Source organism: Tenrec ecaudatus, chromosome 1 (assembly GCF_050624435.1).
Source record: "Tenrec ecaudatus isolate mTenEca1 chromosome 1, mTenEca1.hap1, whole genome shotgun sequence".
NCBI lineage: Eukaryota > Metazoa > Chordata > Mammalia > Afrosoricida > Tenrecidae > Tenrec > Tenrec ecaudatus.
Window position 1 is genome coordinate 307,622,985 of NC_134530.1, and position 72,089 is coordinate 307,695,073.

At 39.7% G+C, this 72,089-nt stretch overlaps 1 protein-coding gene and 1 non-coding gene across 2 annotated transcripts; one reads left to right on the forward strand and one right to left on the reverse strand.

Moving 5' to 3' along the window:
• Positions 1-10,110: 10,110 nt before the first annotated feature.
• TRNAS-GCU (transfer RNA serine (anticodon GCU)) lies at positions 10,111-10,192 on the reverse strand. Its single transcript has one exon. It is a non-coding gene; the product is annotated as a tRNA-Ser (tRNA).
• A 26,158-nt stretch (positions 10,193-36,350) lies between these two features.
• LOC142437560 (olfactory receptor 14J1-like) lies at positions 36,351-37,322 on the forward strand. Its single transcript, XM_075540671.1, has one exon. The coding sequence runs from the start codon at positions 36,351-36,353 to the stop codon at positions 37,320-37,322; it is 972 nt and encodes a 323-aa protein (XP_075396786.1).
• The last annotated feature ends 34,767 nt before the right edge of the window (positions 37,323-72,089 follow it).

Genomic DNA, 72,089 nt, shown 5'->3' on the forward strand with positions numbered 1-72,089 from the left:
TTTATTGGGCTGATACAATTCTTTTCACAGTTCATACATATACATACATCAATTGTATAAAGCACATCTGTACAGTCTTTGCCCTAATCATTTTTTTCTCTTTTCTTCTTTTACATTTTATTAGGGACTCAAACAACTCTTACCACAATCCATACATATACATACATCAATTGTATAAAGCACATCCATACATTCCCTGCCCCAATCATTCTCAAGGCATTTGCTCTCCACTTAAGCCCCTTGCATCAGGTCCTCTTTCCCCCCCCCTCCCTCCCCATTCCCCCCTCCCTCATATGCCCTTGGTAATTTATACATCGTTATGTTGTCATATCTTGCCCTATCCGGAATCTCCCTTCCCCCCTTCTCTGCTGTCCCTCTCCCAGGGAAGAGGTCACATGTGGATCCTTGTAATCAGTTCCCCCTTTCCAACCCACTCACCCTCCACTCTCCCAGCATCGTCCCTCACACCCTTGGTCCTGAAGGTATCATCCACCCTGGATTCCCTGTACCTCCAACCCTCATATGTACCAGTGTACAGCCTCTGTCCTATCCAGCCCTGCAAGGTAGAATTCGGATCATGGTAGTTGGGGGGAGGAAGCATCCAGGATCTGGGGGAAAGCTGTGTTCTTCATCGATACTACCTCACACCCTAATTAACCCATCTCCTCTCCTAAACCCCTCTATGAGGGGATCTCCATTGGCCGACACTTGGGCCTTGGGTCTCCACTCTGCACTTCCCCCTTCATTTAATATGATATATATACATATATACACATACATATATACATATACACATATATACACATACATACACACACTTATATCTTTTTTTTTTGCATGATGCCTTATACCTGGTCCCTTGGGCACCTCGTGATCGCACTGGCCGGTGTGCTTCTTCCATGTGGGCTTATTTGCTTCTGAGCTAGATGGCCGCTTGTTCACCTTCAAGCCTTTAAGACCCCAGACACTATCTCTTTTGATAGCCGGGCACCATCAGCTTTCTTCACCACCTTTGCTTATGCACCCATTTGTCTTCAGCGATCCTATCATGGAGGTGTGCAGTCAATGATATGATTTTTTGTTCTTTGATGCCTGGTAACTGATCCCTTTGGGACCACTCGATCACACAGGCTGGTGTGTTCTTCCATGTGGACTTTGTTGCTTCTGAGCTAGATGGCCGCTTGTTTATCTTCAAGCCTTTAAGACCCCAGTCAGTTTCTATATTTTATTGACAAAGACCTACCAAAGTTTTTAAGGGCAGATTCAGAAGAGGACAATGGCTATTTTTGTTGCTGTTAGATGTATCTTGGCTAAAAGCAGAGAATACCAGAAAGATGCATACTTGAGGGTTATTGATTATGCAAAGATGTTTGATTATGTGGATCATAACAAACTGTGGATAACCTTGTGAAGAATGGGAATTCCAGAATACTTCATTTTGCACATGTGGAACTTGTACATGGACCTAGAGGCAGTTTTGAGAACAGAACAAGGGAAAACAGAATGGATTAAAATCAGGAAAGGTATGCGTTAGGTTGGGTCATCTGACCGTACTTAATTGATCTGTATGCTGAACATATATTATCAGGAAAGCTGTCTTTGGGAGATAAATGGGGCATCAGAATAGAAGAAAGTCTTATTAACAACCTTCGATATGCACAGTCTAGATTGATGAAAGTGGAGGACTTTATACACTTGATAAAGATCAAAGATTGCAGCCTTCAGTATGACTTATGACTCAATGTAAAGAAGACCAAAGAAGGCCCCATCAGGCCGGCCCCAATCCCAACTTTGTGGACAACTCCCCTTCCCGGCAGAAGAATTCACTTAACAGGACAGCACTGAAGCTACAGCTCCGGGAGAGGGACATGTCTGATCAGAGCATACCGGAGCAAATGAAGAGGAGGAAGGGTGAATGGAGCACATCCTGGCCCACCAAGTCCTGAGGACAATATTCTTGTTCAGAGCAGGCAATGAACAGAGAGGACCACATGGCCAGCCCACTACAAGACAGGATGCTCCTCATTGACCCATAGCACTATGGGGGGCACCACTGGAGACACAGTGCAGTAATTTCACCTATTCTGACCCCACCACACAGAGATGAAAAACTAAGGGCGTGCAGCAGAACAGCAAGGGGAGGAGAACAAAGAAGTCCCCAAGGAATACCAAAAACAGGTTTTGGGGCCAGGGCATCGCACCCCATCAGACTCAACTAGAAAACACTCCTAAAGTTCAACAAAAAGACCTTGAATTATTTATAAGCTTTTCTTTTTTGGGGGTCATTGGTTTGTTATTGATTTGTTTTCTTTTGTTGCTTTGTTTTGCTCTGTTCTTGTTTTTTTGTGCATATTATCTCTGAATGTTTATCTAGATAAGATAGGTGGCATAAATAATCTGGAGGAGAAAACAATGGGACCTACAGTTCCAGGGGGACATGGGAGAAGGTGGGAAGGGGAAAAGGAAGAGAGTGTTAACAAACCTAGGGACAAGGGAACAAAAAGTGATCTAAATTCGATGGTAAGAAGGTTGTAGGAGGCCTGGTAGAATTTGATCAAGAGTAATGTAACCGAGAGGAATTACTGAAACCCAAATGAAGGCTAAACATGATAGTGGGACAAGAGGAAAGTAAAAGGAAATAGAGGAAAGAACTAGGAGGCAAAAGGTATTTATAGAGGGCTAAATACAGGCATGTACATTTGTAAATATATTTATATATAAATATGTACATAAATAGGTTTAGTATTAAGGTAGTAGATGGACATTGGACCTCCAATCAAGTATTCCCTCAACCCTAAAACACTCTGTTCTATTAACCTGGCATTCCATGATGGTCACCTTCCCGACACAATAGCTGAAAACAAAGTGGTGTATAAGAAAATGGGGTGAAGAAAGCTGTTCATGTCCAGCTACCAAGGCTTAAAGGCTTGAGATAAACAAGCATCATTCTAGATGAGAACCAACAAAGCCCACGTGGAAAAAGCACACCAGCCTGTGTGATCACGAGGTATCCACAAGATCAGGTATCAGGCATCAAAGAACAAAAAATCATATCATTGTGAATGTGGGGTGGGGTGAGGGCAGGGGGGAGTGTGGAGTGGAGACCGAAAGTGCATCTGTAGGCAACAGGACATCCCCTTGCATTAGGGGATAGCACCAATGAAGCATCCAATTTTCTTCTAGTTCTTTAATGCCCCCTCCCATCACCCCAATATCATGATCCCAATGCTACTTTACAAATCCAGCTAGGCCAAAGGATGTACACTCTTACAGATAAGAGCTGGAAACACAGGGTATCCAGGACAGATAAACCCTTCAGGACCAATAATGAGAGTAGCGATAGTAGGAGAGGAAGGGGAAGTTGTGGGACAAAGCAGGAACCAATCACAATGATCTACATGTAGCTCCTTCTCTGGGGGATGGACAACAGAAAAGTGGGCAAAGGAAGACATTCAACAATGTAAGACATTAAAAAAAAGAATAATTCATAAATTATCAAGGGTTGGTGAGGGTGAGGAGGGGGGAGGAAAAATGAGGGGCTGATACTAAGAGTTCAAGTAGAAAGAACATGTTTTGAAAACGGTGATGGTAACAAATGTACCAATGTGCTTGACACAATGGATGAATATATGGATTATGATAAGAGTTGTACGAGACCCCAATAAAATGATTTTTAAAAAAAGAAGAAGGCCCCATGAGAACTAGTTAACACTGCTAGTTAACAGGTCTAGTTAACACTGCTGTCTGCTCTGAAGGGATAACAATAGGATGCCATGGGCATAGTTTTAAAAAATGTGGAAGAAAACCCCAAATAATTCAAAAGACTAGCCTTATTGGTTTGATAGAGGCTGGATGCACCCCTGATACTATGACTTTTAGTTATTATTTAGGGCTGGAATTGACCTCGCCCCCTCTATTCAACTTTCAGCCAAGTATTAGACAAGCCTAGCTATAACATCATGATAAATTGAGAAAAGGTTATGTTGTCAAAGCTTTTATCTTGCTTAGATCCACGATCAAGTTCATGGAAGTAATAGTCATGCAATCAAAAGACGCATTGCATTTAGGTAAATCTGCTGCACAAATCTTCTTTAGAGTAATAAAAAGCAAGGATGTTACTCTGAGGACTAAGGTACACGTAACCCAAGAAATGTCATTTTCACTTGCCTCATATACATGTTAAATTTGGACATTGAAAAGGGAACATAGATGAAGAATTGATGAATTTGAACTGTGGTGCTAGAAAGAATATTGAATGTACCAGGGACTTCTAAAAGGATAAGTTGATCTATCTTGAAGGACATAGGTCCAGGTTGTTCCTTAGAGGCAGGTATGGCAAGACTTAGTCTCACATGGTTTAGACATGTTGTCAGGAGAGACTGGTCCTGGAGAGGGACATTATGTTTGGTAAAGTGAAGGGACGAAGAAGAAGAAGAAGAAGAAGAAGAAGAAGAAGAAGAAGAAGAAGAAGAAGAAGAAGAAGAAGAAGAAGAAGAAGAAGAAGAAGAAGAAAAAGGAGGCTCTTTAGGATATGGATTGATAGCACGATTTCAACAACCAGGTCAGGCATGGGAACAATTGTGAGGATGGCACAAGACCAGGCAGTGTTTTGGTCTGTTGTGTACAGAGTACCTATGGTCAGAACAGATAGGATGACATGTAATAACAACAATGAATAGATGCTTGGGCAGATATGTATGCTAAAGAGGTGTGGGAGGGAATGTGGGCGTATGTCCATGAATATATAATGTATTTGTATATGCACACTAATCTTTGCCACCCATATATCCATGAATATAGTGGACTCCACAGGGGGAAAGGTTATAAAAACTTCTTAGTCCTAATAAAACTCCTTGAGTGAATAAGTCACTGGGTCTTGGGGCTCAGGACCATAGTCTTAAGGGACACCCAGGTCAATTGGCATAACTTCCTCTCTTTGACTGCTCCTTTACAAAGCAGTGTCCTTCTCTAGACACTAGACTCTCCTAACAATGTGTACAAAGTATATAAGATGAAGTCTTCCATCCAGTCATTTAAGGAGCCCTCTGCCATTCATCCAAGGAGCACTCTGGCCATACTTCTTCCAAGACAGATTTGTTTGTCCTTTTGTCATTTCCTGACAATTTCAATCTTCTCCAGACCACAATTCAAAAGCATTGATTTGTTTTTGATCATCCTTATTCCTTGTACAGCTTTTACATGTTTATGAGGCAATGTAAAATACCATGGCTAAAAATATAATCCAATTATTGAAAATTTAAGGCAAACAATGTATTATAAACAGTCGTAAAGCATTAGGGCAATACTTCTCAGTAAAACCAGCAACTATAAAAATCTAAAATTTAAGTTTTATTGACATTTGTAGAATAGTCTGTCCCCAAACAGAAAATTATGTTTATTTTAAAATGCACTGGGAACATTCATCAAAATTGGCATTATTTTATTAAAACAATTTAAATGTATATGTTATTTGCACATAATAAAATTAAACAATAAATCAACAACATGAAACTTACTGGAAAGTGTGCAAATATTTCTAAGTAGTGTACAAATAAAGAAGAAAACCCAAATGAAATTTTGATATTTTGAGCAGAAAATAAATAAAACTACAAGGTATCAAAAATGTAGGAAAATACAATGTATCAAAATTGTCAGTTAATTCCCCACAGATGGAGAATACTGATGCATGTAATCCAAGGATTGTAAATAACAAAATCCAAGACCAGAGGAGGGAATTGTGTTAGAGCTTAACTTCTGAACACACATTTTGCAGAAGGCTATCATCCACAATCTTTGCAGAGTCCCCATGTGGTTGGATCATTGGCCTGGGATGTGAATGGTCTTGCTCTCAGACAGGATGCTCCAGAAAGTGGATTACTATAGATACAGTTAGGTTGAAATTTAGTATTTTACCATTTGTTTCCATTTTTGAGCCATTTTAACTTGTTCTATTTTTTATCATCTTATGCATTCTTTTCTAGTGAGATTTTCCTGTGTTCTATTTTGTTGTTGCTCATTTTAAAAATAAGATTTCCCTGATTTTAAATTCAGGATAGGTGAATCTATAGAGACAGCAACTAAAGTAATAGCTCCTTAAGGTTATGATAGGGAAGATTGCGGGGAAATAGAGAGCTAATAATATACGAATGAAGGAAATGATATAAAATTGTCTTGGTTGATAATTGGACAACTCTTTTAATATACTTAAACTCCTGAATTATATGGAATTCTATGTCAATGCAATGATTTTTTAAAAACTTAAATTTTCCTCAGAAAAAAAATCAGTAAATTTTTAAAAACTGGGGATGCATCTAGAATTCTGCATAGAACCAATGCATATCAAGATTAGAAAAGAAGAGAGAATTCACATCAATGATCTAAAATTCCATCTTAAAAAGAAAACCTAGGAAAAGAAATGCAAAATACATCTAAATCAACCAGAAAAAAGGAAATTATAAATATAAGGGAGGTTTAAAAAGTGTGTGGAATATTTCATTACTTTCAATTCTCTTTTTCCACAGGCATTTTGAAGCCTCCTTGTAAAAGAGTAGAAATTAATTAACTGAAAAACAGATCATGATAAATAAAAACCATTTAATCCAAATACGAGTTCTTAGGACAGATCAATAAAATTACAAAAGTTCCTGCAAGATACCAGAAGGAAAAAAGAGAAAACTCAAGTTACCAGTAACAGAAATGTAGGAGATGTTCTCTGAGATGGCCATGGACATGTGCTGGAATATCAAAATTGCCTTTAGACATTTCTTAGAGAACAAAGATCTGCAGGGGGCGTGTGCCATAGACAAAAATGTCTCCCCATGCTTACAGAATAAGGGGTTTTTGTAGGGATGTTATCTTAGTGAAGAATTGGGATGCACTTCAGGGTGCAAAGTTTCTAAGAAGAAACTTTAAGATACATATTGCACAGTTAGTTCACTCATGAGGTTTTATGTGCTCTTTCCTGCTTCCTCTTTTCAGGGGATTTGTGAGCAGTGTTGGGCCAAGATGCAATTTGAATATTCAAATTGAAGTCCATAGCAATGGCAGTGGGGTTACTTAGCATAACAATTTGGGTATGAATGCAACTTCATCTTTTTTTTACAAAACCAGTTCATTGGGAGTTAATACAGAAATATTATTCAATTGTATCAAGCAGTGTTGGGCATTTGCTACCAAAATGTTTCAAAACATTCTTTCCCTTCCTGAACTCCTTGACACCAGCATCCTCTTACCCTTGCCACTCCCTCAACTCACATTTGTACTCCCAGAAACCCTTGTTCTACTTGTTGTCCCTATAAATTCATCAATCCTGGGTTTCATATACTGCAAAACAGAAAAACATGTAACAAAGATTGAAAAGGGTGAACCCAATGACATAACATATCTGAGATAAACCCCAATATGAGCAAACAAAAATATACAGGAAAAAGAAGAAAAATACATATCAAGTCTAACATGCAGCAGAGGTGGGGATCAAGTGACAGTGTTTTAACCATTCAAGTCAGGTTGACTACTTTGGCCTTCAATAGTCACCTGTCCAATGCACTCTGTTTAGGAACAACTTTCCTCCCATTCCCCTATTGTAGATAGAGGGAGATCACCAGAGGCTACTTCCTGAGTAGACTCACAAGCATGTCTTGGGCTCCCACTGTCATCCATCACCTTCTGCAAACCAGATTCTCACAGTTAAGGTTCTGATACTATTCCCTCCTTCAACTTCAAGATGATATGATTACAATCCTTTGGTGACCAATGCTCCTGTCTGTCCTTTTCACAAATGGACTTTGTTGACATCTCTCTTAAATGACTGCACGTTTGGAAACAAGCCTTTAAGATACCAGATGCAATTTTACCTGACAGCTGGACACAATCTAATTTCTTCACCACTCTTTGCAATAGCACCCGTATCTTTGTGTTCCCTTCCTGGGGACAAGTATCAAGCAGGGCCATGATGTGAAAACTAATCATTCTTAAGTTGGAAGTAGGATTTAGTGAATACCAAAAACCCATTCCTAGATTTATATATATATTTGTTTTGCTTTTTAATCTGCCTTTGGCTCCCTTTCAAAACCTCCTTGTTAATTTAAGTGATAGAGTCTTATTGATCATCCCCCTGGGGCATAAAGATCTTCTGTTACTGTTGTCTTTGATTAACTCTTGGTACTAATTGCTTAAATCCCTGTGGAGAGAGGGAAATTGTGAGGCCACATAGGCTCACTCCTTGTCACAGTACCTGAATTGTTCACTTGTACAGAATCAATCCTTTCGTGGCTGGATGCTATTTACACAAGCAATGAGGGTTAACTGTCAGGGCAAATTTATAATAATGTTCTTTGAGAATGTCAGTTACAGGTTTGCTGGAATAATGTGTATCTTAATGCAGCATCTGGGGCACTGATGTAGCAAGATCATGATCATCTCCCTACCAACAGTTCAGCAGTCTCAGTATAGATGTCTTCCACTTCCACATCTACTTCCTCAGACACAACGAATTCTCAAACCTCAGGTTACAAGTGTGTCTGAGGGAGAGTCCAATTCACCCAGTGGATTTTCCACATTGGATCTCACAGATGCAGCTTCTTGAGCATGCCCTGTGCCTTGAAGATCCAGGATCCCAGCTTTCCATGGCACCTCTCCCAGGTCTATTGGATGTTCCCAGAAGCCCAGGACAAGGTGGCCCATTGAATGCACACCGTGAGGGATACTTCTCCACAGAGGGTCCCCCAAAGCATTTTCAGCCATTCTTCCCCCAATTGGAGATCAGACCCCCTCTTTTCTTAACAATAATCAAGCCTTTGTGTTCCCACAGACATATTTGCTCTCTTTCCCCTCTCTTGACTTGTTTCCTCGTCAATATCCCTCATCCCTCTGATAGGGCTGTTTGGGGGGACCTGGTCATAACTCTGCCTGACAACCCCTCAGTAGACGTCATCCCCTTCCCCACCCTTAAAAAATTTTCCCAGCTGATGTGAGACACCCTTCGGCAAAGTGATCTTCAATGCACGTAGCTAGAAAGGATGGGGTGTGGTTAATTGTCCCTAGTCATGCTCTCTACCAGGCTGTATGGCCACTCTGGTCAGCAGACTGGATGTCCTACAAGCCTGACCTGTGCTCATCCTGCTGATTATTGCTGTAGCAGCCGACTCATATGGTATCTGTCCTTTTGTGATTGACTACCCTCACTCACCCTAATGTCTTCCAGATCCCTCCACATCTTGAAGTGTTTCATAGGTTCATTGCTGGTTTTTAGGGATTCGTAGAATTCCATTGACACATAACTTCTTTATCTTGGTTCTCATCCTAGGTTAGTGTGGGAACCACCCTCATGTATGGTCATCTAGTGGTCACCAATGTCCTTACTATGTAAGTGCCTTACACCAGTTGAACTCAGTCTTTTAGGAGGTGACACTCTGTGATATGAGAAAGAGCTAAGGCAAAAGGTTTTACTGGTTTCACCAGGTACTTTTACAAGGTCACTTTATCTATCATGCTCATGTTAATGTCAGGTATGTTCCCATAAAGGCATTGTTTTTGAAGTATGTGGTATCTCTGTGTACTGTTGGCTTCCTTGGTAAATTGAATTTGCAGTAATTAACCCCAACCCCTGTCCTGATTATACTGTCTCCAACAGAGGTATAACTAGAGATTCTGAAGTCATTTACATGATAATCGAGAATATTAAAAATAACTCTACTCAAGCATCTTGTACTCTTCGATAATATATATAGATTACCTAAAAACCCTCGCCCAACTCTCACTCACTCACTCTCTCTCACTCACTCACTAACTCTCACTCACTCTCTCACTCACTCGCTCGCTCACTCACTCTCACTCACTCATTCACTGTAAAAAAAAAAATTAAAAAAAAAACCCTCACCCAACAGAGACTAAAACACTCCAACTTTGCCAACTGCAGATGGAAAATTCTACCAAAGGTTTAAGGAGTCAATGCAGTTATAGACAAGGCGCACCAGAGAACAGAAGAGGGAATACTTCTACATTCAAGTTATGAACCCATCGTCATCTTGTTTCACATGCCAGTACACATAGACAATGTTCCGGCTTTAGACTAATGTCCTTTATTATCATATACGTCAAACCCTAGTTCTCCGACGAGGATGGGATTTGAACCCACGCATGCAGAGCACAATGGATTAGCAGTCCATCGCCTTAACCCTTCGGCCACCTCGTCATACTCATATATGTCAAATCCTTATCAACAAATTAGAAAATTTAAACCAGAAACATATAAAGAGAACTACACGTCACAATAAAGTGGTATGAATTCCAAGAATACAAGCCTAGTTTAATATTCGCAAGGCAATTAATGAAAACTACCATATTAACAGTCTATAAAGGAAAATGAAATGATTATGTCTATAATAAAAATATCTGTAGGTAAACTGATTTGAAATATAACAAAACAAAAAACAACTCCCAGCAAACTATAAATGGAAATAAATATCCCTAGCCTAGTAAAGTATATCTGTAATATTAATCAAGCAAAACCCTACCAATACCATCATAGTTAAAGATGAAATTGTTGTTGACTAATTTTCAATTAAGTGAGAGTCACATTTGGTATGACTTCTTGGCCCAAGGAAAAAGACCTAGAGATGAAGGTGAAAGGTAGTCTGTATCACAAACATGCAAGCAAAGACCTCTGATACACATAACCTCTAACTGACTGATTCACCAAACCTCAAACTGGAATTCCCTGAACTCCGAGTTACTTTAATCTTTATACATTTTCTGAAAGAGAGCCATACAAATGCAAAGAATTACAAGAAACACATTTGCATTTTGAGGAACTAGTTAACTTAAGTGGAATTGCAGTGGAGATGTGCAACCTAGCTGGAGGCATATGGATTCCTCGTGATCGCTTTGAGTTAGCTTCTGCTAGCCTCTCACGTTTCCTCGTTCCAGGAAGAATATTTGGCCTGCCTAGTATTGCGAGCAATGCAACTAAGACCACTTTCTCCTTTTCTTGAACAGGATACAATTTTGAATTCTAGCACAAAAGCACTTTTTGTAGTAGTTTGTACTTACTCTGGGGAATTGTAAATATCGAGAGTTTAAGACATGAGAGTTGTATAAGATTCCCATGAAGGATTGCCTATGGCTATTGCCTGAAAGTGGGGGACTCATGGTAGATTCTTTTGGGTAATTGACTTCAAAAAGCACAAAATGCCAAAAAGAAGCATTCAAAGTAGAAAACATGATAATAACAACTGAAATGATAAGCATTAATCAGTGAAATCTTGGAGAGAAATTTTGTAGCCAGGGAAGGGATGAGTGTTTATTATATGGGGCAGCTCTTATCCAAGCAGCAACTTGTTGGCTCTTAAAAATATTGTGTTGTGTCTCCTAATCTATGGGCTCACTTGCAACAGGAAGTGTCGGCAATAGACATGTTCCTCTTTGGGAGGCTAGAGAAAATTTTGTTAAGAGCCCCGGTGACACTGTGAGTTAAACCCTGGCTACTAACCTCCAGGTCAGAGGTTTGAGAACACCTGCTGCTCCTCAGGAGGAAGATGATGCTTCCTGTTCCGGTAAAGACTGACAGGCTCAGAAACCCTATGCTGAGTGTGTATGAGTCAAAGGGTGCCCTGGTGGTACAGTGGGTTATGCTCAGTGGTGGGATTTAGCCTGTTTGCAATGTTTTGGTAAAACCAATACCTATTTTTTTGTTGCTGTTGTTGATTTATATCTCAAATACTATGACTGTTGTCTAATTTGGCCTACTTCTAAAGGAATGTGATTCTACTTCTACAGTGAAAATACTGTTTAGGACAAATCATACAGCCAATCACGCTCCTATTAAAAACAAAACAAAACAAATTTACTACCATTGAGTCAGTGCTGACTCATCACAATCCTGTAGGACAGGATAGAACTGAACCTGTGAATTTCTTAGAGAGTAACATTTTTCCCCAACAGTTTTAGTAAGATATAATTCATATATCATACACTTCTGTAATCCAGTAGTAATTAAAAAGAGTTGTGTATACATCACCACAGTCAGTTCTAACATATTCTCTCCAATTCTGTACTCATCATTTGCTCCCATACCTGATAAGCCATTACACCTCCCCCATACCTGATAAGCCATTACACTAATTTTTAAGGTGAATGAAAGAAAAGACCACCACCAACATCAAAATAAATGAGAGGAACAACCTCTGTTGAGAAAAAAGAGAGAAAGAAATAGTTAAAACTAGGAAAAAATCCAGAATGAATCAAGAGGGAGATCAAATGACCAGGACTCATACTAGATCCTAGTTCCATCAACCATAAGCAAGTTTGCAGTGTTCTTTCTCTAACAGCAAAATGAACCACATCCTTCAGATGTGATCAGTTATCATCCACCAGAGGCCTAATTAATTCCTGGAGTGTTCCTGCACATGTATGTTTGGCTCCCACTGTCATCCGTAGCCTTCTGCAAAGTGACTGTTCACGATTTAAGACCTGATACCTTTCTTGCCTTCAGATTTGGATTTTGCTATTGATCATCTTTCAATCACACAGGCTAGTGTGCTCCTTCCATGTGGACTTAGTTGATATCTCACTTAAATGAGTGCTTGCTTGAATAACAAACCTTTAAAATCCCAGACACTAATCCAGTTCATAGCTGGGTACCATCTGATTTCTTTACCACACTTTACTGACACCCATATCTTCAATGATCTCTTAATGACGGGGAGCACAGAGTAGGACAATGTCATAAGAGCTAAATGTTTTTGGACTGGGGCTAGAATTAAGTGGGAGCCCTGAATCCATTCGCTTGTCTGTGTCCATGGTTTATGTATGACTTTGGTTCACTTCAGAAGTCTCATTATAATTTTGTGACAGAGAACATTATCAATCATCTGCCTGGGGCATAAGGCAATCCCATTTATATCATCATTAATTTATCCAATGGCATAGAATTTAGCACACTGTTGAGATAAGGAAGTTATGCAAATATAGCCCAGCTCTGAATGGCAGTCAATGAGTTGTTGATGTGTACCGATAGAATTCTTCAATGATTGATCTCTGTTTACCCTGACTATGGAGGTTGGTGCTAGGGGAAATTTTCCAGTAACATTCACTTGCAAAGGAAGAATCTTGCCTATCAGATGAATCCATGTTATCGCAAAACAAGGAGGGTATTAAAATTGTAACTATATAGTGGTTCTGGGCTAACTTCAATAGACTCCCACAAAGAAGGTGATCCTAACCAAATTTCGATGATTGCCAATTCCACATCTGTTTCCTCTCACACCAGGGAATTTCAGTCTTAGATCCAAGGGCTGCAGGTAATTTTGAGGTAAAACCCAGTTCATTCCATGGGTTTTCCATGTCAAGTCCTTCTGGTGTAACTTGTGAGGAATGAATGCCATGTTCCCCAAAAAGACAGAGTCTAAGGTCATAGTAGTACAAAGGACATGGCATGGGTCCCCAAGGGTTGGGTAGAAACTAATTCAAAAGTGTCTAACCAGGAACATAGTACCGAGTTTTTCTCCTCTTGGATTTTACATAATTATTGCGGAGTGACCCTTCCCAGTGTGAAGTTGTTCCTCCTCATTTACCCAACAGAAGTGGACATGCCTCCTTCTGAAATCTAGATGTTCTTCTCTCCTGATCTTGACTCTCCAGAAATGTTCCTGCCTAACTCCTGTGAGAGGGCCTATTGATTTGGCACAACTTTACCCCAATGTTGTATGGCATCAAATGGATGGTATGCTCCCTTTTACCCCTTCTTAAAGGAGTAACCCCGGCTGAGGTGAGGTCTCCTTTTTAGAAGTAATTCTTAACATGTGCATCTCAGGAGAGTGATGAATGGTTCTTGGACAAGAGCCAGTCTCTGCATCCCTTTGTTTTGGAATTGGTCTCCAAAATTCTTATTTTTTAAATCATTTTATTGGGAGTTCATACAACTCTTATCACAATCCATACATACATCAATTGAATAAAGCACATTTGTACATTCGTTACCCTCATTATTCTCAAAACATTTGCTCTCCACATAAGCCCCTGGCATCAGCTCCTCATTTTCCCCCTCCTTCCCCATCCCTGCTCCCACAAGAACCATTGATATTTTATAAATTATTTTGTCATATCTTCTGACGTCTGTCCAACATCACCCTTCACCCACTTTTCTGTTATCCGTCCCCCAGGGAGGAGGTTATATGTAGACCCCTGCAATCAGTTCCCCCTTTCTACCCCACCCTCCCAGTATCACCACTCTCACCACTGGTCCTGAAAGGATCATCTGTCCTGGATTCCCTGGGTTTCCAGTTTCTATCTGTACCAGTGTACATCCTCTGGTTTAGCCAGATTTGTAAGGTAGAATTGGAATCATGATAGTGGGAGCGAGGGAGGCGGAGGAAGCATTTATGAACTAGAGGAAAGTTGTATGTTTCATCGTTGCTACACTGCACTCTGACTGGCTCGTCTCCTCCCACAACCCTCTGGATGTCCAGTTGCCTGCAGATAGACTTTGGGTCCCCACTCCACACTCCCCCTCATTCACAATGCTAGGATTTTTTGTTCTTTGGTGCCTGATGCCTCATCCCTTCAATAACTTGTGAACATACAGGTAGATGTGCTTCTGCCATGTGGGCTTTGTTGCTTCTGAGTTAGATGGCCTTTTGTTTACCTTCAAGCCTTTAAGACCCCAGGCGCTATATCTTTTGATAGCCAGACACCATCAGATTTCTTCACCACATTTGCTTATGCACACATTTGTCCTCAGCGATCTTATTGGGGAGGTGGGTCTCCAAAATTTATTTGGGTGTTTTGCCTAATAGTTGTGGACACATGCAGTCTTTTTGTGTTTGACTAACCTCACTCCACATAATAGTTTTCAGGTCCGTCCATGACATTCAGTGTTTCATACTTTCATCACTGCATTTTAGGGATGCATAGTTTTCCATTGTGCCTAGGTACCATAGTTTCCTTATCCATTCTTCCACTCTTGGGCACTGAGCTTCTGCTTCCTGTTTTTTACTATTGTAACTGCTACAAAAACCATGGGAGAATATACCTCCCTTCACGTTTTGACTCTTATTTCTTTGGGTAATGCCATAGTTTGGGGGTTTTTGTGCCAACATAGCTCCCATAGAAACATGTGAGTGGAATTTAGCCTGTCAATCAGGTAGCAACTTGATTGGAGGGCAACTGAGATTAATGGGTCTCTGGAGGCTGGCTTCCTTCTCTCTGCTTCACCTTCCTTTGACCAGCCACTTCGACTCACACTGATGACAGCTAGAATCCTGGAGATGCATGGACCACCATTGGATTTACAAGACTGTGGACCCACTGGCCTGTGCTCTTGTTCCATTCTGTATCATTGCATGTGTATGTGTGAGTCTGAATAGGGATTTATAGACTAGTATTGGAATTATGGAGCAGTACCAGACTTATAGGCTTGATCTGGACTGGGCTGGGATGTTTGCTTGATATATAATTATCTCTTGATATAAAGCTCTCTTATACATATACAAGAGTCCTTAGATTTGTTTCTCTAGTCACCCAGTCTAACACAGGGTATACGTCCAACAAAGGTATTGCTAGATCATATGGGTTTCCATTCCCAGTTGTTTTAGGTCACAGTATATTCTTTTCCATAATGGTTGTATGTATTTATAAGTCAACAAAGAATGTATACAAGTTATGTTCTATCCACATCCTTTCAGTATTTGTTGGTGTTTGTTGTTGTCATTTTTTTTAATTGAGCTATCATTTGGGGTATAAGGTGGCACCACATTGTAATTTTAGTTTGCATCTCCCTGATGGATAGTGATTGTGAATTTTTTTCCCCATGTGTTTGTTAGATCTTTGAGTATCACTTTGGGTGACTTTTCATGTTTTTTGCCCACATTTAAATTGGGTAATTTGTTATTTTCTCATTGAAGTATTATAAAGTTCTGTAGATTTTGGTAATTTGAACCCTTGTAATGACTGTAACTCTCTATTGGAGTAGAAATTCCCATCTCCTGAGGCATGGTTGGGGGGGGTCATACTACTGACCTTGTGTCTAGAAGCCCAATGTTTTCACTATGCCACTGGGGCTCCTCAGATATAAAAGTGAAGAATGTTTCAGGTGAGGAAATGAATCAAGAAGCAGTCTAAACCTATCTTAAATAACAATTTTTTAAAAAAATAATTTTATTATTTTTATAAAGTATTATTTAATATTTTAATTACTATTTTAAAACTCATAACATAATCTCATTTTGTGCAACTCTTTTATTGTTCTTATTTAATTAACTGTATGCAATTATAAACTACATTCTGATAGCTCTTTTTTTATACTAACAATGGTTAATAGAACAAGGAACCAGTTTTTAAATTATTTGAATCCAAATGCTGGTTGTGAGTTAGGCTACTAACCCATAAGGTCAGCAGTTTGAAGCCACCAGCCACTGCAAAGGAGAAAGAAGAGATGTTCTACTCCCGTAGAGGTTGACAGTCTCAGAAACTCATGGTGGGTTTCTGTGTCCAATACAGTTGCTGTGAGGCAGAATGGACTCAATGGCAGTGACTTTGAGTTTTATGAATCCAAATCGACTAGGTGGCAGTAGTTTGTCTTGGGTTGGTGCTTCAGGTATGTTGAGAATAATAAGATATAGTTTTCCTAGCTGTTTCCCACTTAGGTTTTAGAGGGTCTCCTTTCTAGCTTTGAAGCAGCACATGATTATTAGGTGGAAGAGATGAAGTGGTCCCTCAGGTGTTGGTCTGGTTGAGCAAGGGTGTACCTCTGCTGAGTGGCCAAGACACAGAGGGAGACTGCAAGCATCTTTTAACTTATATGTTACCAGTAACAAACTACATGGACTGCCCTTGGTCAGCCATCTATCTCCATGCGTAGCTCAGATGAACTTGATTTGATTTTCTTTTGGAGGCTACCCTCACTCTTAAAAGGGATATGGGTAAGATTTGAATCCAATTTCATTGAGTCTCTTGACACAGATTAGCAATGCTTTTTTTAAGTTTGGTCGATGCTTTCAATCTGTCCCCTGGACTGGAGTCTCGAAGTCATGTGCAAATTACACTGGATACCCATAGCCTGAGCAACTTTCTGGCTTATTTTGGCCACAAAAATGTGATTTTTTTGCTACTTCCAATGGGAGCAGGGAGTGTAAATCAGGTACTACATGCAATTTTTTTTTAAGTTCTACAAGGAAAACATTTGACCCAATGAGTGGATATTTAAAAAGATCAAATTGTCTTTGACACCTGCGTGGTGTGGGGTGCTTTGTGAAATGTATTTGCCACCTCTCCCCGGGAGTGCTTCATTGGTGCCGCATTTTAGGGACAGGGGGTGCTGAGTCCTTGGGATCCTAGACCACACAAACAGGATGATGTGGAGTCATCTTTGAAATAGCTTTTTGTTTGTTTGTTTGTTTTTAAGTCCAATGGTTACAGTGTATTAAGAGACACATTTAAACGTGCCTTTCATTTTATTTTTTTACAATGAGTCCATTGATGAAAGATTCTTTAACTGAGTTGTTTAGAGGCTTTTTAATTGTCTGGACTTTGTCTCTAATGATCTGAATGGAGTCAAATTTCAATTGGTTCCTGCCAGCAGAGGGCAGCACTGCAGCTGGTTTGTATTGGTAGTTGTTTCAAAACTTCTCTCTCCAGCATTGGATTAATAGTTTCCGTTTTCCCTTATCATCGGCCAGGGTCCCTCTTCTTGCCAAAGATGCTGAAGATTGAGTGTAGGGTGTACACAGTGATGGGTTGACTGAGGCTGAACTTTTCAGCTTCTTAAAGGAGAGGGCAGGTGGCACTGACTGCCTAGAGAGAGGGTGGCCATCGTGGACCACGGTGTAAATGGCTTTCAGAAATAGGACACTGGTCCATGGGCCAGTTGATGGGCAATCAAACCTAGTGTGATGCCATTTCTCATGGAAAAATGGTTGTGCCTTTTTCAGGTTAGGGAGGTTTTTGCAGAAAAAGGTGTGTGCTTAAGTCAAGCACTGGAAATCCCACGCTGTAGAGGGAATAGTGGTCCAGAAGACTTAAGAATTTGACACCGCTGAGTAATTGTTGCTGCTACTTGATTTACAGCGTGCACGGTTTGTACATGTAGATTCCCTTCTGTCTTTGGTGTTTGGACTGGCAGGGTGAGGGTATTGACATGAGATTGACAAAGCTAGATAAGACCGTGCTTTAACAATTAACCAATCACGGATTATAGCATTCACTTTGCCTTTAGGTGAAAGAGGTGTTGCTTTAGTCAGGATGCCTAGAGACTGGAGAGAAATAGCAACAGGCTCAACAAATGTAGCAAATCCAAGTTTTTCCTTCTTATATCTATGGATCTTATACCTATGCTATATGTGATCCTGGGTTTCAGTTGCCTGGAGCTTAGAATGGTCAAATGAGCAGCCAGGTTTTCTGGTCCTGATCTTGGAGCACTGAGAGCATCACTCTATTTTGTTCAAAGCTAATCTATAACTCCATACTTTCTCACAGATCACATCTCAACAGAGGGATAGAGCATACAGGCCGGTCTAGGAAGTTATGCTCTAGGTGCTTGATTCCAAGGGCATTGGTCACAGTTTACAGGAACCTGTCTCAACCAGCTTTCTGGTTTGGTCCCAACAACAACGTGTGTCTTGTCTTTTTTTTTAATCGTTTTATTAGGGGCTCATACAACCCTTATCACAACCCATACATACATCAGTTGTGTAAAGCACATTTGTACATTCATTGCCTTCATCATTCTCAAAACATTTGCTCTCCACTTAAACTCCTGGTATCAGCTCCTCATTTTCCCCCTGCCTTCCCACTCCCCCCTCCCTCATGAACCATTGATAATTTATAAATTATTATGTTGTCCTATTTTGCCGTCTCCCTTCACCCACTTTTCTGCTGCCTGTCCCCCAGGGAGGAAGTCACATGTAGATCCCTGTAATCGGTTCCCCCTTTCCAAACCATGCTCCCTCCACCCTCACAGCAGTGCCACTTACACCACTGGTCCTGAAAGGATCATTCTCCCTGGATTCCCTGCATTTCCAGTTCCTATCTGTACCAGTGTACATCCTGTAGTCTAGCCAGATTTGTAAAGCAGAATTGGGATTATGATAGTAGGGGAGGAGGAAGCATTTAGGAACTAGAGGAAAGTTGTGTGTTTCATTGTTGCTACATCGCATTCTGACTGGCTCATCTCCTCTGAGACCCTTCTGTAAGGCAATGTCCAGTGGCCTACAAATGAGCTTTGAGTCTCCACTCTGCACTCCCCCTCTCATTCACTATGTTAAGATTTTTTGTTCTGATGATGCGTGATATCTGATCCCTTCAACACCTTGTGATCGCACAGGCTGGTATGCTTCTTCCATGTGGGCTTTGTTGCTTCTGAGCTAGATGGCTGCTTGTTTATCTTCAAGGCTTTAAGACCCCAGACGCTATATCTTTTGATAGCTGGGCACCATCAGCTTTCTTCGCCACATTTTCTTATGCACCCATTTGTCTTCAGAGATTTTATCATGGATGTGAGCACACAATGATATGATTGTTTGTTCTTTGATGCCTGATACCTGATCTCTTCAGCACCTCATGATCACACAGGCTGGTGTGCTTCTTCCATGTGAGCTTTGTTGCTTCTGAGCTAGATGACTGCTTGTTTACCTTCAAGCCTTGAAGACCCCAGATGCTATATCTTTTGATAGCCCCGCACCATCAGCTTTCTTCACCACATTTGCTTATTCACCTGCTTCATCTAAGCACTTGTGTCGGGAACTTAAGCATCATAGAATGCCAAGTTAATAGAAGAAAGTATTCTTGCATTGAGGGAGTACTTGAGTGGAGGCCCAATGTCTTTCTGCTACCTTAATATTAAACCTCGAAATATATTCACATAGATTTATTTCCCCATTCTCATATATAAATATATTTTCATATGTACATGCCTTTATTTAGACTTCCATAAATGCCCTTGCCTCCCATCTCTTTCCTCTATTTCCTTTGACTTTCCCTTTGTCACACTATCATGCTCAGTCTTCGTTTGGGTTTCAGTAATTCCTCTTGATTACATTATCCTTAATCACGCCCTATCAGGCCACCCTCCTCACCACTGATTTGAATCACTTGTTGCTCCCTTTTCCTTGGGTTTGTTAACACCACTACCTTTTCCACCTCCTCCCCTTCTTCCATGTGCCCCCCCCCGCCCAGAACTGTCAGTCCCATTGTTTTCTCCTCCAGATCGTGCATCCAGCCGATCTTATTTAGACAGACCTGCGGACATAATAAAATGCACAAAAACAAGACAGATCAACAACAAACAACAATATACAACAAAACAAGAAAGAAAAGCTTGTAGCGAGTTCAAAAACTGTTTGTTGGCCTTTAGGAGTGTTTTCCAGTACAGTCTGTTGGGGCACCAAGCCCTGGCCCCAAAGTCCACCTTCAGCATACCCTGGGGACCTTGCTGCTCCATTTCCTTGCTGTTCTATTGCACCCCATAGTGTTTTGCCTCGGTGTGGTGGGATCTGATCGGGTACAATTCCCACACTGTGTCTCCAGTGTTGTCCCCTGTAGAGCTATGGGTCAGTGAGGGACGTTGTGTCTCATAGTACGGCCGGCCATGTGGTCCTCTCTGTGGACTGGCTGCTCTAATTAGGAACATCATACTCAAGGCCTGGTGGGGCAGGATGTGCTCCACTCTCTCCTCCTCCCCCTTCATCTGCTCCTTTGTGCTCTGGTCAGATATGTCCTTCTCTGGGAGTTGCATTCAATGCCATTCTTTGAAATAAATTCTTCTGGGAGGAGGGGCAGGTGTCCATGTAGTCGTTGGGATAGGGGCTGGCCCCTCATGTGTCTTGTCTTTTATGGTGGTTCAAGTTTAAGGTATGACTACACTATTTAGTCAAAAGGTGTATTAATATTTCCCCATCCAAGTTAACTTCAACCTGAGTTTCAGAGGTAGAGACAGAAATGTGGACTGGACCCATGGTGCCCTTCTATTTGAATTAGGGTCTTCTCATTGGAGGCCAGATACACAGGAAGGCGAATCTTCAAACCTTGGATTTCAGAGATTCACATGTCCAATTCTCATCCTTTTTGAACCAGGAACGCTGGTTTTCATCAAGTGAAGGATCAGGGCGTGCCTATGGGGGCCTGGACCCCTCTGTCCTTGCTTTCAGCATCCTCCCCTGCCTTTCACACTCCATACTCAAAAGCTGTAACCAATGGCACAGCTTGGACTCAGATCTGGCAGAGCTCAGTCTATTTTTGCTCAGCCTCTAGCCCTGTACACATTTTAAATGCAATTTTGGTAAGCAGGGTATCCCCATGCCCATGTTTCCTGCAATCTCTTGTAATTTTGTTTTGTTTTTCAATCTTATGACTAACCTTATTTCAGTCTCCAGATGAGACTATTATGTGATAGGCCTAATGTGCTTTCCCTAAAGCAACTTTTCTTCCTTATGGTGTCAAAAATATTCAGTCATGATCTGAAATCTGACCATTTAGGGTTGTGTGTCTGGGATATTCACTCACACAAATCGGGTCTTTTTGGAAGGAAGAGACATTATTTTTTTCTTTAAATAAATCAGAAATTGAAGACAGGGCATGAACCCACAAAGACTCTGATCCTTCCACTCCATGCCCCATCAGGACCTTTCTGAGAGGAGCTAGCCCTGAAGAGGGGGTGATCAGTTTATGAGACATGCCACTTTAGTGTGTGTCAGGGAGACATTATATATTTGAAGGGAATGGATGGAGGTGAGGAACAGTCATAAGACATAAGAATTGAACCAGTGCAGGGGCACCGGTGTAGGAGAATGTGGGTTGCCTTATTAATCAAGGAAGTCGAGGGCAGAAGATCTTGGAAATCTTGGAAGGAGGCAATGCATTACATTTCTGAGCATTGTCAGCTAGTCTGTCATTGCATTAAAATTATAATTGTTTTTGCAAATTTTCATTTTGACACAGAAAAATATCAAGGCAAACCTTTTCATCCCATTTACCCTCTACACTGTGATATAAGCCTAATTGCAGAATGATATCATAGTTTAAGGATCCTTCTAGTGGCCATTCTTCTCCTAAAATAGAAGGACAATGGAGTCTTTTTCCGTGAACTTTTTGAAGCCCCCTCCTCTAGTGGAACTATGTTGTACACAGTAAATTCAATTTCAATTTCTTTATCACTTCATCCCCATACTAAGACCAGTTCTTAAGAATCCACATATATGGTGGTGTACTCTGGAGCAGTATGACCATTGTACAAACAAACATGTATTTGAAATAAGCCTATTCTTATAGCTATGTACTGCTGATTTTTAATCCTGAGACCCAAACCAAAAAATACTAACACCTATTGAATTAAGATCATCACCTCACCCATAATGCAGTACTGGAGGTTGAGCCTAAACCAACAAAACAAAACAAAACTCACTGCCATCGAGTCAATGCTGACTCTTAGAGATCCCCTGGGGGTTTCTAGTCTGTAACTGGATGTAGAAAGCCAGGTCTTTCTCCTGTGGAGTTGCTGATGACTTTGAACTGCAAACCATATGGATTGCAGCCAAGTGTGTAGTCACTACACCGCATGGATCATGAACACTCTTCAGGGTACTCTTCTCCCCTGTCCCAGGGCACCTCAGGTACTGTTCACACCTCTTCACTTTCTGTTGGCTGGGGATCTGGGCCAGAGTTGTGCACTGGGGTTGAGAAGGTCCCCCCTTGCAGTGGTGGGGTTCAAATAAATGAACAGCCAATTAAATGCCCTACATATAAAGTACAAAATAACATATTCTGAAAGGTAGATTATTATTTCATACAGTAGATACTTAAATACAAACAATAAAAGAGGTAACACAACAAACTATGTAATAAGAGAGAATATTAAAATATTGGTGAAAATATTAAATAATACATGATAAAACAATAAATCTGTTATTTAAGCTATTTTCATATTGTTTCTTGATTGATGTGCACACTTTCAATATTCTTTACTCTTATCCAAGCATCATCTGCTGTTTATCCTGAACAATCTTTTTATTGTAGGAGTAGGATCTCAGTCCTTTAGCGGTAGGCCAATTAGACAAGTCGTGTTTCCTAGACTCTCAGAGGACTCTCTTCTCTGTGTATATTGTGTTCACCTTTGTAAAAACCCCTTTCTGCTTCTACTGAACTTACAGCAATTGTTCTGACAATGTTTTTAGCTTTTTGAACACTTTCAGGAATTCCGTAATTCACTCATTATATCTTGTGGGCCTAACACAAAGCTAAAGTGCATTGACAGTGTGTCACCCTCTGGTTGTTTGACACTTTTTCTCCTTACATTCTATGTTTGTTTACTGAAATAACAAAGGAATAAAAACATATTATTTCATCAGAACTATAATGACTTTTATGAAATAAGTGCATAATATTACAAGCATAATTCTAATTTTTTTATATCATGCACAAAATGAACATGACTATGGGTGCTTAGAAAACACTGCTGCACAAATGAATGCTTAAAAATGGAAGGGCTGTAAATTTGTGAGTGGGAAGCTGTCCATCTTAGAGAGAACCCTGATTACATGTGCATTTTTAAAGCTGGTTCCCAAAATTCACCAAAAGATTAGGTATCTGTTCTGCTGAACTGGTGTGACCTTGCTGTGTCCCACTACTGCTTCCTGGAGAAAAGTTCAGTGCAAGCTGAAGAACTAAGCCACCACAGCAGGAGTCTGCTAATCCTTGGGACCAGATATCAGCCAGAATGATCCCATTGCCAAATTTGTTGTGATAAATTTTCAGCTAAAGAAGGGGTCTACTTGGTGTGACATTTTTGCCTAACAAGGAAGAGAAGGAGGTGAAGGTGGTGAAGGGTACTTCTAATTGCCTGCATGCAAGCAAGGAGACAGAAAATGTCAGAACAAGTTCCCTGAAAAGAAAGTTAGCTTCATCTCTATATTGTCAAACAGGACATCATAAATATTCTAAAGATTCCAAAGGAAATATTTGCATTTTTAGCAGCAGTCGAGAAACCAAGCAACTCCTGTGGTGGACAAATCTGATGCACGAGACTTCTTTCGAGTCTAAGGTTTCAGGTGTGTTTAACCTTAGCCATGATCTTTTCCTCTTTGTTTTGTTTTTCTTGCTACTCATTTTATTGGGGACTCATACAGCTCTTATCACAATTTATAAGCACATCCATTGTGTCAAGCACATTTGTACATTTCTTGCCATCATCATTTTCAAAGCATTTTCTTTCTACTTGGGCCCTTGGTATCAGTTTCATCCGCAACCCTCCCTCCCTCATGAACCCTTGATATTTATAATTTATTATTATTTCTTCATATCTTACACTGATCAATGTCCCCCTTCCCCACATTTTTGCTGTCCATCCTTCTGGGAGGGGGTTATATGTAGATCATTGTGATCAATTTCACCCTCCCCCCCCACCTACCCCTTATCCTCCTGGTATCGCTACTCTCATTATTGAGTTTATCTGTCCTGTATTCCCTGTGTTTCCAGCTCTTATCTGTATCCATGTACATGCTCTGGTATAGATGAATTTTTAAGGCAGAATTGGGGTCATGACTGTGGGGGGAAGGAAGCATTAAATAACTAGAGGAAAGTTGTATGTTTCATTGGTGCTATACTGCACCCTGACTGGCTCATCTCTTCCTTGTGATATCTACTGTAAGGGAATGTCCAATTGTCTACAAATGGGCTTTGGGTCTCCATTCTGCACCCCCCTCCCCTCATTACCAATGAAATGATTCTGTGTTCTGGGTCTTTGATACCTGATACCTGATCCCATCAACACCTCATGATCAAACAGGCTGTTGTGCTTCTTTCATGTGGACTTTGTTGCTTCTGAGCTAGATGGCAGCTTGTTTATTTGCAAGCATTTAAGACCCCAGATGCTATATCTTTTGATAGCCAGGCACCATCAGCTTTCTTTACAACATTTGCTTATGCACCCATTTTGTCTTCAACGATTATGTCAGGAAGCTGAGCATCATGGAATGCCAGGTTATTAGAGCAAAGTATTCTTGCATTGAGGGAGTACTTCAGTAGAGGCCCAATGTCCATAAGTTACCTTAATACTTAGAATATAAATACATGTACATACATTTATCTCCCATACATATATTTATATGTGTACATGCCTGCATTTAGACCTCTATAAATGTTCTTGCCTCCTAGTTCTTTCCTCTATTTCCTTTTACTTTCCTCTTGCTCCGTTATCATGTTTGGCCGTCATTCAGGTTTCAGTAATTCCTCTCAGTTACATTGCCCTTTTTCAAGCCCTACCAGGCATTCTATGCCCTCCTTGCCATCGATTTTATATCACTTGTTGTTCCCTTGTCCTGGGTTTATTAACACCCACTTCCTTTCCTCTGCCTTCCCCTCTCCCATGTCCCCACAAACCATCAGTCCCACTGTTTTCTCCTCAGGATTGTTTATCCCACCTATCTCATCTAGATAAGACATGCATAGACAATAATAAGCACAAAAAACAAGGCAGAGCAAAACAAAACAACAAAAGAAAACAAAAAATAAACAAAGAACAGAAAAACTAAGGACAAAAAAGCCCCAGAAAAGCCTATAAATCATTCCAGGTCTGCTTGTTGATCTTTATACCAGATCTGCTTGTCGACTTTGAATACATTTTTGGTATTCCCTGGGGAGTTCATTGCTTTGTTTCCCTTGCTGCTCTGTTGCTAGTCCTTAGTGTTTCACCCCAGTGTGGTGGGTCAGATCGGGCACAATTCCCACACTATGCCTCCAATGTTGTTCCTTGAAACGCTATGATTCTGTGAGGTATGTTCTGTCTTGTGGTGGGGCCAGCCCTATGATCCTCCCTGTGCATTGGCTGCTCTGAGCAGAAATATCATCCTCGTAGCTTGGTGGGCCAGGATGTGTTTCACTCGCTCTCCTTCCCTCTTCGTTTGCTCCTCTGTGCTCTGATAAGCTCTCCCTGAGCTGTAGATTCAGTGCTATCCACTGAAGTGAATTCTTCTGGGGGGAGTAAGGCGGGTGTCCATGTAGTTGGGATTGGGCTGGCCTTGCAGACCTTTCTATTGGTTCTCTGCTTCATGCCCCTATGTTACATACACGTCATGGCACCCTGGGTTGAAGTTGGTCCCTCTCTCCTTCTGTGGGCATATAAACCCCTGCCCCTTGGTTGAGCTAGTGCCTCTTCCCCTGCTACCCATGTCTTTCTCTTTCTTTCTCTCTCTCTCTCTCTCTCTCTCTCTCTCTTTCTTTCTTTCTTTCTTTCTTTATCCCTCCTTTTAAGTTGGTTGCCTTATGTATCCCTGGATTGGGTCTGCCTCCTGCCATACTACCTGGACCTCACCCCAGGAATGTATGTATATAGTAGCTTTTCCCCCATGCCCCTTTTGTATTGTTAAGCTTTCCTCAGCAGACTCATGTTGTACTTGTCCTTTGGGGCTTGGCTTTCTTTACTTAGCATAATTCCCTCCAGTTTCCCTATTTGGCAATGTGCTTCATGTGTCCACCACTGCTTTTAAGCATTGCATAGGACTCCATTGCGTGTATGTACCAGTTTTTTAATCCATTCATCGGTTGATGGAAATTTGGGTTTTTCCCAACTCGTTGCAAGTGTGAACTGTGCCGTGATGAACATTGGAGCACAGATGTCTGGCTGTGGTTTTTTTCTACCCTCTTTGGGGTATTTGTCCAGAAGGGGGATTGCTGGACCATATGCTAGATCAATTTCCATATATTTTAGATATCACCAAATCGATTTCCATAGTGGCTATACATGCTTACAGGTCCACCAGCAGTGAATCAGAGTTCCTATCTCAGTACAGTCCCTCCAACAATTGCTGATTTCTGATTTTTGAATTGGGCAATTTTTGAGGATGCTAGGTGGTAGCTCATAGTTGTTTAATTTGCATTTATCTTATGGCTAATGGTCGGGAACATTTTCTAATATGTTTACTGGGAATTCAGCTTTCTGTACTTGTGAAACTTGTGTTCAGGTCCTTTGCCCACCTTGTCAGGGGGCAATTAGTTTTCTTTTTGGAAGCTAGTAGAGTATTGTAGATGTTAGTAATAAGGCCTTTGTCTGGTGCGTCATTGCTAAAGATGTTTCCTAGTGCATGGGCTCTCTTATTACTCTTTTGGTGAATTCTTTCGATGCACACAGGTGTTTTATCTTCAGAATATTCCACTTGTCAATTTGTGCCTCATCTATATTTATGTCCTTCTCTATTTCCAATAGCGTATGTAATCCCTGTGCCAAACTTCTCAGGTTTGTCCCAATTCCCTCATTGATGGGCCTAATAATTGGAGTTTTACCTCCAAGTTTGTTATCTACCTTGAGTTTATTCCTGTGCATGGAGTGAGGTAAGAGTCTTGCTTCATTTTTCTGCAGGTAGATATCCACTTTTTTCCAGCAACACTTGTTGAAGAGGGCATTGGTTCCCATTTGATATTTTTTGAGCCCTTATCAAAGATCAGTTTTCTGAATGCTGCTGATTTTATTCTGGGTCTTCAGTTCTTTTCCATTGGTCTGAGGATTTGTCATATACCAATACCATGTGGTTTTGACAACCGTGGCTGGATAATAGGTGCTAAAGTCAGGGAAAGGAAGCCCTCCCACTGTATCGTTCTTCTTGGGGAGTTCTTTGCTAATTCTGGGCATAGCCATGTTCTTTTCAATGGCCAATGTGGATGTCAAAATTGAATGATGAGTAAGGAAGTCCACAGAAGGAATGATGCATTTAAATTATGAAGTCTAAGCAAAAATGTGGAAAGCATTGTGACTACCAGATAAACAAGGAAATGTGTCATGGAGGAAATGCCTCCAGAAGACTCCTTAGAAGCTCATGATGAAACTTCTCACTTATGTTGACCATCTTATCAGGAGAGACCAGCCCTTGAATAAGGACATCCTATTTGGAAAAGTAGAGGATCATCCAGAAATGAGAAGGGCCTCAAGTAGAGAGATTGACACCTTGGTGCCAAGAATGGGTTTAAGTCCTAACAACAAGTGTGAAGAGGGCACTGGACCTGTCAGTGTTTCAGTCTGCTCTCCATAGGGTCCCTATGGGTTGAAACTGATGCTATAACATCTACCACATCAACAGAAGGCATTGGAGAGTGGACATAAAGTGGTATTGACCATTTTGAGTTGGTAATCCTATGTTTTACTATTCCAAAAATGACCAATTCAAGAGGACTGTTGTCACATTCTTCATCAAAAAGAACATTTCAAGATCCATGTTGAAGGACAATGCGGTATATGATAAGATTATATACCTGGTAATACTAATATGCCGATTTACACACCAACCACTAAAGTCAATGATGAATAAATTGAAGCATTCTACCAACTTCTTTCATCTAAAATGGATCAAAACTTGGATTAAAATGTGTAGAAGATTACTGATGATTAGAATGCAAAAATTGGAAAGAGAAAAAACGAGCAGTTGGAAAATAGTGGTTTGATGATAGAAACAAAGTTAGATATTACATGATAGAAATGAAAATTTCACTGTAAATACATTTCCAACAATATAAATGTCAACTATATAACTCTTCATATAGAACACGTAACAATCAAATGGACTACATGTGTAGTAGGAGATCGTGGAGATACTTAGTAGGGGCTATCTGAGTTGGGGGGGGCAACCCAATTACATCTAACCACACAAGTCAAAAATCCAGCAGAATTTTTTGAAAACATGTACAAGGTGATTTTAAAATATACACAGAAAGACAAAGAAACTAGATTAGTCAAAATTATTTTTTACATTTGAGAAGCTATATTATCTGAATATCTATCTATCTATCTATCTATCTATCTATAATCTGATTTTAACTAAACCAGCTGCTATTGAGTTCAATCTAATATGTGTTAGGGTGTGTCAGAACTGTATTCATAGAATTTTTATGGCAAATTTCTCAGAAATAGATGCCCTGTCTTACAAGGTGCCCATGGTTGGACTGAATCCACTAATCTCTTGGTTAGTATCCAAACTCATTAACCATGTCCACCACCCAAAGCCTCATATTATCTGATTTTAGGAATCAATTAGAAAACTACAGTTACCATATCAGTATGGTGTTTGTGAAAGGGATAGATATACATCAATGGAATATAGTAGAGTATATAGAGAGAACCATGGAAATATGGCCAATAGATCTATAGAAAAGGCACAAAAGCATTTCAGTAGTCAAGGATAATGTTTTACTGTTGGTGTTGAAACAATTGTATATCCATATGCAAAACAGATCTCATCCAAATTGTATAATGGATATAAATGTAAAGCATAAAGCTATGAAAAACGTAGAAGGATAGGCTAAAATCCTTGTGACTTGAAGTAAGTCAAGTGACAAACCTTTATTAGATGATACATCAAAAACATGATTCATAAAGAATAAATGTGATGAATTGGACTTTATTAAATTTTAAAACCCTTGCACTCAGATGTTAATAGAATGAGAATTGAGGCAACAAATATGGAGAACATATTTTACAAAAGCTATCATCCAAATTTTTAATTTCCAGAATATATAAATTTCTCTCAAAACAACAGTAAGAAAAGATACATTCCAAATGTTAAAATGGGCAAAAGATTTTAGATGGCATATTATTGAAGAGTATGGAAGCAATCAGGTACCCGATAAGGTGCTCAAATGATTAGTTATTATGAAGTGAACAATTAAAACTATAGCAATATATCACCATGTATCTCTTAGAATGTCTAACATTTTAAAAAACTGATCATATACACATAGAGCAACCTGAATTCTCATACACTGTGGGTGAGAGTACAAAATTATATGGATACTCTGGATATATTTAGGTAATTTTAAAAATAAAGCTGAATATTCACTTATAATATGACCAGTTCCTAGTTCTTTACCTTTAAAGTATCATTTGTGCAAATGTTTGTAGCAGCTCTTTTCAAAAAGCCAAAACAAAACTATTCTTCTGTGGGTGGATGGATAAACTACCTGTGGTACATCTATCCAACGGACTGATGCTCAATAGTAAGGAGAAACAAAAATGTTAGGTATACCCAGCAGCTGGGATAAAACTTAAAGGCATCATTTTAAGTCAAAGAAGGCAATCTCAACTATACGAGACCATATAGTCATGATATTCTTGGATAAACAAAATCATAGTGATGGGCAGCAGGTCAGTAATTGCCATGGACTATAGATGGAAGAGAGAAGCTTTGGTGGTGTAGTGGTTACACATTGGGCTGGTAACTGCAAGGTTAGCAGTTCAAAACCACCAGCTGCTCTGAGAGAGAAAAATGAGGGTTTCTATTATCATAAAGAATTATAGTCTCAAAAACCCAGAGAAATAGTTCTACCTTGTCCTCCTATATGGTGGCCATTGAGTTTAAGTTGACTCCATAAAGGTGAGTTTGGTTTGGTTTTTATAGATGGCAGAGGGAATGACAACAATGAGAGTATGGAAAATATTTTCAGGTGATTTAAAGAAAGAAGAACAAACATTGTCGTCGTGCCACTTACATTACGGTGACCATGTATGACAGAGTAAAGTTATGCTCCAAGGGATTTTCAATAATTGTGGTTTATTGGAAGAAGATCATCAGGCTTCCTTCAAGACACCCACATGTAGGTTCGCACCCACCACTGAGCTGGTGCTTGAGCACTTAAAGATTTTCACGACCATTACACCAGACAACCAGAAATCTTCAATAATTTATTTTTATCAATAGCATAATTCATAGTATGGGAAGGTTGAAACTACTTATATGGCTCATACAGAAAAGGCTTCCTATTGAAATTTTAACTTATACTGTACCTTTGATGTCTCCATTGTCTGTGAAGATATGTGATAAAATGAGAGTGACTAGGCCATCACTAATTTTTCCCCTTAGTATCAAGAGACTCCGGATAGGGCAAGATATGACAAAATAATAATCTTGTATTATCAAGGGCTCTTGAGGGAGCGGGGAGCGGGGAGCGGGGATGGAGGGGAAAAAAAGAGGACCTGATGCAGAGGGCTTAAGTGGAGAGCAAATGCTTTGAGAGTGATTAGGGCAAAGAATGTACGGATGTGCTTTATACAATTGATGTATGTATATGTGTGCATTGTGATAAGAGTTGTATGAGCCCCTAATAAAATGTAAAAAAAGAAAATGTATGATTCTATTTGGAAAAAGGATAAACTATTGAATTAGAAGAGACTCTGGTGGCTTAGTGGGTTACATGTTGAACTGCTAATTGCAAGGCCAGCAGTTCAAAACCACCAGCTGCTCCACGGGACAAAGATTAATCTGCTCCCACAAACAGTTACAATCTCAGAAACCCACATGGACAGTTCAAAACTGCTCTAAAGGGTTGTTGTCTGTTATAATTGACTCAATGGCAGTGATTTTGCTTTTTTGGCTACTTGTCTATGTTAAATATAAAGGGTTCTCAAAAAGTTTGAGGAGAAAAATGGAATTGAAATATAATGGCATTTTCCCAAAAACTTTTTAAAGCCCTCTCAGATAGAACTCAGCCCCAGTGGAGTTCATGAAGGGCATTGTGTAATTTTACACACAGCAAAATTGTCTCTTTTCATGTGTATTTCTGACATATGTACTAGAAGCACATATCAGCTACTAAATGAATGGTTGACTGAATGTAACTAGCTGGCTCTGCAGAAAAAGGACTTTTGTAGTGTCAGGGTTTTGAAAACCCAAGGAGCTCTGTTTTTTTCTTACTCACATGGAGTCGCTATGAGTTGGAACGGAGCAATCCACACGGTTTCAATGAGTTGTTTTTGTTTGTTCCCATGATTCTTTCATTTATCATTTTGATGTTGATTTATTGTTTACTTCATTGATGCTGAAAGATTTGCTCTAACTGCATTTCTCTTTGTGAATAAATAACAATAAAATATATAATATGCATCACATTTTGTTTGTCTATTGATATGCACTTGGATTGTTTTCATGAATTGAATTTTAAGGACATTATTTTTAGTATTTTAAAATGAGTCCCTTGGAGTTTTCTTTTAATCTGAGTGAATGGGCAGTAGTCACTTTTCTTTGCAAACATACTCCTTTGTCTATAATCCTCTTAAAATATTTAATTCTGAAATGGTGAGTTACATTTTGGTGTGATAAGTACAATACAGTGGAAATAACTGTTCATCAGTGAAAATATTGTTTGGAGTTTGTTTTTATGTTTAAATATATCACTACATTTTCATTTATCATTAAATTATTTAAATATGCATTGAATGGATTTTCCCATTCTTTTAAAAAGAAAAACAACCACACACCTCTCCAATTTTGATGCAGTTTTCTATAGGAAGTGTATTTCAATGTGTTTTATCTTTTTGAACTATCCCACAATTTCCTCTTAATTATACAACTATATTAATTTCCTGAACATTTTGCATTCCCTGTTAACCAATATACATAATATTATAATTCTAGTTTCTCAAGGTTTAATGAAAATGTTTATCAGATTATAATTAAAGTCTAGCCTAAAAAATTATTTTCTCAATACCTACCCTAATTAACAAACTCGCAGTGACCTTTCAATTACTAATGCATTATCTTCCTTAATGTTAGAATAGGGCTCATAAAATGGGCTCATAAAAATATGTATGATTTTACTAAACATTATTCCCTTTTTTGCACAAGGCCCATACAAACACACATGATTTTGTTGGTGGTTAATGAAATAGAAATTGTTAATGGATGAAAATGACTTCTTACGAGAGAATCCTAACTTAATTTAGACCACAGAAAATAACTTACATGCAATATAAATTTTCCCTTTCTGAAATGCATAAAGGAAGATGATAATTAACTGCTTTCCTCTGACGTAATTCCTTGAGGGAAATGTTTGTAAGGTCTGTTTTTTAATTCAGAGTGTTTACCTGAATATCGACCTTGCTTAAAGGTTTGTTCCCCAGTGCCTGGGCAGTGCTGGCTTCATTTCAAGTACCATGGGCTTAATAAGGAGTTTAAATGTCCCAGAGTCTGGCTTCCCTCTTCAGTCTTGTATAAAACCAAGTAATTCCTTTTCATATACAGTCTGAGCTATGAGGCCAATTCCCAGAAAGAGATGGTTAGGCTCAGGGTTAACTGAGATTTGTTCCTCCTGACTAGGATCATCTCTGGTGAGTGTAACTTCTGACAAGGTCATGTAATTTTTCCAATATTTATGTAGTACCTGCTAAGTGAGGATAACTGTGTGAGACATTATAAATATAACCCTACATAAAATATGTTAGAAGCACCCATATCATGATTAGTTTAAGTAGAGAGAGCAACATGGTCACATTAATAAGTATAATAACATCCATATAAATTATGAGGAATTTCACTTGGATTATCAGGTGAACTCAGGAGATTTTTTAAAAGGAGGGCAATATAATTGTGTTGAAAGAGTATTGAATATTTGCTGAGTAAATGAGTAGTATGTTTGAAATTCCAAACAGAAAGAATGTTATGTTCATAAAACTATTTTTACCTTAATGTAGTATAGCTATATGATTAGTGCATTCAGAGTTATCTAATGAATTCAACATTGTTAAGGTATGTGTATGATACGGGGTTGGAAAATTTACAATGAGAGCTAATACTGGAAAGGAATATATTGTGGAAGGTATTGTTTGCCCACTCAGTTGGATAATTTAAATATCAAAATCAGAAACGTGATAAAATGATCATCCTGGCAATAGCATTGATGTTAGATTGGGAATTGAATTTAGCAATAAGATCTTATAGGGGATTATGAAATGCAAACTAAGGTAGAAACGGGACAACAGGAGATAATGCATACAAGAAACAGACAAAATCTTGAGATGGATGTGCTGTTCTCTAAAGTATGGAGGAGGGGAGGGAAATGGTTGGGATGAGAGATATTTTGAATGGACGGATTTTACTGGAGGTGGTTGGGTACCAGTCCTGAAGGTGGATGGAGGATCTGAAACTCAGGAGATGCATGGGAGTTCTTGAACCACACTCACCCAGTAAATGTGGAAAATGTATAATTCCTGTAGAACAGCAGTTAACCTGTCTCCTCTAAATGTCTCTTCAAAGAATATCTTCAGTTAAAAAAAAGACAAAAGCGAGACCAAGAGCAGAGTTTGGAAGAGTGTTATATTTCAATGGTTGCCCAGAGAGGACACAGAGGAAGAAATTGGGGAAAGGATCTCTATAGAGTGAGAGAATTAGCACTGAGTGGCATCACAGACCAAAGGAAGAGAGATACTCTAGGGGGAAAAACAACACAGTGTGATGTCATATATTTGAGAAAGAACATTTATAAGAATAAGAGCACATTGAATGTATTATTGGGAGGGTTATGTTTGGGAGGACTCATGGGAATACAGAATTAATGCCAAGCCAGTTGTCATGAAGTCAAATTTGACTCATGATGACCCAATAGAACATATTAGAACTGCTGTACATGGTTTTCAAGGCTCTAAATCTTTATAGAAACCTCCTGCCTCTCACCTGGAAGGTTTGAACTGTTGATCTTTGGATCAGCAGCCTAGCACTTTAACCACCACATCAAGTGGGATCCTGGACCCCAGTCTTTAGGGAAGAATGAAGAGAGCAAACCACAATATCTAATGGAGACACTCAAAATGACTTGATAATTATTTGCCTGAATTGAATGGAACTCGATTATATATATATATATACATTTATATATATATTCAATTAAACACTTACTTAGTGCCTCTATGTTAGATGATCCATGGTTAAGGATGAAGGTTGAAGTCTATGCAAGGCATTCCAGAAGAAATACCTGATAATCTGCCTGTGAAAAACCAGTCACAGATCTACAGATCTGCTCTGATATACGGGAGGTCTCCATGGGTTGGAAACAACAAGATAGTTTTGTTTTGTGCCTTTATATTCTAGATACCATTGTCTATGTTGGAGGAATAGACAAGATAACGAAGAAATAGTCTTTGCAGACATGAAACACATGGAAAACTATACTGAGGATTTGTCCACAGATTCAAATGTCTATTTTTAAAGAAGTAAAAGCAATCAATGCACTCATTTTGATATGTAGACTAATTCTATGATTCCACAATAGCACATTTAAAATGAAGTAGAACAAGTAGCGATTATGTTACATCTATCATCAAGCTTTTTTGTTTGGTTGGCTGTGTTTAATGTCAAGAACAGACACCTAATATACATATAATGTATTTCAAATCCTAGAGGGAAGGAATAAAATGTTGTTTTTCTTCTTTATTCCATCATCTGGCATTCTGTCTGTCATATAGTGGGAATTCAAAATATTTTATACAATATCAGTATTTGTTATAAAAAATAAATGTGATTAAAAATGTCCAACCCAATGTCATTTCAATTGAAAATTAAATGATATTCTCAGAAGACAACATGTGATTGGTTACAAGTTGTCCCCTAAAGTTTCAAAACCACAGAGTGTGATGCCTGATACCAGGCTATGTACACAATATAATTCTGAGACTTGTTTGACTTACTCCAAGGTTGTTCTAAGAAATGTATTGCAATCCACTTGTGTTTTTCAGACCATGTTAACAGTCTTTTGCAAGCAGGGCATATGATTATCCTTACTGTTAACACTTCTCCTGGATTTGAAGTTCTTTTATTCCTAGGTTCATCCGAGATTGACTTTTAGCTGGTTAAAGGAGCTTCAGGCAATATCCCGGTATATGAAACCAGTGCAATACTTAACGTAATACTCTGATTTCTTTACTTTTTTTCACAGTTGCCTTTAGGTTGATTTTTGACTTCTGGCAACTTCATGTGTTCAGAGTAAGACATTACTCCATACATTTCTAGAAGTATGTCACCGGCCTTGTCTCGCCAGGCACTTTCAGAAGGGTTCAAAGTGTCAGCCTTTCATTTTACAGCAAAGCAACAAACAGTTTGCATCTTCCTGAGATGCCGGTATAATACTAAGTTGTCATGCACAAGATGTAACGATCCTTCTGTATCCGAATCATTTTCCTTGATCTGTTTTAGAGGAGAGTCATCATCATCTCTGTCAGGTTTCCACCATCTGATAACCCAAATGCTGATCCACAAAGTCATCGTGGTTTTTTCCTGAAGGTATGCGAAGTTATTGAATAGTTAAATCCTCTCCAACTAGCCAAACGTTGAACCCAACCAGCTGTGTCTGGGAAGACAGGTCTAGGGATCTGTGTTTCTGAAAAGCCACTGCCTTCCACACTCTAGGAAGCAATTAACTTTTCCACATATGATGTTGCCATGGTCCTGCCTTTATCTGAGGCAACAAGACAGCAATATGTTTGAATAATGATTAAAGAGTTTTCTGAATTTAATACCGAGGACACTGAGTTACTCAACCTACAAATCTATTAAGTATCCTACATTCTTTCTTTATAATTCTTGGGCTTCCTGAACAGACTCGTCCTTGGTATCTTCAGAATGATCAAGGCCAACTGGACTTCAGTGAGTGGATTCCTCCTCATGGGCTTTTCGGATGACCCTAAGTTTCAGATCATACACGCGGTGCTCTTTTTGGGGATATACCTGCTGGCCTTGTCAGGCAACCTCCTCATCATCAGCATCATTACCTTGGACCATCATCTCCATTCTCCCATGTATTACTTCCTAAAGTACCTCTCTTTTCTGGACCTCTGCTTCATCTCCGTCACTGTCCCTCAGTCCATCACAAACTCACTTACCAACAACGGCTACATTTCTCTTGGTCAGTGCATCTTTCAAGTTTTCTTTTTCATAGCTCTGGCTTCATCGGAAGTGGCCATCCTCACAGTGATGTCTTATGACCGGTATGTGGCCATATGTCAACCATTGCATTATGAAGTCATTATGAATCCCAGTGCTTGTAGACGTGCAGTGGTCGCTGTGTGGGTTGCTGGGGGCATTTCTGGGCTCCTACACACAGCTATTAACTTCTCCATGCCTCTCTGTGGGGACCGAGTTATACATCAATTCTTTTGCGATATTCCTCAGATGCTGAAACTATCCTGCTCCTATAATTTCATCAGTGAGATTGCAATTGCTGCATTCACAACCTCTACAGCATTTGTCTGCTTGATTTCTATTGTGTTCTCCTACACCTGCATCTTCTCCACTGTGCTGAAAATCCCCTCAGCTGAGGGGCGATCGAAGGTCTTCTCTACCTGCCTACCTCACATGTTTGTGGTAACTTTCTTCCTCTCAGCTGCAGGTTTTGAGTTTCTAAGGCCGCCTTCAGATTTCCCATCAACTATGGACCTTCTGTTCTCCATATTCTATACTGTCATACCGCCGACACTCAACCCGATCATTTACAGTTTACGGAATGAAGCCATGAAGACAGCACTGAGGAAGGTGCTCTCAAAAGAGGGATTTGCTCAGAGAACGATCTATTTAAAAGCCATCTTTAAACTCTAAAGAACTATTTGCAAACATGTTACTGTTGTTATTCTTTCAAAAGGTTAAACCGATGAGCCTGATTTCTTTCTAGAACCCTCTTACACTTTTCCCGATCTCAAATCCTCAACGTTAAGAAATGTGCTCCTAAGGATGTTGGGATTTATCACCTTCCAATTAAAATATCTCTTAAAGGCATCTTTCAGGAATTTTTCCTGAACTAAGAAGGAAATTGCAGTTTGTTTGTAGGCAGATCAGCATAGTTTGAGGTTGGTTTCAGCAAACAGAAAATAACTGTGTTAGTTGTGAGTATATCCATGATGCATGCATATGCTTTATATTGCTTTCTTTCCCATGAAGTATTATATGACGATTTCCACAATTTATTCACTCCCTAGTAAATGCCAAGTGCTTCATTTACATGTTATTTAAACCCTAGCAAACATTCTTCTTAAAATGCTGCATTGTCCCTACTTTACCAAAGAGGATATTAACTTTAAGAAAGACGGAATCATTTTCTTGAGATTTTTCAAATAAAGAGTGGTAAAGAAGTGATTCAAACTAACATTTGTACGGATCAAAGACCATTTATTTACCTCCACACATTGCAAAGATTTCGTTACTCAGATGTGTGTGTGCATCACATCTAAGAGCAAACACTTACTGTCACAATCTACTAAAGAAGTTGCCATCATCGTGTGCTTTCCCATTAATGGTGATGTTTATATTACTTCCTTTTTTCTCCTGACCTGTAAAACGGTTGGACAAGATGTTTTTTACAGAGTTCGGAATGGAGTGACATGAGTTTCTTAAGTCCAGGAAATGCAAAAATGAGTGGCACATGAAGAGATAAAACCTATGATCATGTCAGATGACGAGTCTCAAGTCTTGCGGATATGAAGTTCTCACTCATTGTTTGGGATGCTGCTGTAAATAACTTCAAGAAGGACTCATAATTCACAAAGGGACAAGATTAAGCTTCTGTCTTCAATTTAAAAATAATTTCATTATGATAAAACATGTAACAAAAATGCCATTTTAGCCACTTCTAGTGAACAATTTAGGAATATAAATCACATTGTTCACAATATTGAGCAATCAACATGATTATTTCCAAAATAATTTCATCTCTCTGAAGAGAAACCTTGTATGATTTAAACATTCTTACCTCCTCCCAGCTTTAGTAACCACTTTGGTTTCTAGGTATTTGTCTAATGAATATTCTTGCTATGTGTAGGATCATGTAATATATTTCCTTTTGCATCTGACAATTCATTTTGCGTAGTGCTCTCAAGGTTTAGCCATTGAGGTAAACTATACTACATGCCCATATAACAATGAAAATTACTAATTGATGAGTGAAACTGGGTTGTTTTTAAATATGCAATTTGAGATGAATGGATATGTGCACATTATTAATGAGGGTTTGATGTTTTATTTGGTTTGTTTTTTTCTTTCAATATGCTGTCGGAATTGATGACAAAAACTTAATTAGTACCATCGTTTTCAGGCCTGAAACTTGGTAAACAACTATTCTTTTTTTCTTTATGTTTTTGTTGTGATGTGCCCTCAAGTTGATTCTGACTCAGAGAAATCCTGGAATAGATACAAGAAACTTCAAAAAAAATTCAGGGGAGAAATGAATTAAAATACAATGGAATTTTCCCATGAATTTTTTAAAGTACTTACATAAATACAAGTATATATATAGATTTATATTGATATAGATATATACAGATGCTGTAGACATAGACATATAAAGAGAGATATAATTATATACATAACATTTAAAAGATCATTTATTTGAATACGATTCCAAAATAGAGCTAAACAAAGACATAATCAAATATAAACCATAAGCTTATTGCAAACAATAGTGTATTATTTATTAAAGCCCTTCTAGATACTTTTCTATCATGTACATGTCTATGTAAATATTTTAACAGGAGCCCTGGTGACATAGTAGTTATGCACTGGTCTGTGATCTGCGTGGTTGGCAGTTCGAAATCACCAGCTGTTCCATTGGAGAAAGATGGGGCTCTCTACCCCGTTAACAGTTACAGTCTTGGAAACCCACAGGGGTAGTGGTACCCTAATATTCTACAGGGTTGCTATGACTCGGCATCGACTCAATGACAACAAGTGGATATAAATATGTTATTGTAATGTAGTCTGATGGCATGTCAGGATTAGCAAATTCCGTTGTTCTGAAATAATGTCATCAACTTGTTTCAAAATGCAAAATAATTTTAATGGTTGTATGTTATGTCATGGTACACTCGTCTCCTTTTTATTGCCATTATTCTAAACAATACTTTGACGAGCATTGTAGTCTTTTTAGAAGACAGCCTTAGGAGGAGACTTGCATCTTCTTTCTTCTACCATCTCATACATGTTCCCCATAGTCAGTGGCATCTCCCCGAATGCCTGGTGATTTTCTACTTTATCTCCTTCAGAAGAGGAAACATCGCAATAAATGCATTATTATCAAACAGAATGTTTTCACAAAAAGAATATTAAGGGACAGAGAAGAAATAAACTAAAAAATTAATATTATGGAATTTCTTATTTATTGGAGTGAGTTAATTGTGAGCTAGATTTAAGAGGGGAAATATTTGGGGACCTCACCAATGCCCTAAAGATTAAAAAAAGATGCATTCTACATAAAGGAAGTCTCTATTTAACCAAGCATGCCACCCCAAAATTGTTCATTGAAAAGGAATGAAAAGTTTGCAATTAATTGGCAGGTTAATTTTAGGACATCATTCACATCAACATGTATGCTTTCATAGGCTGTTTCTCAATTCATTTTATTCTGTTATTAATTTATTTGTTCATCCTCAGTGTTTTCTTAATGAGTAGTTTTGATCACTGGTTGTTGAAGTCCGAGCCTCAAACACTCCTTTTACTCACCTCTACATAGACTCAATCACTACTATTGATTATATCTTTTATTTCTACTATCGTCTTTTGGGGCCAGACCAAAGTGATCTTTGACTAATCCCTAGTAACAGCTGCATAACTGGCTTCTATGAACTTTCTATTTTTATTGCAACACAACTATTGTTGCAAAAACAGTACAACTTGAGATGTTTCCCGGCTCTCCCTTGAAGTTGTCATCAAGTTTATCATGGTAATATCTGTATGTAGTACATTTATTGAATCCACAACCAATGCTATGGGAAGTAGGAGACCAGAGGTCAACAGCCAATTGTGTTGAGCCAGTTGTATTGCGTAAATCTACTTGCCACACAAGACCTCTTTAGAGTGTTGAAAAGTAATGATGTTACTTTGAGGAGCAAGATATGCCTGACCCACACCATGCTATTTTCAGTCACCTCACATGCATGTGAAAGTTGGTCATGAGATAAGGAAGACCAAGAAGAATTGATCCATTTTGAATTATGGTGGTGGTAAAGAGTATTGGAAGTGTCATGAACTGCCAAAAGAACAAATGAATCTTGGAGGTATAGCCAGAATGTTGCTTACAAGCAAGGATGGCAAAACTTCCCATCACTTACTTTAGACATGTTATGAAGGCCATCAGAAAGTTGGATTGACACCAAGGCTACAACCATGGGCTCAAACATGAGAGTGGCTCAGGACCAAGAGATGCTTCTTCACTTTGGTGTACAGAGGGTCACTGTGTGTCACAACCCAACAACAGCACAACCAACCTATACTAACTCAATCACTCCATGCCCAATCAAGATACAGAATATTTTTGTTACCTCAAAACAAACAAACAAAAAACCTCTCATTTCTTCCTGTAGTCTTTTCTCTCACTGTTCCTTGCTCTCCAAACTCTACTAATCTGCCTTTTTACACTATGTTTTAGTTTGATATTTCTAGAATTATATATATATATATAATTTAATAACAATGTTCATTTTCCTAGCATAATATTTTTGAGAGGGATCTGTGATTACATTCTCGTATTGAATAACTGCTTTGCAATATAGAGTATATCATTTTTAATGTTATTCACTAGCTGGTTGGTGAACAATTTAGTTGTTTCAGTTAGTAATAATATTGTAAATAAAAAACTTTAAATGAATATTTGTATATCAGTAATTTTGCTGATGTATGTTGGGATCTTTCTTTTGTAACAAATATGTCATTTTGATAAATACTTATGAGATATCTAACACCCATTGTCTTTGATTCTGATTCATATAGGACATAAAGGACAGAGTGGAGCTCTGCTAAAGGATTTCCTAGGATGGAAATCTCCATGGCAGCAAACTACTACATCTTTCACCTACACAGCAGATGGTAGTATCAAACTGCCTCACCACTGGGACTCCTTATCATAAAGGCAATATTAGGGATTATATGGGAGGTGCTTGTCTACATTTTTTAAATTGTCACACAAGTTTTGAAAGGGGTTCTTCAAAAATCATATCATTGTAAATCAGGATGAGTGCAGAGCAGAGGCCCAAAGCCCATCTGTAGGCAACTGAACATCATCTTAGAGAAGGGTCACAGGGAGGAGACGAACCAGTCAGTGTTCAGGGTAACAACAATGAAACATACAACTTTCCTCTAGTTCTTAAATGCTTCCTCCCCCCACCCCCACTATCATGATCCCAATTCTACCCTACAAATATGGCTAGACCAGAGGATGTACATTGGTACAGATAGGAACTGGAAACACAGGGAATCAAGGATAGATGACCCCTTCAGGAGGATGGAGGGATGGTGGGGTAAAAAGGAGGAGCCTGGGGAATGAACAACAGAAAAGTAGGTGAAGAGATGTTGGACAGTGTGATATATGACAAAATAATAATAATTTATGAATTATGAAAAGTTAATGAGGGAGGGGGAGTGGGGATGGAGGGGGATATGAGGAGCTGATATTAAGGGCTCAAGTAGAAAATAAATGTTTTGAGAATGATGATGGCAACAAGTGTACAAATGTGCTTGACACAATGATGGATGTATGGATTGTGATAAGAATTCTACGAACACCCCAATAAAATTATTTTTAAAAAGGTGGTTCTTCTCCGTTCCATTTCCTAGTAGTGCAAAAGATACAAGTATTCCACAGTCACACAAACACTTGGTATTATTAGCACTGATAGTTTTTAAAAGAAGTATGTGTTCATTTATAATCCAATCAACCCACTTTAAATAATCCAATTTAAAAAGTGGCAGAGGAAAAAAACACACCACCAAATAAAACATTCAGGCAACTAACAAACATGACACATACTCATGATCATTAGCGACTGTTGTTAGCGCCATCTGGTCAGTTCACACTCATACAGATGGCACAACACAGAATGAACCATTGTCCAGTCTCTCACCATCTCCACCATTTTTGTTATATTTGAGCCCATTGATGCAATACTGTGCCAATCTACCATCTCTTTTTCACTGCCCCTCCACCTTACCAAGTATGATGCCCTTCTCCAGGGACTGGACTCTCCTGATAACATATTCAAAATCTTGCCATCCTGGCTTCTAAGGAGCATTCTGAGTGCAATTATTCCTTCCAGGAGAGACTTGATTGTTCTTTTGGCAGTACAAGGCTTTTGAATATTCATAGCCAGCACCATAATTCAAACACATCGATTCTTCTTGGTCTTCCTTATTCGATTTCCAACCTTCATATGCATATAGGATCATCAAAAATACTATAGCTTGGGTCAGGTGCACCTTAATCTTTAGTGCTCAAAGTGACACCTCAGTGACACTTCAACACTTTAAAGAGGTCCTGTGCATTTTGCCACTACAATAAAGCCATTTGATTTCTTTTTAAAGTGGATTTATTGGCATACACTTCACATATCACAAATCTAATCATTCAGTCATAAGAAGATTTGTGAAATCATCACCACAATCAATTTCAGAAAAATTTCTCATAGTCATTGTTGCTACCTGCCCCCTCCCCCCGCTATTATCTTATCATGCCTCTAGCTTTGATCAATACAGTTACTGTCTCTCTCTCTCTCTCTCTCTCTCTCTCTCTCTATATATATATATATATATATATATATATATATTTATTTATTTATTCTCGATGTCATCTACAGAAAATAATACAAAACAAACAGGAAGCAAACAACAATAATGACTACACAAAACAGAAAATCTTCAAAAAGAAAGCAGAAAACATTTAAAACTCAAACAATTTTAGAATGGGTGAACAAGAAGATCAACTCATAAGGCATTACATTTTAGCCTAACTTGACCTGCCACAGTCAAGTTTACTATGTTCTGGGTCTGATATCAAGGTTATGCACATCCCTGAAATATGCTCACCAAAGGATTAGTCCGAATGTTGTTGTTAGGTGCTATTGAGTTGACTCCACCCCATACCAAACTCACGCACAACTAAATGAAACACTACCCAACACTGCACCATCCACACAATGGTTTCAATGCTTGAGCCCACTGAGTAAATTTGTTAAATCATCTCCTTGAGGATCTTCTTTATGCTGCCCCTCTGCTTTACCAAACATCATGTTCTTCTCCAGGGAGTGGTTGCTCCTTACAGTATCTCAAAATGATATAAGACAAACTATTGCCATCCTTGCCTCTAAAGAGCACTCTGGTTATACATCATCCAAGATAGATCCGTTTGGCATTTTAGGAGGTTTTGGTACTTTCAATATTTTTCTCCAGCACCACAATCCTAACATCAATTCTTCTTCAGTCTTCTTTCTTCCATGTCCAATATTCACATGCATATGAGGTGGCTGAAAATACCATGTATTGATTCAAGCCCACTGCAGTCCTCAAAGTCACATCTTTGTTTTTCAGTACCATAGAGAGGTATTGTGCAGCAGATTGACCCAATGCAATGTCTTTTTTTTATTTCTTGACTGTTCATTCTATGAGTATTGATTGTGGATCCAAGGCTGACAAAATCCTTGACAACGCCAACATTTTCATTTATCATGATGTTATCTACAGGTCCACTTGGGAGAACTTGGGGCTTCTCTACATTAAGTTGTAATTCATATTGAAGACTATAATCCTTTATCGTCATCAGCCAGTGCCTCAAGTCCTCCAGCAATTCAGCAAGCAAGGGTGTGTCATCTGCCTATCACAGGTTGTTAATAACACTTCCTCCAATCCTGATCCCACATTCTTCTTCATATAAGCCAGCTTCACCAATGATTTTCTCAGCATACAGATTGAATAAGTATATTGAGAAGATACAACCATGATGTACACCTTTCTTGATTTTAAACATGCAATATGCTCTTATTCTCACAATTGCCTCATGATCCATGTACAAGTTCTATATGAGCACATTCAAATGTTCTGGAATTTGCATTCTTCTCAAAGTGTTTGGTGGTTTGTTATGATCCACACAGTCAAATGCCTCAGGAAGAGTAAACCATGTTTTAAATTTTGATAAAGTTCAATGTCAACATTGTACTATTAGTCTCTGTAAACACATTAACACAAAGAAAATATACAGAAATTTAAATTTAAAAATACTTTATTCACAGAAGATATATTTATTTGCATAGAACAATTTTCAATAATCTACAGGAATAGTATTAGAAATAAAAGATAATGTAGAAAAGTTCTTTATTCACATATAAAATTCATTTCTAAACATCAGGGGTAAAAAGAGTCAAATAAAAATTTTAGTAACTAACAAAATAATCACATATCCAGAAGTAAATATAATGAAGTACAGACAGAATTTTACAAAAAGTATTATCAGACTTTTTCCAAAATATTAAATTAATGTTTAAATTAAATATTAATTTAAATTAATATGGTCATTTATATTGGTAAGGTAGGGAGACAATATCTTTAGAAAGTTCATTTTTCCTTTATTAATATGTAGAAACAAATCAATTCCAATTTTTAAAAACATTTACTTTTTCTAAATTGATGTAATTTGATTGTAATGACCCTAAGAGTTATATAGAAATGGAAGACTATAAAACAACCAAGAGACATTTAACAAAATGAAAGAACTTGGCCTACTCCAAATTCATCCAATTCTGACTCATTGAGACCCAATACATAGTTGAACTGCCCCTTTGGGTTTCTAAGACTAAATGTTTACAGGAGCAGATGGCCTCATCTTTCTATTACTCAGTGACTGAAGGGTTTGAATCCCTGACCTCATGGTTAGCATTTCAATGAATAGCCCACTAAGTGTTGGGGGGACAGTGGTCATGCTTTTGGCTGCTAATAACAAAGTGACCAGTTAAAAATCACTAGCTACTCCTTGGGAGAAAACTGAAACTTTCTACTCTCCTAAAGAGTTATGGTCTCAGAAACACCTGCGACAATTTTACCTTATAGGTCCCCATGAATCAGAAATGACTCTATGGCAGGAAGCGTATATTAACACATGAAAGTCAAGCAGGTCAGTGGAAGAGAATAGAGGACCCTAAAGATATTTTCACACATACAGGAATTCCATATCAGTAAATGACATGGGGCAATTAATCATCATCTTGATGGGGGAAAAAGGGGAGATTGAAATTTACTACATAACTAAAAATCTGTCTGTATTAAATTAAAGATTTAAACATTAAAATGTCAAAACTTTAAAAGCTAACCCAGAGATTGTCTTCATGCCCTTGGTAACAGGAAAATATTTCTTAATAAATATAAAGGAAAATGCTTGTTTGAATAAATTCACTAAACTATAATTAGAATTATCTGTACAACACAGAAAATCATAAAGTGAAAAATCAAGCTCCTGAATGAGAGAGAATGTTTGCTCTACTCCATAGAAAAACAAAAACACTCACTGCCATCAAGTTGGTGCCAACTCCTTGTGACATGATGGGACAGGGTCCTATAGGAAGTGCCCCTGTGGAGTTCCAAGATGGTAACTCTTTACAGTATCAAGCACCCTGAGAGCCTGACTCAGCACCAGTACTCCACCATGGTTCCTGCTACCCTCCATAAGTGACAAAATATAGCACTCTAAAAATATAAATAGTTCCTACAAATCAATACAAAATAAAATGAAAGGGGAAAATATCTCAAGCAGGTCCAACACATGAATAAAATTCAAACATTTTAAACAAAATGGTCAAAGTAAATTAAATCATAAATGTGCTACATTTTCAGAGTGATACCAAGTTAGGTAAATATGGAAATTTATGGGGACTTATATACAAATTTGATAGACATCGAAATTACTAAAACTCCTCTGGAGAACAATGTATGGAGGTTTATATAGGAGCCACAGAGGCATAGTGTTTACACATTGGGCTATGATCTGCATAGTTGGCAGTTTGAAGCCACCAGCAGCTGCGTGGGTGAACATATCTGGGCTTTTTACTCCCAGTCAACAGTTAGAGTCTCAGAAAGCCACAGGGGTCTTGTGACTCCATGGTAGTAAGTGGGAGTAAGTAGTAAGTGGTGGTGGCGGCACTGCCAGGTTACCACAAGGTCCCAGGTATTACTCACTAGCTGCCTTGCGGGAGAAAGATGAAGGTATTTGCCCCATACAGATTTACCGCCTTAGAAACCCATGATAGGATTTCTCTGGGTCAGAATTGATTCAATGGCAGTGTATTTTTGGAGGGAGGTTTTATAGAAGAGTAGAAAAAGCATAGCCTCTTGGTGAATTTCAAGTAGGGCCTTTTGGGGGGAAGAGAAGTAGAAAAGGGAGCGTGCGTCATATTTAAAGAGGAACAAGCCTCTATACATCATGGGGTATGTCTTTTTAAGTATTCTAATGAAATATGAACTTCCCATTGTTGCTGCTTCCTATAAATTGGAGTGTGGATTTTAATTGCATTGCTTCTTAATTATGGAGAGGTAGAGGGAATGAATGAAATGTCTCTATCATTCAATTTAGCTTTCTGTTATGAAAGATGGGGAAAACACCCCAAAACCTAAGACCAGGGTCTGAAGGGAATTGGCAGGTTTAAAATGATCTGTTTGAATACCTGTGAGAGGGCTAGAAACTTTGGTAGCTGTCCACACACCACAACCAGAGGGGGTGACTCTTCCATTCTTGAGTAAGGAAATGGGGAAAGATTTTATGGAAATTTTAACATTTTCTTGCATTCTTTGAACTGAGTTTGTAAAAGCAATCCTGTTAATTCTGACAAAGAAGTTAACTTCTCTGAAAATTAGCAGATTAACAAGGTGTAGACACCAAATTTATATAGATGTTGTATTATAAGGAGTCATTGAAGGAACATCCCTTGAAAATGGTAATATTTTATGTGTTTATATAAGTATCTTATACATACAGTTGTGCGGAGGGTTCGGGATTGGTGGTGTTTCATTCTGTTGAACATTGGTTTGCTATGAGTCCCAACCAACTCTATGGGACCTAACAACAATGGCAACAGAAGTGTTTGATTAAAAAACTGGGAAGCACTTCAAATCACTCCTGAGAGCACTGAGCTGCAAGAATTTGTACTGACCAGGTTTTCAGTGTGATTGTGGCTTTCCCCCAAATGCTCTTGTATTAATGTCCTCTATTTAGTGATTTTTAAATGTCATATGAAGTGTAAATTAGAAAGCCCAAGGGTTTGGGGCTCAGATCTCAATTATGTTATTTAAGTGCTTTGTCTTAATTTTTCTAATAAAAATGGAATTTAACTCCACGAAAATAAAACTGCCTCATGGATTGATTTGTAGCAGGTTATCAGGCCTATAAGAAAGAACATTAAAGAGTGGTGCTTTTTTTGCCTCCTTCTTTGTTGAAAGATAATTAACTGAGCAAATTCAAATATTTCATGAATTAAATAAAAGTTAAGGTATGGAAAACAATGCTGCTTATCATTCTACCAATTTTAGAAAGAAGACATCAGAAAAAGGCACTACATTAAACCACCCCATGGCTCAACTTTTAGCCAAATGATAGACAAACCTATAAGGCGAACAAGTGACGAAAGAGAGGGAAGCATTCTTGCCAACAATCAATCATCATTTGAGATGAAAAGGGCAGTGTTGCCCAAGGCTAAATCTCAGGAGACAGGAAAGAATCAGACAGAAGGAATAAGAAGATGGTCAACCTAGGGAGGGAATGCCAAAATGCTGTACATCAGAGGGATCGACGTCCACATCACCAAACAAAACGTGCTTGAATTGTTGGAGGGAAAATGGAGTCGCTCTAGAAAATAACAATGGATCAGAATAAGGAGGGAGCCCTGGCCTCAAGACTGGGAGCCTGCAATAATCATTTCTAAGAAGAATTACTTAAGATAAGAAAGCACTGCATGGGTTGCCACAACCATAGTTCACCAGAAAAGCACCAAAAAGTCTTATGCAGCAGTTTTTACCATTGTGCCTAAGAAGTGAAGATGGAAGAAAAACGCATAACGGACAGGGATATAGGGGACTCATTCTGAAGGGACTCATCAGTCATAAACTAAAAAGAGTGGTATTTTCTGATGTTTCTGTTGGTAAGGTGTTTAAGCACTCAGCTGAAAACAGAAAGGTTTAAAACCACTAGAAGTGCCATGAGAAAGATATGCCGTTGGCTCCATAAAAATTGCAGCCTTAGAAATTCCATGGGACACTACTATTCTGTCCTACAGAGACACTGAGTCAGAATTGGGGGTTGGCCTGGGGTATCTTACTTATAGTGATCCTATAAGATAGGGTAGAACTGTCTCTGTGTGTTTCTGAGACTGTAACTCTTTACTGGAGTAGAAAGACCTATTTTTCTCCCTTGGAACAACTGATGGTTCCAAACTGCTGACCTTGAGGATCTCAGCCCAGTGTGTAACCATTATGCCACCATCTTAATTTTTCCCATAAAGCTCAAAGCATTTGACAATGAACCAGAACCTGATTTCTCATTTCCCAGAAGTATATATGCTTATGTATTATGAAATTCTATTTTGATGTTGCATGTCACAAGGAAAGGAGGTGAAATAAATGAAGATTCAAGGAGAAAGTGAAGTTAGATTTAAAAAAAAGTTCCAGGAAATTAGACACTGAATCTGAAAATGAAATGTGTTTCCTTTGCAAAAGTGCTCCTGCTCCTCATTCCAATGATATTTTCACCAATTAAGGAGTTAAGTGGAAGGACAATGAGATTCCATACTTTGGCCTTTGGTTCCGCAATTATTGAGGCTCTCCATACGACAGAGTTGCTTTGCAGGAAGGGACCTTAGAGATTACCCTTATAACCAGCTAATTCATCTTCCATTTCCCAATTCAATATTGGGAAAATATTATTCCATACATAAAAAAACATTGTGATGCACTGTACAGAAATACAACACATCCCATGTCAGCCATCTCTCTTCAGTACCTGATCACTGCTTATTGTTGTTGACTAAAAGCAATGAGTTTCATTATGCAAAATGGGTCTATGATTCAGACACATTTGCATCAACTGTAACTGCTTCCTTAATTGTGTACACTGTGAGCTACTGGTTTGGATCCCAAACAGCCAGGGCACAGCTGATACATAATAGCTTCTTAATAAATAATTGTTTTAAGAAGAAATGATGGAAAAATAATGAATTTTAGTTTAATATATTTCTACTGCATTCTCTATATGCCTTTTCTTCCAACTGTCACTACAATCAGTACCTTCAAAATGACTGTGCCAAACATATCCGCAAGGGGTACATTCCTTCTCATTGGGTTTTCTGACAATCCAGAGCTACAGATGTTACATGCTTTGCTGTTCTTGGTGGTGTATCTACTAACCTTAGTAGGTACCCTCATCATTTTCATGATCACCACGTTGGACCAGCAACTCCAGTGCCCAATGTATTACTTCTTTTTTTTTACACATCTTTTTTTATTAATTTTTTTGTTGTTGTTGTCTTTTTTTAACAATTTATTAGGGACCCATACAACTCTTATCACAGTTCATACATATACATACATCAATTGTATAAAGCACATCCATACATTCCCTGCCCCAATCATTCTCAGAGCTTTTGCTCTCCACTTAAGCCCTTTGCATCAGGTCCTCTTTTTTTTTCCCCTCTCTCCCCTCTCCCCCCTCCCTCATGTACCCTTGGTAATTTATACATTGTTATTTTGTCATATCTTGCCCTATCTGGAGTCTCCCTCCCCCCCTTCTCTGCTGTCCCTCTCCCAGGGAAGAGGTCACATGTGAATCCTTGTAATCAGTTCCCCCTTTCCAACCCACTCACCCTCCACTCTCCCAGCATCGCCCCTCACACCCTTGGTCCTGAAGGTATCATCCACCCTGGATTCCCTGTGCCTCCAGCCCTCATATGTACCAGTGTACAGCCTCTACCCTATCCAGCCTTGCAATGTAGACTTCGGATCATGGTAGTTGGGGGGAGGAAGCATCCAGGATCTGTGGGAAAGCTGTGTTCTTCATCGGTACTACCTCGCACCCTAATTAACCCATCTCCTCTCCTAAACCCCTCTATGAGGGGATCTCCATTGGCCGACACTTGGGCCTTGGTGGAGACCCAATGCATTACTTCTTAAAGAACATTTCCCTCCTGGACCTCTCCTTCATTTCTGTCACAGTGCCCCAATCCATTGACAGCCCTCTGGTGGAGGATGGCTATATTTCCCATGGTCGGTACGTACTCCAGGTTTGCTTCTTCACGTTTGTGGCGTGGGTTGAGGTGGCCATCCTCACAGTGTTGTCTTATGACCACTATGCACCATACGCTTCCCACTGCACTCAGACGTCATCATGAACCCACATAAGTGTGCTTGGGTTGTGATCACTGCATGGTTATGTGGGAGCATCCCTGCAATCTTGTGCACAAGCCACAGTCTCTATCCCATCTGGAAGCCCAAAGTCTCCCACTACTTCCATGACATCACCCAGAAACTAAAGCTTTCCTGCTTCAAAGATTGTCTTGGCATGCCTGGTGGGACAGCCCTCACATCTGTGATTGCCTTCATGGGCTTCGCCTCCATTGTCTCCTCCTGTTTCCACCTCTTCTCCACAGTTCTAAGAATGACCTTTGCTGAGGACCAATTCAAGGCCTTTACAACCACCTGCCCCACCTCTTTCTTGTATCATTGTCTTTGAGTTTCCAAAACCAACTTGAGATTCTCCTACTGCTTTTGAGCTCATAATTTCAACCTTTGCTGTAGCTGTTGTCCCTCCCTCACTGCTATTATCTAGAGTCTGAGGGACAAGGCATGAAGAGAGCTACAGAAGTTACTGTTGGGTGGAGAACTCACCAGGAAAAAGCATGTGTGTGCTGTTTATGATGATTCTTTTATATTATTTTTTAATCATTTTATTGGGGGTTCATACAACTCTTATCACAATCCATATATCCATCAATTGTATAAAGCACATTTGTACATTTGTTACTCTATATTATATAGAAGAAACATTTTTAATAATATTCAATTGCAAATAGGGGTATTGAGAAAAAGCAGTACTTTCCCCACATAATATAATCATTATCATCAGAGAAACTCCTCATGTAAGCCCTATACCATTTTAGTAATTGAAACCATTTGTTCCTTCTTTTAAATTGAGAGAAAATAAACAACTATAATCTATTCATATTGATTCATGTTTTCCTTTCAAAAATATAGACACAAACTCATATTGAGGTATACCAACAAACATGCAAGTTTAATTTTTCTTCTAAATATAAAATATTATAACAACAAAGGAATAAAAAAGAAGAGTGGCAATATCGGGAGGGTGGAGGGAGGGTGTGGGAGAGATGGGGAACTGATGGTAAGGATCTACATATAACTTCCTCCTGGGGGAGGGACAACAGAGACATGGGTGAAGGGAGACATCAGACAGTGTAAGATATGACCAAATAATTTACAAATTATCAAGGGTTCATGAGGGAGGAAGGGAGGGAGGGAAAGGAGGGAGGGAGGGAGGGAGGGAGGGAGGAGTAAAAAATGAGGAGCTGATGCCAAGGGCTTACGTGGAGAGCAAATGTTTTGAGAACGAAAGGGTAACGAATCTACAAATGTGCTTTATACAATTGATGTATGTATAGACTGTGATAAGAGTTGTATAAGCCCCAATAAAATGATAAAATGTTTTATTTTTAAAGAATAAAAAAGAAGTAAATTATCTAAGCTCTCATACCCCAAGCCACAAATTATCTATTTTATTTCAATTATTTAATGCATATGTACATTTCTTTATTGTTTTTATATATATATGTATATCAATCTTACTTATTCGTATGTATTTATATACTACCTAAACTTATTTTAAAATTTCATATGTGCATGGAGTTGTTAGTTTCAATGTTTAAATATTGCTAAATATTCAATTTTGCTTTTCATAATTCCAAGCAATTGGGTTCTTGAATTAAATTGTATTTAAAAATTCAAGTCTCTTGTACATATACAGGCAGATCAGATTGCTTTCCAAAAATTAAAACCATTTTATGTGGCCAGTAACGATGTATGGCCATGGCACGTCATCTAACTGTCTCATATCTTTCTATTCATTCATTGCAAGAAATATTCACAGGGAACCTACTGGGTGCCTGAAACACAGAAGACCATAAGATGTGTACAGTAATGGGTACAGTGGGAGGTTTACTTTCCCCAAAAATTGTTTGCTTCTCCATACGATTTTAGGTTTCTCTTCAGTCCTAATTATTTTTTCTTCTGAGTCTAATAGCCTATCAAATCGCCCTGTGCATTCTTTTAAATCTAATTTTATTGTTATTACTATTTTTAAAATTTATTTTGCTTCTTGCTTTCCCCTTCAGCCAAGTAAGTTTGTCTGCCCTTGCACAGTTATGATTTGCCATCTCCTCCCTTCCATGCCTAGAAAGCATCAAATAATCTTTCTATTCATGGAAAATGCTGTTTATTAAAAAAAAGTATGCTGTGATTTCAGTGTGGTTTACAAAGCACATGATCAGATTTACATCCCATAATTCAAGCACACTTTGTTTCAGTGCATCCTTTGCAATCCGTTCAAGGTGCCATCACTTCTCCCACTTCCTCCCTGCTTTCCTGTTTCTGTTTCTCCTTCTGTTCCTCACCCTCTGAACTTTGTCTTTGGGTCAATGCTGTGTGGTAGGCTGGGTTGACTAAGAAACAAATCCGGAGACACTCATGTCTGTGCAAGAGGAAGCTTTATATCAAGAAGTAATTATATACCAACCAAACATGCCAGCCGAGTCTAGAACAAGTCCTTAAGTTCAATACTAGCCCATAATTCTGATACTAGTCCATAATTCCCTCTTCAGGCTCACACAGCCACCTGTAATGATGCAGGTAGATCATTTGCAACCAGTGGGTACAAAATCTTGTGGATCCAATGGCAGTGGACATATCTCCAGGGTTCATGAGGTCTCAGCATTGCTCACCGGAATGAAGGTAAAGACAGAGAGAGGGGACAGGTTCCCAGGACTCTCCTCATGAGAAGGCCACACCCACAAGGAGGTACTGTGACCTGATTGACAGGCTACATTCTATATATCAAGTTGACATCAAATTATGTAACTACCACATGCTGCTTTTTTTGTTTTAAATAATGGATTATTCTAACATGATGGTCAGTTTAGTTCCAGACTTAAAGGGCAAGCTTAATAGTCTCAGTGGTCCTACCACTTTCTGTCTGACCAGTAAGTCTGATTTCTCATGATTTGGGGTTCTACATTTTACTCTGATTCTACACCAAATGGTTTTATCCAGAATCTCCTTATGTGAGCTGGGTGGGGAGAAACCAATAATTGCACCTTAGTTTGCTGCTCACAAACTGTTAACACTCTTGTTAGTGCTCATGAAAGTAGGAGGGAGAGCATCATCTTTGTGAACGATGCTATCTATACCAATTGACCTTGCTGTCCCCTGGGACTGTGGCCCTGATCCCTCTAGCCCAGTGACTCACTACTTGATTTTCTTAATAGAAGTCTCGTATAATATGTGCCCTTTGGTGAATGACATATTTAACTCAGCACAATCTCTTCTAGGTTCATCTACACTGGACGGTGTTTCACAGATTCAGTGTTATTCTTTAAGGTTTTATAGTATTCAATTGTGTCTTTGTACAACAGCTTCTTAATCTGCTCTTCCACTAATGAGCAATTCGAATATTTCTATATTTTTTGTTGTTGTGCACAGTGTTGTAGTGAAGATGGGTGTGTATGTATCAATTTGTATCATTACTCTTATTTCCTTAGTATATTCACCAAGTAATTTGAATTTATAAATCATATGGTATTTCTAATTTCAATTAATTTGGGGGGGCCACAGAAAAAAATTATGGCTGATAATTTTTTATAAACGTGTGATAATTCAAGAAATTTAATATGATTTTAACATTTATTTCTCTTTCAGGGCATTGATTTTCATTTTATACCTTTTACTTTATTGATTTCATTATTACAACTCTGTGTTTATAATGGCAGAAAACATTTTTCTCAGTCCCTCTTTATTTTTCAGACCGCATTTTCTATGCAAACATTATATGTTATCATTTAAATGAGTATCTTTAAACATTGTGGTATAATGTTTAACCTTATTATGCATGTTACGGCATGGTGGGGGCATCTGACCTTAATGAAGGGGAGAGAAAACCTCCACCAGCATCCAAGAAAGGGTATGACAAATATCAGAAGTACTGTCTCTCTCTAAAATTTCTAGCAATTCTGACACCAAACATCTCTCCATAGCAGTCGCTCCTTCTCTGCTGAGTTCAGTCACCCAGTGAGCTCTATAATTCTGTGTTGCAGTGGCCAGAGAGCACACGCAGACAACACTCAAGGTTATGGGCTTTATTATAGAAGTAAGGGGTTGCAATTGAAATCAGAAATTACTCAGGATACAGTTCCACCAGCAGTACAGCTTCTCAGCCATGGTCACAGGCAGGCTTCTCCCTGGTTCTTGGATCCGTTGGGCCAGCCTGGCCTCTGTCCTGCTTGGGAAGACATTTTGAAGTTCTTTATTTCCACTAATAAGAGTCCAAAGCAGTGGATCTCAACCTTCCTAGTCTGTAACCCTTTAATACAGTTCCTCATGTTTAATACAGCTCCTCAAGCATAAAATTAATTTCATTGCTACTTCAAAACTGTAATTTTGCTACTGTTATGAATAGGGAGACCCCTGTGAAAGGGTCATTCAACCCCCAAAGGGGTCATGACCCACAAGTTGAGAACTGCTGGTTTAGAGACTCTGAAAATGAAACTAAGTCCAAAGGTGGTCAGCTCTCTTAACACCATGCATAGACAAGTCTTGGTCTTCCAAATACCAAAAAGCAAACCACTCCACCAGCAGTTGGCAGAAATCTTTCAGCTTTCTCAATTCATGGACCGAAAAACTCACAGTACCATCTGCGGAGCCTTTTGGTGTTGGGGCCATCTTTCTGCAGCTGCTTCTGTCCATCTCCTGTGTTACAACTGCCATTGTCCCTGCTTCCAGGAGGTTCTGAGAATAGGGAACCTGGGTCCAAAGAAAATTTAGCTTTTCTTTTTTTCTACTTCTAGAGAGTAATTTATTTCATGCTTCATTATGCCAAGTTATTTATTCTATTGAGAAGTTTTCCACAATGTAACATCCTTCAGCTACCTTGGAATTTGAATTCATTTCTAAATCTAGGCCTATATATAAAAAATAGTCACCATATGAATGGTTTTCCTCACAGACTGTGGAAGATACAATAAATGAATGGGACCTATTAAAAATAAAACATTTGTGACATCTAAAAATTTCATTAAAAATTAAATTAAAAGAGCTCCCAGACTGGAAAAAGATTATTAAATAATGACATAGCAGACAAATGACTAATTGAGAAAATATACAGAATTTTAAAAGCTTACAACAACAAGAAAAAATAACTAATAGCCCTCTGAGAAGGTGGACAAAAGACCTGAACAGAGGATTCACAAAGGATGACACTAGAATGGTTAATAAACACATGAGGAAATTCCATGAGCTCATTAGCAATCAGGGAAATGAAAGTCAAAACAACCTTGAAGTACAGCCTAATGCCAAGAACTATAGCCCAATTAAAAAAAAACAACTAAGAACAACACATGTTGGAGATGGGAGAACCATGTTGGTGAGATGGGAACTCTTACCCACTGATGGTCAGCTTCTAAACACGCATAGCCACTGTGGAAGGTGATATGGTGATGCCTAAAACAGGTGAAAATTGAACTGCCATAAGATCCATCAAAACCCTTACTGGACATACACCCAAAAGAAACAAGAAACAGAGCACAAACAAACATTTGCTCCCCCGCGTTCATTGCAGCACAGTTCACAATAGCAAAAAGCTGAAACAGCCTACATTACCATCAACAGAAGAGTGGATTTAAAAAACACCCTCTAGTACATATGATGGATAAGAATGTCTACGCTAAACAAAAATTCGCTGGCCATGCCACAATGAAGGGGTTTGAAAGAAATCAGGCATGCATTAGACACCTATGGGGAAATTCCAAAGCTGGGCATGCTCAGACCAAGGTCACCTGGACACAGATGAAGGTCAATTTGGCACACACACTAGGCACCAGCGACATCAAGTCACAGGTGCACCTGAAATGACTAGAATGGCCACCCTCAACCACGCCCCCTCAAGTGGGGGTAGGAGGGATGAAGATGAGAGACCAAGAACAGTCGCTCTCTTGTTCCAATACTCCTTTCTCAGGGATTTCCGCGCTCCCCTGAAGCGGCTATCTTCAGTTGCAAAATATTGCATGGTCCCCCGCCATACAGCCTTGCATGCTTTCCAGAGATAGCATGTACTCTGAAACTGTACTATGCGAAATTTCCCTTTGCATCATCAAACTTACTTAGATCGCAGAAGTGCTTCTGCCGTGGGAATTGTTAACGTTGCAAAGCAAGAACTGGGGAAACCTAACTCAAACACATAATGGAATACAACGTATCCCTAAAATACAGCGACAAACCCAGGAGACCCCTCAACTCACGCTGAGTGAAGTTAATCAATCACGAAAAGGCAAATACTCTACGAGTCCACTGCGGCAGGAACAAGCAGGAGTATGGGCACAAGCTCAAGCTTGCAGGGCATCCAGTCTTCTGGCTGGGGACCAGACAGCCTGGGAAAGAGCCAGGCTAGTATTGATGAAGCACACATCATCTGCGCCAGGGAAGGAGCTGAATGTTGGCCATGTGCATCTGGGGTGCAGTTTCCCAGGAAGGGAGGTAGTCCTGCCATAGGGATAAGGCTAATTGATGGAAGGGGCATGGAAGAAGAGTGTTGGGAGCCATGAGGCCCGGCCATAACCTTGCCTGTCCGGAGCCATGAGGCCCGGCCATTGTCTTGATCTTTATTGCCTGAGCTCTGTAACTTTCCACAGGAATTGTTATTTTTTCTGCGGTCATTGTTCTCAGGGAAACATCTGTGGCTTGTTTCCCCCATTTATCGTTCTCAGGGAAACACCTGCGGCTTGTTTCCCTTTCCCTGGCCTATATAAGCTTTAGCCTCTTACTCAATAAAGGAGACTTGATAAGACTGCTGTCTTGTCTCCATTCCTCGTGTCTCTTGTCCCCCCAATTCCCACTCCCTCTTCCAGGGTCCACGCTGAAGTTCCTTTGGGTCAGGACAGAAGAGGGAGAGGGAATGCTTAAGTTTGGGGAAACATAAGTGCATGTCTGTTGAGGGGAGAGGAGGGAGGGCTGACCTCCAGGTGGTGGAAGGAGAGACTGAGGATGCTCCTGGGAACATTAGGTGAGGAAGGTCTTTCATGGCATACAGCAGGTGAGTATCATTGACTTAGGGCATCTGGGGATATTCCCAGAACCCAGGCTGGGTGCGATGTAATGCGGGGATACTGAGTCCTGGATCTTTGGGTCACACAGCATGCTCCAGAGGCTACCATTGTGAGATCTCATGCAGGAACTCCACTGAGTGAACAACTCTACCTCAGCCACACTTGCCACCTGAGAACTTACACTGAAAATACATGGTGTCTGAGGAAATAGAAGGCAGATGTACCAAGAGTGATGTACAAGCAAGGTCCTGGCTGTAGAAAGATATACATTATTCAGGCAAACCTGTGACAATCAGTCTGTTATACTTTGCTTATTCTTGTTCACATTACGGTGTATCTCAGTGGTGTGTCACCCTCTTGAAGTTGTGGTGTTTGCTTCCCTGTTGTTCGGTAAATGAAACCCAGGGACATGGAACCTACAGGGAAAGAAAATAGGACAAGGATTTCAGGATAGAAGGGTGGGGGAGATAAGAGGGATATTATATCAAGAAATCCAGGAAGGAAAAGCATGTTTGGAGACTGATTGTGGAAGCAATTGTATAATTCTGTCTATGATATGACATATGTATTAACTCCCCAATTATAGCATATTAAAAATAATAATAATCGTAGACCCAGAAATGGGTTTTGGGCTCTCATTAAATCCTAGCTCCACCTTAAGAATAATTAGTTCTTACATCATGACCCTGCTTAATACTCACCCTCAGGAAGGGAACCTAGAAGACATGGATGTTATAGCGAAATATGGCAAAGAATTTAGATGGTGCCCAGCTATCGTATGAAATAGCTCCTGGGGTCTTAAAAGCTTGTCTCCAAACCAGCAGCCATGAAATGTCAACTAAGTCCACATGGAAGAAGCACACCAACATCAGGCACTGAAAGATTTGAATTCATATAATCCAAAGTCAAAGGAGCCTAAACTGTGAGAATCTGGTGTGCAGAGCATGATGGGTAACAGTGGGAGCCCAAGATTCATTTGTGGAACTACTAGGAGAGAGGCTTCCAGAGAACTTCCCCGTTCTAAAATTGAGGGATGGGAGGAAAGTGGTAACTAAAGAGATTGCTTGGAAGAGAGGGGTATAGAAAATCAAAGGCATAAATATTACCTGAACAGTTAAAATTTTGTCAGTAGATCCCCCTATGATGTGGGCTAGACCTGAACTTGTTTCCAATTTTTTCAGTATTTTGGGTTGGTTTTTTTTTCATACACATATTTCATTTTATTGATTGTAATCCCTATAAAGTAACATCACTTATCCTACTTCCTCCCAATTTTTTTTGTTTGTTTGCTTGGTTTTTGTTTTCCTTTTTTTAAAACAATTTATTAGGGGCTCATACAACTCTTATCACAGTCCATACATATACATACATCAATTGTATAAAGCAGATCTGTACATTCTTTGCCCTAATCATTTTCTTTTTTTTTCTCCTCTTTTCTTTTTTTACATTTTATTAGGGACTCATACAACTCTTATCACAATCCATACATATACATACATCAATTTTATAAAGCACATCCATACATTCCCTGCCCCAATCATTCTCAAAGCATTTGCTCTCCACTTAAGCCCTTTGCATCAGGTCCTCCTTTTTCCCCTTCCTTCCCTGCTCCCCCCTCCCTCATGTGCCCTTGGTAATTTATACATCGTTATTTTGTCATATCTTGCCCTATCCGGAGTCTCCCTTCCCCCTCTTCTCTGCCGTCCCTCTCCCAGGGAGGAGGTCACATGTGGCTCCTTGTAATCAGTTCCCTCTTTCCAACCCACTCACCCTCCACTATCCCAGCATCGCCCCTCACACCCTTGGTCCCTGAAGGTATCGTCCACCCTGGATTCCCTGTGCCTCCAGCCCTCATATGTACCCGTGTACAACCTCCACCCTATCCAGCCCTGCAAGGTAGAATTTTGGGGTTTTATTATTTTGTTTTGATTTTGTTTGATCATAGTCAATGGAGGTCATCCTCAAAGCTGTGTTCTATGCTTTTCTGTTCTTCAGTATATGAAACCTAGGATTTTTAGGGACAGTAAGTAGAAGACGGGGCTTGGGGGGCCGGGGAGGGAGGTACAGTGGTGGTGTGTGTGTGAAAAGGGAGACCATGTCAAGGAGTTCATGCAGGAAAAGAATGTTTGGAAACTGTTTATGGTATCAATTGTACACTTCAACTTGAAGAGATTGAAATAATTATATATGTATTGAATTCCAACTAATTGAAAAAGAAGACTGATTTTCCTGAGCGACCCTATTCCCTAATATTGATTGCCAGTCTGAATTGAATGCTCTCCTAACAATTGCTCCTTTAGAAACAAACAAGCAAACAAACAAACAAGACCCTAGAGAAAAAAAAAGAAAAAATCTGAAAAATAGTCCTTCTGCTGAGTGCAGTTTTGCTCATTCCCTATTCTGGAAATCCACTTAGCTCTGATTTACCTACTCTTCAGCGTCTCTAGGGGTTGGAATCAACTCAATGGCAGTGAGTAGATACCTGTGATACATTCTAGATTATATTGAATCTATATGGTTGAGACAATGAGTTTTAAATTTGCAGAGAGATAAGGGATTATATTCAGAGAATCTCTACACCAGGTCGGGATATCAAGAAAAAGCTACTAAACGTGGAATTAAATTTATATCCTGATTGGATTCAGGAAGGATTAAATGTAAAAAGTAAAGTGGGAAAAAAGTCCTGCATATTTTGGGGGGAACATTAATGTCAAGTGAAACTAGAAAGAAGTTGGAATGTGATAAATTCCATTTTGTACATGCCCTATTTCAGCTAATCAGACAGTCTCATATTAAAAAGGTTTTCACATATAAAAAAAGTTAAGGAAAATAAGGATAAACAATTTTTCCATTCTCTGATCAGATTTTCAGTTTCTTAGCTGACTAGATACATTCTGGAACTCTTGTTTGCTTTTATGACTTGTCACAATTCTCTATTAGAATTCATTATGCTATGTCACTATCCAAATTTTAGTGTTGTGTTATTGATACTAGGAATGCTCACTATGTCTCTCTTTCTCTCTCTCTCTCTTTCTCTCTCTCTCTCTCAATATAAATAAATAATAAGCCATATTATTTTGTAAATGTGGCTGTTTGGTCTTTTTCTAGAAACAGGTCCTGAGATGACGATTTTTGCAAGGAATTGATCTCAAAAGGAGAAGAATGAATGATCAGCTGCTTAGAGGTCCTACTAAGTGTTCTGTTCTTCTGAAAGATCAGGGATATTGACAGAACAAAATTCATGGACAACAAATAAAGCAATCCAGAGAAGAACTGATGTCTTTGTATGGTGATGCTGGTGAAGAGTATTCAACAAACCATGCATGACCAGAAGAAGGAACAAACGTGTCTTGGAAGAAGCACAGAATAATGTCCTTAAGAGTCAGAGTGGCAGGACGTCATCTCACACACTTGGGACATGCGGTCAGGAGGCACCGGTCCAGGGAGAAAGACGTCATGGTTGGTAAAGTAGGGGGTCAGCCAAAAATAAGTAACTAAAAGGAAGACCCTTAATAAGATGAAGTGACACAATGGTTGCAATAATGGTTGCAAGCACAGCAAAGATTATGAGGATGGTGCAGGGCTGGGCAGTGCTTTCTTCTTTTGTACATGGATGCTCTATGAGTTAGACCTGACTCAATGACACCTGACATAAAAATGATACTCCCTTCCCTTACCTGTTCAAAGGCCTGTGAAAAAATAAATCAAGGTAAAATAAGAAAAAGTCCAAAGGGCATTTGTTAAATTAAGAGGCAACATAAATTAAAAGTATTACAGTGGCAACAAAAAGTAGTAAAGCATAAATCCTAGGTACTATGTGCAAGGTCTGTATGCCAAACACTACAAAACTCTGGTGAAAGAAATAAAAGACTTTTAAATAAATAGAAAAATACACTATGCCCGTGTGCACAAGACTCGATGCTATTACCATGATATGTTAGACAGGGACAAAACCAGATTGCTAATGATTATAGATATAGAGAGAGATAGAGATAGGGATAGGGATAGAGATATAAAGATGTAGATGTAGATGATAGAGATAGAGATAGATATAGATATATATAGATAACACAAGAAATGAACTGCTAAATTATATACAGATAGATAGATATATAATACAAGAAATGAACAGTTAAATTATAAAGCAGTACAAATGGCTCAGTGCAACTCATTCCCGTGAGAGAGTTGTGAGACACTGGCAGTCCTTCAAGTCTTGAGGGCCACCAGGTAGTCCTCTGTAGAGAGATCCAGGCTATCCCGGCACAGGCAGCAAACAGCAAGGCAGGTCACCAACAGTCAGCCAGGTCACAAACAGACAGTCCCCAGCTCAGGAGATGTAAATTCCAATGGTGTGGTCTTAAAGGGACCTCAAATTACAGCAACACAGTTCACAGGTTAAGTGTCCCATAGGTAGTGTATCTTGCAAATTGAGGCACAGAACAAGCAATGCAGCTGCACACTGGTCCGATGATCAAAGAACGAGGGACAAGAAAGGTGAGGCTCGCTGAGCCATTCATCTCTCTGCCTTTCAAGTAATAGCACATGTGCTTATTGGCCAGGCTGGAACAATAAACTAACTATCTCAATCCACCCTTTGCCACCCTGGCACCTGTACATAATTCTTTAGCCATATATACTTATATAATAACTGGACATTGATGAAATCACACTTATACTCATCATCAATCATCTATCATACATATAAATGAGAGCACACTGAGTCCAATTGTATCTGATATATCATACCTGAAAAAGGATAGATATACCATAAGAACATAAAAAGAAAATATATTGACAATTACAAACCTTGCTTTTGCAATTGATCGTGTGGTCGTAATTGACAGATAGAACTACCTTCTTCTACTACCCATTCTGTATTATCTTTGCCCTTGGCAAGCACCTCAGCTGGCTGTGGTTTTTTGCCTGGTGGGGTGACCTAGACCTTCATTCCTGAGGGCTCTGGGTCATTATAAGTCCTGTCGTGATTGGGTTGCTGCAACTTACCATTTACTTTAATCACAGGGCATGGTAGCACTAAGAGTCAGCCTATAGGATCTCCTGAATTCCAGATATATTCTTCTTTACCTCCATTATGTAGCACCAATCCAATTTTTCCTTGGTAATCAGGATCAATCACACCACTTAGTACAATGGCACCCTTCCTGAGCTATTGATCCAAAGCCATGAGAAGCCCAAAGTGGCCAGGGGGCTTTCTCAGCTGCCAGTTCAGTGGATTCCATGCTGTGTTTCCAGGTGGGAGAGTTCCTTCCTTCAGGACCAGGACCTCCAGGCCTGAGGAACACAGGGTTGCTGGGACAGGAAGCAAAAGTGCTGCAAGTGGATCACTGGGAGTAATAGTGAATGGTGCCACTCCAGCTTCCACCCCTTGGTTCATGGACCCATGAATTCTGGCTATTGGAGACACAGCACCATATATGGGCCGCTGGTTTAGAGTATACACAGCTTCCTGGAGAACATTGCCCCAGCCCCGCAAGTTGTTGCCACCTAGTTGGCGCCGTAATTGTGTCTTTAGGAGCCCTTTCCATCGTTCTATCAAGCCGGCAGCTTCAGGATGATGAGCAACATGATATGACCAGTGGATTCCATGGGAATGGGCCCATTGCGGCCCTGCGTTTGCTGTGAAGTAAGTTCCTTGATCTGAAGCAATGCTATGTGGGATGCCATGCCGGTAGATGAGGCATTCTGTAAGTCCACGAAGAGTAGTTTTGGCAGAAGCATCACGTGCAGGCAAGGTAAATCCATATCCAGAGTAAGTGTCTAGTCCACTAAGTACAAAACGCTGTCTCCTCCATGATGGAAGAAGTCCTATGTAATCAAACTGCCACCAAGTTGCTGGTTGATCTCCCCGAGGAATGGTCCCATATCTTGGACTTAATGTCGGTTTCTGCTGCTGGCAAATGGGGCACTCAGCAGAGGCAATGGCCAAGTCAGTCTTGGTGAGTGGAAGTCCATGTTGCTGTGCCCACGCATAACCTCCATCCCTGCCGCCATGTCCACTTTGTTCATGTGCCCATTGGACGATAACAGGAGTAGCAGGGGAAAGAGGAGGAGCAGTCTCCACAGCGCGTGCCATCTAATCCACTCGATTATTAAAGTCCTCCTCTTCAGAGGTAATCCTTTGATGAGCGTTCACGTGAGATACAAATACCTTTACTTTCTTGGCCCATTCAGAGAGGTCTATCCATATACCTCTTCCCCACACCCCCTTGTCACCAATTTTCCAATCATGGTCCTTCCAGTTCCCTGACCATCCAGCCAAGCCATTAGCCACATTCAATGAATCAGTATACAGTCTCACATCTGGCCATTTTTCCTTATATGTAAACTGAACGGCCAGGTGCACTGCTCCAAGTTCTGCCCATTGGGAAGATTTCCCTTCACCACTGTCCTTTAGGGAGATCCCAGAAAGGGGCTGTAGTGCTGCTGCTGTCCACTTACGAGTGGCACCTGCATATCGTGCAGAGCCATCCATAAACCAAGCATGATGTTTTTGGTCTTCAGTTAAAGTATGGTAAGGAACTCCCCAGGTGGCCATAGGTGCAGACTGGGAGAAAGCAGGCAATGTGACAGGAGTGGAGACTGTGGGCATTCGGGCCACTTCTTCATTTTGAGTACTTGTCCCTTCAGGTCCTGCTTTGGCCTGATTTCATACATACCACTTCCATTTAACAATGGAGTGTTGCTGCATATGTCCAACTTTCTGATTCCGTGGGTCAGACAATACCCAGTTAATGATAGGTAGTTCAGGCCTCATGGTAAGTTGGTGGTCCATGATGAGGCATTCAGTCTCCACCAAGGCCCTTTAAGAGGCCAACAGCTGTTTTTCAAAGGGGGAGTAGTTGTCTGCAGAGGATGGTAGGACTTTATTCCAAAATCCCAATGGTGTATGCTGTGATTCACCATTAGGGGTCTACCAAAGACTCCACACTGCCTCTTTATCGACAACTGATATCTCTAGCACCGCCTGGTCAGCTGGATCATATGGTCCAAGTGGCAAAGCTGCTTTCATGGCAGCCTGAACCTGTTGAAGAGCCTTTTCTTATTGTGGGCCCCACTAAAATTTGGAGGCTTTTCGTGTCACTTGATAAATAGGTCGAAGTAGAACACCCAAGTGAGGGATATGTTGCCTACAAAATCCGAAGAGGTCCACTAGGCATTGTACTTCTTTTTTAGTTGTTGGGGGCACTAAATGCAATAGGTTATCCTTCACTTTAGTAGGAATATCTTGACATGCCCCACACCAATGGACCCCTAGATATTTTACTGATGTGGAGGGTACCTGAATCTTCATTGGGTTAATTTCCCAACCTGTTGTACACAGATATTGTACCAATGAATCTAGAGTCTTTGATACATCCTCCTTATTGGGTCCAATCAGCATAATGTCAACAATATAATGGACCAGTGTGACATTTTGTGGAATAGACAGGTGGTCAAGGTCCCTTTGGACTAAATTATGGCACAGTGCAGAGGAGTTGATGTACCCCTGGGGGAAAGGTGTGAAAGTGTATTGTTGCCCCTGCCAGGTGAAGGCAAACTGCTTCTGGTGGTCCTTTGAGACTGGTATTGAGAAGAAGGAATTAGCCAGATCAATTGCATGCATACCAAGTACCAGGAAAAGTATTAATTTGCTCAAGCAATGTAATCACATCTGGGCTGGCAGCTGCAATTGGAGTCACCACCTGTTTAAGTTTACCATAATCCACTGTCATTCCCCAGGATCCATCTGTCTTCTTTACAGGTCAAATAAGTGAGTTAAATGGTGATGTAGTAGGAATCACCACCCCTGCATCTTTCAAGTCTTTGATGGTGGCACTGATCACTGTAATCCCTCCAGGAATGTGGTACTGCTTTTGGCTTACTATTTTCCTAGGTAATGGTAGTTCTAATGGTGTCCACTTGGCCTTTCCTACCATGATAGCCCTTATTCCACATTTTAGGGATCCAATATGGGGGATCTGCCACTTACTTTGTATGTCTATTCCAATGATGCATTCTGGGACTGGGGAAATAAACACAGGGTGGGTCCGGGGCCCACTGGACCCACAGTGAGGCATACCTGAGCTAAAACTCCATTGTTAACTTGACCTCCATACGCCCCCACTCTGACTGGTGGGCCTTCGAAACACTTTGAGTCTCCTGGAACTAGTGTCAGTTCTGAGCCAGTGTCTAGTAATCCTTGAAAAGTTTGATTATTTCCTTTCTCCCAATGAACAGTCACTCTTGTGAAAGGCCACCATTCCCTTTGGGGAAGGCTAGAAGAAAGACTAACGGTATAGACCTTTGGTGATGTAGCAGGGTCCTCCTTCAAAGGGACCCGGCATCCCTCTCATTCAAGGGGTTGTGGGTGTAAACTGACTCAGGTCTGGGATTTGACTGAGCGATCATGGCTGTTTATTCTGCTGTTCACCTGATCTACTGTTCTTCTGCCTATATAGATCACATAAATATTTAGTAGGTTTACCATCTATTTCATTCCTAGGGACATCGTGGCTAGGTAGCCAATGCCATAATTCCACACAAGACAGGTTTCTTTGATTACTACTGAAGCCATGTTTTCTATGATAACCACACCCACCCTGTCCCTGTTGATTCAGTGCTGGCACCAGCCCTCTATCATCATGGGGACCAATCACCCCCATTTTGGGCAAATATTGGAGTTTGCTCAAGGCAGTGTCCACTGTTAATCCTGGTGCTCATAAAATAGCAATTACAGGAGACTTAAGAGATGCTGGGGCCCACTTCACAAACTTGTTCCTTATGGTTGTGGTAAAAGGTATGTCCTCAGGACACCTGATTTTGGGGTCTATGGAAATATCCTGATAGATCCATTCCAACATACCAATTTCTCTAAGCTTTTGGATGCCTTCCTCTATAGTGTACCAAGGTAGGTCAGGTACTTCAAGTTGGTTTAATCTAGGCCATCTGGAAGTCCATGCTTCATTGAACCAACCAAATTAAGGATTAAATCCTCTCTGAGCCTCTCTCACAGTGACACTGAATGAAAAGTCTGTACTTAGGGGTCACATATCCAGAAACTCAGACCAGTCTAATATTACATTTCATGCACCCATATCCCACACCCTTAGTAACCATTCCCAGGCTTCTGCTTGTATGTATTTAAAAACTGGAGCATATCTTTATGAGTATACCGTGGTTCTTCTTGGGTAATCATCTCAACCTCACCTTAGGAGCTTTCTGAGACTTAATTATAGTGACAGGTCTAGCGGAAATAATGGGTGGTGAGGGTGTTTCCTGGGTACTCTCAGCAACATCTTTTAAGGCATCTCTCTCAGGCAATGCTACTGATTCCGCCCCACCTGGCAAATCAATTTGATTAGTTTGGCTAATCTGCTCAGGTGTGGATTGTGAATTAATACTTTCAGCTGGGAGAGGTGGTCCTCTTCTGGATCACCAGCCCATATGTTCCCATCCCATGTTTCAGGCTCCCAACTTTTCCCAATCAATGCCCTTACTTTGGTTTCAGACACTGCTCTAGATCTGCAATTCCGCTGCCATTGTAATTCAGCCACTCACATAATGAGACTCTGCATCTGGTTCCCAGTTATGTGAGCTCTTTTACTTGAGGAAAGAAAGCTCTCCTTTGTAGCACAGATGGAAGTTTTCAAATCCGTTATTCTGCACCTGAGGCATGCTTTTGAGGCTCTGAGACCATCCCTCTCCTTAACCACACTTTCCATTGTAAGAAGGAGCAGTCAACCAGCTTCTCTCTACTTGTCATCCTTACAAAACTCCTGGAAAATAACAAACATATGATCACTCAGAATCTCTCCTTTAACCAGCATCTCATCTATTGGTGGTGCTACTTTAAGTATTACCTTTGCTATTACACCCCATGGATTAGGAAGAGTAGCAGACTTATCCATGACTTTGGGTGTTAAAGCAGCATTACTGGTGTTAAGAATAATCAGGATGGAAAGCCAACTTAAGAAGCCCATATTTATCATTTTATTTCTGTAGAAGCACTCCTGGTACCAAAATGTGTTAGACAGGGTTCTCTGGAGTGTCAAAACCAGATTACTAATATATAGATAGATAGAGATAGATATAGATAGATATGTAACACAAGAAATGAACTGTTGAATTATATATATATAGATAAATAGATAATACAAGAAATGAACAGTTAAATTATAAAGCAGTTCAAATGACTTAGTGCAACTCACTTTTGTGAGAGTGTTGTGAGACACTGGCAGTCCTTCAAGTCTTAAGGGCCATCAGGTAGTCCCTCTGTAGAGAGATCCAGGCTATCCTGGCACAGGCAGCAAACAGCAAGGCAGGTCACCAAGTCAGTCAGGTCACCAACAGACAGTCCCCAGCTCAGGAGATGTAAATTCCAATGGTGTGGTCTTAAAGGGGCCTCAAATTACAGCGACACAGTTCACAGGTTAAGTGTCCCACAGGTAATGTATCTTGCAAACTGAGACACAGAACATGCAAGGCAGCCGCACACTGGCCCGATGATCAAAGAGCAAGAGACAAGAAAGGCGAGGCTCGCTGAGTCATTCATCTCTCTGCCCTTCAATTAATCCCACTTGTGTTTATCAGGCAGGGTGGTACAATAAAGTAAGTATCTCAATGTTGTTAGCATGATAACTCTCCACAGACTCTTACACAAATTCAAAAAAATCGTGACAAAACATCCTTAAAGGGAGGTAGTCCAAAATGGCGGTAACATCTATGCCTCGTAGCTTCTATCTACATAAATGACCACTGTGGAAAGCTGGGCACCAAAACTGTTGACACAGTCTCTAGTGCTCTGACAGTCAAGCCTGCACATATGACCATAATGAGACAAAGCAAGCATGTTCCCAGCTAAAGCCCACATCACTTGATGCAGCCAAATAGGAGAAATTCTATACATACATTCAGTGCCAAACAGGAGTGCTCTCCAAATTGTGAAAGTTAAGTGCACTCGCTTTATCTGCTGCACCTACCTATCCCCTATGCCAGATGTCAATTGACCTGCGGTGCCACCACCTTCTTCAGGAATCCCCCTATCTCTGGTGCAGCAGCACCCACTACCGCCTCACCCTCTGAAACAGCGGCTCACAGCCTAAGCATATTCTCTCTATCTCTTGGATCAAGGTCTCACATGCTTAACACCAGCTAAAGCTGCTTAAACAAAAATAACACAGTGGACAGCTTTTACAAGCTTTTTTTCTTTCACAGTTTAGGATGTGAGCAGTCCTACATAGGGACCTAATTCGATTAAAAAAACATACCATGCTCATGAATAAAAAGAGTTAACATAATAGAAATATGAATGCCACCCTAAATAATCTGAAGGTATAATGCAATCCTGATGAAAATTTCAAAAGTATTCTTTCATGTAATGGAAAAATTAATTGTCAATTTTCTGTGAAGAGGAAAGAGGTCCTAAATAAGCAAAGCATTATTGAAGACAAATAACAAAGTAGGAGGCCTCAAGCTACCAGATCTTAGAACCTACTCTACAGCCTGGTACTAGTCGAGGAACAGATGCATAGAACAATGGGCTATAATGGAGAATCCAGAAGGAACTCTATCTACCTAAGGTCAACTGATTTTTGGCAAAAGATGAAGTGCTAAGGGCACTAAATGAGAAAGAGGTAGTTTCTATAACAATGGTCCTTGTCAGACTGGAAATTTACTTGTAGAAAAATAAACTCAAGAAATGAGTCATACTTCACACTATGAACAAAAACTTACTAAAATAGATCAAAGACTTAAGTATAAAACCTAAAATCATAAAGATTATGGGGACTCCAGAAATGAGAACAATGCTAGGGCCCTTAACAAATGGTATAAATAGAACAACATAAAATATAACTAAAAATGAATATACCACAGGAGATGAACTAGATAAATGGGAGCTTATGAAAATCAGTTACTTGTGGCCAATCATACCATTGTGAATGAGGGTGAGAGCAGAGTGGGGACCCAAAGCCCATCGGTAGGCAACTGAACACCCCCTCATAGAAGGGTTGCGGGTAGGAGACAAGTCAGTCAGTATGCAGGGTAGCAACGGTGAAACATACAACTTTCATCTCGTTCTTAAATGCTTCCTCCCCCCTCTGTCATGACCAGTGGTGAGTGTGGTGATACCAGGAGGGAAGGTGGGGTAGAAAGGGGGAACCAATTACAAGGATCTACATATAACCTCCTCCCTGGGGGGTGGACAACAGAAAAGTGGTTGAAGGGAGCTGTCCTACTGTGTAAGATATGACAAAATAATAATAATTTATGAATTATGAAGGGTTCATGAGGGAGGGGGTGGGGGAAGGGGAGAAAATGAGGAGCTGATATTAAGGGCTCAAGTAGCAAACAAATGCTTTGAGAATAATGATGGCAACATATGTACAAATGTGCTGTACACAATGGATATATGTATGGATTGCGATAAGAGCTGTACCAGGCCCCGATTTAAAAAAAAAAAAAAGGATCTCTGGTTGAGCAGTGAGTTAATCCTTTAACAAAAAGGTCAGCAGTTTAAACCCACCAGCTGCTTCCCAGGATAAAAATGAGGGTGTCTGTCTCCAAAAGACTGAGCATCTCAGAAACACCATGGAACAGTTCTCCTCCACCCCATAGGGTTGCAATGAATCAGCTCAATAGGGACAGGTATGCTCATGAAAAGACAGGAAAAGTGGGGGCCCAAGGTCATAGTTTCAAGAGGCACCTATGTCAATTGACATAACATCGTCCACATAAAAAATACTCTTTATTCTCTTTTGGAGAGTAGTGACTGGGGTCTTACAATTTTATAAGCAGCTTTCTAAGGTGATTATGGTTCTCTCCATGCTCTGAGAAAAGAAGAGGGAATAAAGTCAAACACACAAGAAAACGATCCGTCTACTTGGATGCTGGCCTCCCCAGCCCTGAGATCATAAGAACTAGATCGTGTTTGGTTACCACTGATGGCCATTGTGAAAGGGTTTATACTAGGAGGTCCTGTATAGAACAGCCAAAATGAGAGAAAAAAAATGTGAAATCAAATTCAAAATAATAAAAATATTGAAGCTTACTGGTCTGATACAAAGTGATGAAATCCCAAAGACCAAGGTCATTAAACACCTATCAGAGCTAGAACTGAATTCAACTGAGCAATGACTGGGCTAGCGGTAAACAATAACCCCAGGGAGGTTTGCACTCCTTAGAATAATCAACCTTATGAAATCCAAGGCAGCATTTGTCCAGGGATAAAGATCAGAAGTCAGGAAGAAGAACAAATGGGATCATTGAGTGTGTTAGTCAGGGTAGACTAAAGAAACACATTCATAGACACTCATATGTGACGAAGAAAGAGGTTTTTATACAAGAGCAATTGTACATTAAGGAAACATCCCAGTCAAGTCCAGATCAAGTCTATAAGTCTAACATTAGCCCATATGTCTGAAACCAATCTATAAAATCCTCTTCAGACTCACGAAACCCATGTAGTGATGCAGAATACAGGGAGAACACAGGCCAGTGGGTTGGAAGTCTTCTGGATCTAGTGGCGTTGTACGCATCTCCGCAGTGGCAGGAGTCTCTACATAGCTTCTCTGGCTCCAGAGGTCTGCTTACATCAGGGTAGGTCCATGTGGCTTCTCAATCTCCCAGGGCATAGCACCATGTCTTGTCAGTAGATCATCTCTCCGGGAGTGAATATAGAGAGTGTGTGTCTCCTGCCTCCAAGGAGGAAATACAGGAGTTCCTGGAATCCTCAGGAGAGGATCATGCCCTCACAGAGACCTCATTGGCTGTGACCCATTTGACAGAGAAGGCTCCACCCCTTCACTCTTAATCTCTCAAGTCCCCAATTGACACAAGATTATGTAACTACCACTAGGAGAAAATGGAATCAGTGCTGTGGAATTGGCAATCTATGCAACAAATCAAAGGGGGTATGAATTACTCAATGGAAAACTAATTTGCTATATAAAATTCACACCAATCACAATAAAAAGTAAAAAAGAATAAAATCAAAAGAATAAAATCCCCAAAAGAATAAAATCAGAACGTACTGACTGGGAAAATTATATTAGCTATGATATATCACCAAAAGGTCTAACCTCTGGAATTTTTTCCTTTTAAAAATCATTTTATTAGGGGCTCATACAACTAATCACAGTCCATACATACTAATGTCTAAAATTTACAGAAAATTTTAACACTCAGTAATAAAAAAAGA

Bases quoted from the DNA above. Each gene is read 5' to 3' on its own strand.
- LOC142437560 (XM_075540671.1), top strand. From the start codon at position 36,351: ATGATCAAGGCCAACTGGACTTCAGTGAGTGGATTCCTCCTCATGGGC.